The sequence below is a fragment of the Pseudonaja textilis genome, chromosome 3, assembly GCF_049901715.1.
Source record: "Pseudonaja textilis isolate UNSWEBS1 chromosome 3, rPseTex1.2, whole genome shotgun sequence".
Lineage (NCBI taxonomy): Eukaryota > Metazoa > Chordata > Lepidosauria > Squamata > Elapidae > Pseudonaja > Pseudonaja textilis.
The window spans coordinates 84,275,525-84,347,613 of record NC_141992.1 but is presented as its reverse complement, the minus strand read 5'-3'; the positions used below and the strand labels follow the sequence as shown (position 1 = coordinate 84,347,613).

At 40.3% G+C, this 72,089-nt stretch overlaps 1 protein-coding gene and 1 pseudogene across 2 annotated transcripts; both read right to left on the bottom strand.

Annotated features, from left to right (window-relative positions):
* Window positions 1-29,261: 29,261 nt before the first annotated feature.
* Window positions 29,262-46,426, bottom strand: LOC113436161 (pancreatic alpha-amylase-like). Its single transcript, XM_026700427.2, has 10 exons — window positions 46,259-46,426; window positions 43,883-44,029; window positions 41,750-41,947; window positions 36,865-37,095; window positions 35,973-36,106; window positions 35,749-35,871; window positions 35,224-35,323; window positions 33,486-33,607; window positions 33,155-33,280; window positions 29,262-31,397 (listed from the first exon to the last, which is right to left on the bottom strand). Exons 1-10 carry the CDS (start codon window positions 46,424-46,426, stop codon window positions 31,205-31,207), a joined length of 1,542 nt encoding a protein of 513 aa, XP_026556212.2. The 3' UTR covers window positions 29,262-31,204.
* Window positions 46,427-47,771: 1,345 nt separating this feature from the next.
* Window positions 47,772-68,283, bottom strand: LOC113436159 (pancreatic alpha-amylase-like; annotated as a pseudogene). Its single transcript, XR_015742941.1, has 10 exons — window positions 68,045-68,283; window positions 66,367-66,513; window positions 62,689-62,886; window positions 59,480-59,710; window positions 57,932-58,065; window positions 57,584-57,706; window positions 55,356-55,455; window positions 54,657-54,778; window positions 53,822-53,947; window positions 47,772-49,509 (listed from the first exon to the last, which is right to left on the bottom strand). The product of XR_015742941.1 is annotated as a pancreatic alpha-amylase-like (transcript).
* Between the last annotated feature and the right edge of the window lie 3,806 nt (window positions 68,284-72,089).

Genomic DNA, 72,089 nt, shown 5'->3' with positions numbered 1-72,089 from the left:
CATCTTTATCTGACTTGACCTCTTGGTGGTTTTTGATACCTTCAACCATGGTATCTCTTTGGACCAGCTCAAAGGATTGGACATTGGTGGGACCGTGTGCTATTTTGCCTCCTTCCTTTGAGATCAATTCCAGTTTGTGATGATTGGGAAGAGAGGTCCTGCCTTTGGCGCCTACATTGTAGGGTACCACAGGGTCCAGTGCTTACTCCTCCTTCATCCCCTTGATTTCAGTATTATAAGAAATAACAGAGGGCACAGTTTGGGCCACATCTGGCCATAAAATGCAATGGTGTGGGTCTGTGAATTGACAGTTTAGAAAAACATCTGGATAGCATTGGCCCTGTCAAGAAAAAGCAAGGTCTAATTGGAAAAACATAGAGCAGAAAGGATCCTTTAGCCATTTAATCCAATATCATGCATTCTGATCCACTGTATTTAGGCTATCATCTCCAATCTCTTCCTGCAGGGATCCAAATTAAAAACAACAACAAAAGCCAGACAAATGGAACTCTAACCCTTGACTGAATATATCCAAGAACAGCCTACCACCTCTCTGGTTATTGGTTCCATTGTTGAAGCATCCTTATCATTGGGATATTTTTAAAATACAACTTTCCTTTCTGCACTCTATGTTTTTGCATCCTGTAATTTTCCACACTCCATACCTGGAATGAGCATTTGAAGAGAGGGCTATCATAACTGCTTGGCCTTCTTGTCTCAAGGCTAAACAGCTCTTCCAGTTCTCTTTGTAATGTTTAGTGTTTAATCTTCTGATCACCTTCTTTATCTTTCTCTGAATCTGTCCTTTGTCACATTTTGCCTTCTTGCACCTGGTGTGTTACTTTTACTTTTATTTTGAGCATTACCAGAGCAGTGGTGGGATTCAAATTTTTTTTATTACCGGTGCTGTGGGCATGGCTTGATGGGCGTGGTGGGTGTGGTGGGCATGGTGAGTGTGGCTTGGTGGGTGTGGCAGGGGAAGGATACTGTAAAATCTCCATTCCTACCCCACTCCAGGGTAAGGATACTGTAAAATCTTCATTCCCTCCCCACTCCTGGGGGAAGGTTACTGCAAAATCCCATTCCCTCCCCACCCTACTAACCTGCTTTCCAGCTCCGTTCTCCTGTGCAGGACAACAAATGAAGACCCAGTCAATCAGCTGAGGAGGCAGATAATAGATGGGGGTGGGCCAGTCAGAGGTGGTATTTGCTGGTTCTCCGAACTACTCAAAATTTCCACTACTAGTTCTCCAGAATTGATCAGAACCTACAGAATACCACCTCTGATCTAGAGAAGCTATTTTTTTTCATTCTTATCATCCTTTGCTAGAATAGAATAGAATAGAATAGAATAGAATAGAATAGAATAGAATAGAATAGAATAGAATACTTTATTGGCCAAGTGTGATTGGACACACAAGGAATTTGTCTTGGTGTAAATACTCTCGGTATACATAAAGGAAAAGATACATTCGCCAAGAGTCGAGAATCATAAGGTACGACATTTAATGATAGTCATAGGGTACAATAAGCAATCAAATCATACTAGGAAACAGTCAATATAAATCGTAAGTATACAAGTGACAAAGTTACAGTCCTACAATCACAAGTGGGAGGGGATGGGTGATAAGGAGTGATGAGAAGATTAACAGTAATAGTAGTGCAGATTTTGTAATAGTTGAACAGGGTTGAGGGAATTATTTGTTTAGCAGAGTGATGGCTTTCAGGAAAAAACTGTTCTTGTGTCTAATTGTTCTAGTGTGCAGTGCTCTATAGCGTCGTTTTGAAGGAAGGAGTTGAAACAGTTTATGTCTGGGATGTGAGGGGTCTGTAAATATTTTAACAGCCCTCTTTTTGATTCATCCTTTGCTAGCCTCCACTCATTTTGACCTTCTACTTTCTTGAAACCAGCTTTACAATTCTTCCTGTCTATCTTTTTTCTTTGTAAGCCAGCCCCCTTTCCTTTTTCTCCCTGTGTCCTTTTTTTCTGGTTCAGATCTTCAGTTATTTTGGTGTGTGTGTGTGTGTGTGTGTGTGTGTGTGTGTGTGTGTGTGTGTTTGTTTGTACTGTAAAACTTAATTGGCTCCTTTTGCTCTCCTCCACTTCCAATTGTGCTTTAAACTTTTTCTTCCTTAGAAACTTCCACCAGTCCTGAGAGGTCCTTTTCCAATTACCGTCTCCTGCCATTGAATGTTGCTTCTCGTTTCTCTAAGTTTATAATCAGCTCCTTTAGAATCCAAGGCATGTATGTGACTACAGTTTTTATTTTCCCTTTAAATCAAGAACTCCAGCATGACATCACTGTATGTTCCCTAGGTTTCTGCTATTTCCACTTCTTTATCTAAATTTGCCCTATTATTAATCAGAATAACAGAATTTGGAGTTCTTCAGAAGCAAGAAGACCTTATATACCATTTCAGACAAATGGCTGCCCGATCTCTTCTTAAATATCTCCAGTGTTGGAGCATCCACAACATCTGAAGGAAAGCCATTCCACAGGTTAATTATGCTCACAGCCAAGAACTTTCTCCTTGGTTCAAAGAGAACTAAATTCTCCTTGAAGGACGCCTTCAAGGAAAAACAAAGTCCAGTTGCCTTTTGAAAAAAAAGCACCTTTGGGACAACCATGACTTGGATGACTGCAAATCTCCATAAAGATTTGAACTTGATCCTTTTTAAGGATCCTTGACCTTTTTGCACTTTCTTCCAACCTCTGAAAGAGACATTTTTCAATAAGCTAACCCAGGAACTCCCAATAGAAGTCAGTTAATTAAACTTCCCATCATTGTGACGCCTTATATATTCGAAACAGCTTCAATCGGCTTTCAAAAAGCATCATGTGCGCATCTTCCCCTTAACTGAGAGGATGATAGCAAACACCAACAGCAGCCCTGCTTTTCTTTGTTCTTCACACGCACGCACACACACACACACACACACACACATTCTCTCTCTCTCTCTCTCTCTCTCTCTCTCTCCCACCACCCTCTTTTTAACAGAGATGTCTTCTTCAGCATTGCAAATTCATTCATTTGGATTTCTGAGCATAAACTGATATTTTTAGCATTTCTAGTTAATTTGGCTGCATTTGAAGGCCTTCGTCAAGAGAAGGTCACCGTCCCCTGTGGAAGTTCCAATGATATCTCATGATGTTCCAATGATATCTATTATGGCTAGGCATGCCTCAGAAATGATTCAGAAGAAGTGCTTCAGAGTTCACATAAGAATAGCACACCTCTGTTATTCTTTACAGTACTCTTTTTCTACATGAGCCTGGGGAATTCATTAATGATCTGAAAAAAATCCTAAAAATAGTCAGAGAATAGCAATAACACTTAGTCTTATATACTGCTTCACGGTGCTTTACAGTCCTCTCTAAGCGATCTACAGAGTCAACCTATTGCCCCCACAGAAATCTGGGTCCTCATTTTACTGACCTCAGAAAGATGGAAAGTTAAGTCAACCTTCAGCCAGTGAGGATCAAACTCCTGGCAGTCAGCCAAATTTGCCTGCAATACTGCGTTCTAACCACTGCGCCACCAGAATCACGAAGCAATGCTATAGAGAGCCACAGAAAGGACCTTGGAGAAACTGTGCAGAAATGGTTACAGAAAAATAAAAGCTTGGAAATAGAGAAAGTATGAGAAGAAGATCAGAATGACTCCATTCTCATTCATAGGTATAGGAGGCAGGGGAGGAAAGGCAAGCTTTCAAGATGTTATTACTAGAACCTAATTCAACACATCCATTCAAATGTATGGAGTCCGTTCCTGATCTGGACCTCCTCAAAGAATTAGTAGGTATTTACTTTGCTTGGGGTTTGTAAATATTTCTTCCAATTCCAAATCACCTTTTAAAATACTACAGGCCTAAAACATCTACCTGCTTGTAATTTAATCCCATTCCATTAAAAACTATTATCTTCAGTGGAACAAAGCAAGAAATTTTAGCTTCCATGTCAAAATTCTTCTGCTATTTGCAAATACAACTTTAAAAATGTTTCCTTAGATTATTTGTTTTCTATCACCCAACCATATTTGATGATGATGATGATGATGATGGCAGATGTGCCAGCCTTATTATAAACAAGGAGAAAGTACTAAAGATTGAAGGAATCAAGATATCCTATAGAAATGGCATTAAGAGTCCAAATGAAGAAGGTAACTACAAATTTCTATGTCTTTCAAGCTGACAGCTTCAAGCACACTGAAGTCAAGACAAATGTTAGAAATCATATAAATCATATAAAAAGAAGATTTTAAAGCTCAAATTTAGTGGAGGAAATACTATCAAGGCAATTAACAGCTAGGCAATTCCAGTTATTAGATGAACTGGATTAGTAGACTGGATTCCAGCTGAATTTAAAACCCTTGATACAGGTAGGAAGAAGCAGAAAAAAATGACAATGAATCATGTTCTACATCAGGGGTGTCCAACCTTTCACCTTCCCTGGGCCACATTAGAAGATGAAAATTTGGTTTGGGCCGCACATAAAATAAAATAACAGTAACGATACCCGATCATCCCAAAAAACCATAGAAAACATAGTTAACATATTAAATTTATTTGGAAATAAAGTTAGTGAGATGTTTTTATTATTTATTATTTATTTAAAATTATTTATTTTTTATCACGGTTTTTTATCGCAGTTTTTTATCACAGTTTATTTTCCGGCCAAATTTTGTGGGGGGGGGGGAGAAAGCTCGACTGCCTCACGCCTACCTCCTCCTGCAAATAGCCCGGCTGGATGAGGCAGGACTGGAAGGCAGAAGCAGCAGCGGCGGGGGCAGAAGCAGCGGCGGGGAAGGCTTCTGCCCCGCCGCTGCTGCTGCTGCTGCTGCTGCAGCGGCGGGGGAAGACTTCTGCCCCCGCCACCGCCGCTTCTTCCCGCCACCGCTGCTGCTTCTGCCGCCGCCGTTTCTGCCCCTGCTTCTGCTGCCGCCGCCGCTTCTTCCCCCGCCACCGCTGCTGCTTCTGCTGCCGCCATTTCTGCCGCCGCCACCACCCCCGCCGCCGCTGCCGCTTCTTCCCCGCCACCGCCGCCGCTTCTTCCCCCACTGCAGGGGCAGCGGCGGCGGGGCAGATGCAGCAGCGGTGGCGGGCAAGCGGTGGCGGCGGGGCAGAAGCGGCAGGGTTGGCGGCGGAGAAGAAGCAGCGGCGGCGGGGGCAGCAGCAGCGATGGGGGCAGAAGCAGCAGCAGTGGCAGGGCAGAAGCGGCGGGGGTGGCGGCGGGGCAGAAGCGGCGGGGGTGGCGGTGGGGCAGAAGCGGCGGCAGTGGGGGCAGAAGCAGCGGCGGGGGAAGGCTTCTGCCCCGCCGCTGCTGCTGCTGCTGCTGCTGCAGCGGCGGGGAAGACTTCTGCCCCGCCACCGCCGCTTCTTCCCCGCCACCACTGCTGCTTCTGCCGCCGCCATTTCTGCCCTTGCTTCTGCTGCCGCCGCCGCTTCTTCCCCGCCACCGCTGCTGCTTCTGCTGCCGCCATTTCTGCCGCCCCCACCACCCCCGCCGCCGCTGCCGCTTCTTCCCCGCCACCGCCGCCGCTTCTTCCCCACTGCAGGGGCAGCGGCGGCGGGGGCAGATGCAGCAGTGGTGGCGGGAGAAGAAGCGGTGGCGGCGGGGGCAGAAGCGGCGGGGGTGACGGTGGGAGAAGAAGCGGGAGAAGAAGTGGCGGCAGCGGGGGCAGAAGCGGCGGGGTTGGCGGCGGGAGAAGAAGCAGCGGCGGCGGGGGCAGCAGCAGCGATGGGGGCAGAAGCAGCAGCAGTGGCAGGGCAGAAGCGGCGGGGTGGCGGCGGGGGCAGAAGCGGCGGGGGTGGCGGCGGGGCAGAAGCGGCGGCAGTGGGGGCAGAAGCAGCAGCGGTGGCAGGGGCAGAAGCGGCGGCGGTAACAGCAGGAGGTGGCGCTCTGACGGCGCCCGCCTTTTCTCTTGCTGCTTGACCTGGAGCTCGCCTCGCCCCGCCTCGCGCCTGCCTCTCCTCCTCCTTCTTGCTGGCTGTGGCACGATGGTTGGGGTGGGCATTGGGCCGCATTACGAGGCGACCTGGGCCGCATGCGGCCCGTGGGCTGTGGGTTGGACAAGCCTGTTCTACATCCATACAGCAATGTTGACAGATTCTACTTACTAAAAAACATGGGTGAGTGTGGAATGTTGTAGGTGTCAGTTGAGGGAATAAAAAGAACATCTGAAAAATATCTGAAGGACAGTAAAGAAGACGCACTGAATCTAGTACTCCATGAATATTGAAAAGACCAAACTGGCCTACAAGTAAAACCAAATAAAGAATTGAAAAGAGACATGTCTAGGTATAGCATTACATGGCCAATATATAAAACCTAGCAGGCAAAGCAGATAGCAACAAGGCCTGTCAATGACTAAGAACAGGAAAGTTGAAGAAAGGGGTGAGGGCTAATTATGGTTTTACAAGACCAAGTCTTAAAAACAAATGCATACAAAGTCAGAATTGGGAAGACAGCAAATAGTGCAGGAAGAAACAGTGGATCACCCAATTAGCTGCTACAAAATCATTCAGACTGACTGCAAACAAGTGCGTGACTAAGTAGCAACAATGGTGCATTAGAATATCTGCAAAAAATACCCCTTGCCTGTAAGCAATAACTGGTGGACCACAAAATAGAAAACAGTAAAAAGTGAAGTGTTCAGGGACCTTAAAATCCAAAACAGACAGGCATTTGCCACATAATACCCAGATGTAAACCTGTTGTTAAGAAAGACAAAAAAGTCTGAATAGTAGACATTCGATGGAATAGAGGAGAAAGAAATGGAGAACATCACAAAATCTAAAGACCTGCAAATAGAAATAGAATGACAGGAGCACTTGGAATACTGCATCCACTTTTGGTAACTACAATGTAAAAAAGATGTTGAGACTCTAGAACAGGCTTGTCCAACCATCCACCTTTCCTGGGCCACATTAGAAGATGAAAATTTGGTTTGGGCTGCACATAAAATAAAATAACAGTAACGATACCTGATCATCCAAAAAAAAACCATAGAAAACATTTTTTTCATAAGATATCATAAAAAATAGTCAACCAGGGAGAAAGGAATGCGGGGAGGGGGGAAGAAAGCTTTCCCGCCTTGTGCCTACCTCTCTTCTTGTAAATGGCCAGGCTGGATGCGGCAGGACTGGAAGGCGAGGACCGGGAGGCTCGGTGCATCAGCAGCAGCAGCGGCGGGGGCGGCGGGGGCAGAAGCAGCTACAACAGGTTTGGCGGCAGCAGCGGTGGCGGCAGCGGTGGCGGTAGCAGCAGAAGCCACTACAACAGGTCCGGCGGCAGCAGCAGCGGCGGCGGCGGGGGCAGAAGCCACTACAACAGCTCCGGTGGCAGCAGCAGCGGCAACAGCAGGAGGTGGCGGAGCGGGACTCTTGGGCTGCGGCTGCCTCGGCACGAGGAGTGCTCTGACGGCGCCCACCTTTTCTGTTGTTGCTTGGCGTGGCGCTGGCCTCACCCCGCCTCGAGCCTGCCTCTCCTCTTCCTCCTCGCTGGCTTGTCCTCTTGCACGAAGGTTGGGGTGGGCACTGGGCCGCATTACGAGCCGACCTGGGCTGCATGCGGCCCGCAGGCCACGGGTTGGACAAGCCTGCTCTAGAAAAAGTGTAAAAAATTATGATTAAGGGACTGGAGGCTAAAACCTATAAAGAATGGTTGCTGGAATTGGGTATGTCTAGTTTAATGAAAAGAAGGACTAGGGGAGACATGATAGCAGTGTTCCAATATCTCAGGGGCTGCCACAAAGAAGAGGGAGTCAAGCTATTCTCCAAAGCACCTGAGGGCAGGACAAGAAGCAATCGGTGGAAACTAATCAAGGAGAGAAAAAACTTAGAACTAAGGAGGAATTTCCTGACAGAACAATTAATCAGCAGAACAACTTGCCTCTAGAAGTTGTGAATGCTCCAACAATGGACGTTTTAAAGAAGAGATTGGGTAACCATTTGTCTGAAATGGTAGTAGGTATCCTACCTAAGCATTGGGTTGGACTAGAAGACCTCCAAGGTCCCTTCCAACTCTGTTATTCTAAATCTAGAGACCCTCCTTCTAAAAATGAGCAAAGATAGAAACTAATGGTAAAGGGCATCTTTACTTGGAACAGTTTATATATCCTCCAATGATACTTTTACCACCGTCAAACAACATCTGCCATCCCAGATCCTTGGGAAGGACTCTATAAGTCAGGGGTCCCCAACTACCGGTCCCCGGACCAGTACCGGTCCATGGATCATTTTTTACTGGACTGGAAAGCTTGGGCACCGCGAGGGGGAGAGAGGGAGAAAAGAGCGCTACGGTATGCCCCAGTGCTAGTCTCCCTTTTCCTATCCTTCTCCTTCTCCCCCATCAACCATGCACATGCACGCGCGCAGATAAAGCTGTTGCTGTTGCACCATGACCCGGAGGAACAGATTGAGCACAAGCGCTGAAGGAGTGCCATGGCATTCGTCACCAGAGCGCAAAGAAGCAGTAGTGGCTGCGGCGGCGGCTGCGCCTCCAACTTTCCTGGGGAAGGTCATTCCCTGACCAGTCCCGCTTCCCGGCCCACGCTTGCGCCCCTCAACCCCCCCCCATCACCCACTTCCTCGCAGGCGGAGGTGGGAAGCTGCGAGGAATTTGGGCATGCTTTCTAGCCGGCTGTGCCAAGTCTTTTTTTTTTTTGCCCGAGGCTGGAAAGAAGAAGGGTGACAGGTCACTGAGGAAGGTGAGAGAGACTGAGAAGAGAGAGAGAAGCCCGGCTAAAGCAGCTCCGTGCTGCTTTAGGGACTAGTAATAGAAGGTACCGGTCCGTGGAAGAATAAATAATCGTAAAACCGGTCCCTGGTTCAAAAAAGGTTGGGGGCCACTGCTATAGGTGGATAGAAATGGCCAAATCCATCTAAACATCTGGTTGACTGTGCAATCAATTAAAATAATAGATTAAACTTGTATGTGTCTGACATCCCGCCACACACAACTCTCACAACAATCAATTCGAAGAAATTCCAATAAAACCAACAAAAGGGAAAAAGATAAAAGATGGCAAGAACAGCAGATCAGATGAAATGAAGCAAAATGTCTCACTTTCCCTTGCCAAAGGACTCAATAAAAAGCCAGGTCTCCACAGTTCTTCAAAACATCAGCAGATTTAAATCTCAGAGGAATCTTGTTCCAGAGGGTAGATGCTTTTCTACAGAGAAAGTGAAACTCTGAGATCATGAAGGGGTGAACTATGAATTTCAATAAGATGAACAGAGGTGGTACTCAGCCAATTCAGACAGGTTCTGGCATACTGGGAGTGGAAATTTAGAGTAGTTTGAAGAACTGACAAATACCATCTCTGGCTGGGCCCGGCCTGCCCCCACCCACTGGCTCTCTGCTCATCCTTGCCCGCCCACTTGCTGCTTGCTGCACCTACCCACTTGCCCCATCCAACTACACCCTACCCTATATATCTCGCCTTTGCCACATGGCCCAGCTAAACTCCACACCTCACCTGCTCGGCTAACCAAAGGTAAGCATGCCACCTGCTCACTCTTCATCTAGGGTCAGGGCCCAGGGATGCACCACTCCCCAGCTCCAGCTCTGCCAAATCGCCCTTCAGCTAGGCTGGCTCAGGAGACGTGCCATTCCCTGGCTCCGGCCTTGTCTCAGAGCGTCCGGCCACTCGCCGTTTGCCTAGGCTGGGTCAGGGGAAGTGCCATTCACTTGCTCCGGAAAGCGCTGCAGTTGAGAGAAACTGCATTCCACGTGGCTGCTGCTTCTCTGTGCCACAGAGCTTTCTGGATGGGACTTAGAGGAAAACGGCAGCTCACAGTCGCTTAATTGCATAAGATGCTCTCCCAGCAAGAGCAGCTGTGGAGAGAACCAGCCACTGCCCTGGAGAGCAGAGATGGAGGGGAGCAGGTCCCAAAAGGCTGCTCGGTCGAGCTTCACCACACGGCGGAATCCCCATACATGCACAGAAACCATGTGCGTGTACGCGTATGTGGAAGCCGTTTGCGCACACAAGCGCAGAAGCCACACATGTGCACGCGCCTTCACATCTTCAGCGAACCGGTGGTAAGATTATTTGAAAACCATCACTGAAGCTGAATGCAATTTCTCAGGAGGGTCTGCTATCTTGAAAAGAATAAAACAATCCTTTGGACTTATCCTAGTGAGGGCACAAAGCAATATTTCTACCCTGGCAGAAGATGCTTCTTACCATAGTATGGCCTATGCTGTATTTGCTATTTGTAATACATGAATAAAAGCAAGCCATTCCTACAAAGGGTATTTGGTTATCATGTGAGTTGGCAGATAGGCGGAGCAGCATAATTATCTTCATTTTTAACCCAAGACATGCTATTATTAATCTGGTCCATTTAATGATTCTTCTGTCTTGCATGGATAGTAATGAATTTTTGCTCCTGAAATTTAATGTGTAAATTAGAGTGTGATCTAAACAGCAGAAACCTAATCAATGGATGTATTATAGGCAGAAGCAGCAAGCAGTATTGGTTTCTTTTTCTTTTTTTTTAATCCAACCATTAATTGGTTGTCAAGAATCTCTAAATCTCACATTCGGTTTGATCGTATCAGGGTCACAGGATTAATTTGCAGTCGGAATCCCTAATCCCAAATGCTCAAAGCTTTTACAGTGAACCATTACAACCATACCAGCTTCATGTATAGAAAGTCTGCTATGGTTACTATTCTAAGGGAAAGTACTGCAGTGCAGATACTTATCAAGGGTATATGAATTCATTATGTTTTAATTAATTTTCCCCCAAGTCATTTTAATAACAAACAGATGAAAGAAGTGGGCCCAATCTGTCTAACTCCAAAGGGAAGGGAGATATGGATGAGAGAAGTAGCAATTTGATGGGGTAGATAGATTGGCTACGTTTTATTTTACATTTGATTGAAAACAGGCTTTGTACTTTCTCAGGTACAATGCATAGGTACAGAAATAAAATTTCAATCTCCTTGCATAGCCAAATGTAATAGTGTAAAATTCACTATGTGGAGGGACCTGGAGCTATCTGTAAGATGTGTAAAAAACGGTCAAGATAGCGGGTAACATTACATGATTGGAGCCCCACCAATTTTTTACACACTTCACTTTGTGAAACACATTAATGAAGGGCGGGCTTTGATTGTATAGTTGTAGCTGACATCTTCATGTTTCTGACATGCAGGCTCACACATGAGCATGCACACAAATACATCCTCCATGATGGCGCAGTAGTTAGAATACAATGTCAGAGGTGGTGTTCAGCAGGTTCTGACCAGTTCTGGAGAACCAGCAGCAGAAATTTTGAGTAGTTTGGAGAACCGGCAAATACCACCTCTGGCTGGCCCTGCCCCCATCTATTCTCTGCCTCCCAAGTCCCACTGATTATCTGGGTCTTCTTCTGTTGCCCTGCACAGGAGAACGGAGCTGGAAAACAGGTTAGTGGGGTGAGGAGGGAATGGAGATTTTACAGTATCCTTCCCCTGCCACACCCACCAAGGAACACCCACAGAACCAGTAGTAACAATTTTTGAATCCCACCACTGTACAGTATTGTAGACTAATTCTGCAAACTACCAGTAGTTTGTTCTTCATCGACTCAAGGTTGACTCAGCCTTTGATCCTTCCAAGGTCAGTAAAATGAGGAACCAGGTTGTTGGGGCAATATGCTGACTCTGTAAACCACTTGGAGAGGGCTGTAAGGCACTGTGAAGCAGTGTGTAAGTCTAAGTGCTATTGCTATCCCTTGAAGTAGTCCTTATAGGCAGTAGTGGGATTCAATTTTTTTTACTACCAGTTCTGTGGGCGTGGCTTGGTGGACGTGGCAGGGGAAGGATACTGTAAAATCTCCAGTCAGAGCTGGTATTGGCCGGTTCTCCAAACTACTCAAAATTTCCACTACTGGTTCTCCAGAACTGATCAAAACCTGCTGAATACCACCACTGCTTATAGGATCTGATTGCCATGTAGCTGATGAAGAGGAAGTACTTGTGGAGGAAAAAAAATGAAAACAGCTTTACCGAGATGGTTGGACATAAAGGGACGCTAAACATTCAAAGTCCAATGCTTCGAATAAGGCATTTGTCAGTTTGGTTTTCTCCTATATTTGATAACTATTTTTTTTAAAAAAAACCTCTTATTTCTGAAGAGTTTGGAAAATAAAAAAGGCATCAAATTAAGCTCTCACTCATCAATGAAAAGAGCAGGAGGAAAAGGGGAAGGGGAAAAAGAGGAGGAGAGGAGAAGGAGGGGGAGGGGAGGAACATGGGAAGGAGCAGGAGCAGGGAGGAGGGAAGGGGAGGAGGAAATGGGGGAAGAGGAGGAGGGGGAGGAACAGAAGGAAGAAGGACGGGGAGGAAGAGGAGGGGAAAGAGCATTGTTTTCTAGATTCCTAGAAGAGTGTTCAGGCCAAAAAACAATAGTATCAATAGCTGAAAGAAGGTGGGCACTAGAGATTATTCAAGTGGTACCTGATCTTAGTAGCTAGCAATCTGTTTACTACAAAAGATAAGCAACTTTACCACAAATGGGGAGACTTTGCTTGTTTTAAAATTCAGCCTTTGAGGGATGCAGGGTGCATGAGTTGATGTTGTGACTCCGAGACTTGAACCTGATCAGTCAGCAGATGTGGGTTCGAGCGATGAAGACGATCTGGCACTGAGATTCGAGCCTGCATTATTAAGTGACTTAGAGGGGAGTCAAGTAGAGGTAGAGGAGTTGGATTTGAGAGATGAACCTGATTTATTGGAGGTTTCAGAGTCCACTCCCTCTACTTCCCCAATTACACCTCAGGTGTTAACTGTTAATCAGGAAAGTGTGTCAGAAGTTTCAAGCGGTGAGGAAACTGTCGGATGCTGGATGGATGCCAGAACTAGTAGAAGATTGAGACATCAATCTCAATTAGAAAAGAGACGTCCAGCAAAGGATTAATTAATGAGACTGACACACCCTCTCTTAGAGGATATAAGGGAGCGTACGACTTCGTCATCTTTGCTGGAAAACAAAGTGAATTTTACCGTGGAAAGAACTGCGTCTGATTACTGCGTTGTGATTTACTAACTATACAGAATTGCTGGACAGATTCTAGGAGGATTGCCAAAGGACTGTGATAACAGAGCAATTGAATCTTCTGTCTCGGGTTTTGTTTACATAAAGTATTTGAACTCTGTAACTTGAAGTTTTCATCTGTGGATACAGGTGGGACAGAACAAGTTGATATTACCACAAAAGACTTTCAGACACACACACACCCCATGAATGTACATTTTTAGGGTGGTCCCTTTTGATTTTTGTATACCATTACATCCCTTAAGACTGCCAGAGGTTTAGTTCACCTGTTTTGAGTGCTTATCATGCTTACAAACCAAGTGACAAAAAACTGCCAAAATTCTAGACTTGCTACTACACTGCTCAAAAAAATAAAGGGAACACAAAAATAAGACATCCTAGATCTGAATGAATGAAATATTCTCATTAAATACTTGGTTCATTACATAGCTGAATGTGCTGACAACAAAATCACACAAAAATTATCAATGGAAATTAATTTTAGCAACCCATGGAGGTCTGGATTTGGAGTTACACTCAAAATTAAAGTGGAAAAAAACACTACAGGCTGATCCAACTTTGATGTAATGTCCTTAAAACAAGTCAAAATGAGGCTCAATAGGGTGTGTGGCCTCCACATGCCTGTATGACCTCCCTACAATGCCTGGGCATGCTCCTGATGAGGTGGTGGATGGTCTCCTGAGGGATCTCCTCCCACACCTGGACTAAAGCATCCCCCAACTCCTGGACAGTCTGTGGTGCAATGTGGCATTGGTGGATGAAGCAAGACATGATGTCCCAGATGTGCTCAATTGGATTCAGGTCTGGGGAACGGGCAGGCCAGTCCATAGCATCAATGCCTTCATCTTGCAGGAACTGCTGACACACTCCAGCCACATGAGGTCGCGCATTGTCATGCATTAGGAGGAACCCAGGCCCAACTCCACCAGCATATGGTCTCACAAGGGGTCTGAGGATCTCATCTCTGTACCTAATGGCAGCCAGGGCGAGCACATGGAGGGCTGTGCAGCCCCCTAAAGAAATGCCACCCCACACCATTACTGATCCACTGCCTAACCAGTCATGCTAGAGGATGTTGCAGGCAGCAGAATGTTCTCCACGGTGCCTCCAGATCCTGTCATGTCTGTCACATGTGCTGAGTGTGAACCTGCTTTCATCTGTGAAGAGCACAGGGCACCAGTGGTGAATTTGCCAGTCTTGGTGTTCTCTGGCAAATGCCAAATGCCCTGCACGGTGTTGGGCTGTAAGCACAACCCCCCACCTGTGGACATCGGGCCCTCATATCACCCTCATGGAGTCTGTTTCTGACCATTTGAGCAGCCATATGCACATTTGTGGCCCTCTGGAGGTCATTTTACAGGGCTCTGGCAGTGCTCCTCCTGTCCCTCCTTGCACAAAGGCGGAGGTAGCGGTCCTGATGCTGGGTTGTTGCCCTCCTACAGCCTCCTCCATGTCTCCTGATGTATTGGCCTGTCTCCTGGTAGCACCTCCATGCTCTGGACACTACGCTGACAGACACAGCAAACCTTATTGCCACAGCTCGCATTGATGTGCCATCCTGGATGAGCTGCACTACCTGAGCCACTTGTGTGGGTTGTAGACTCCGTCTCATGCTACCACTAGAGTGAAAGCACCGCCAGCATTCAAAAGTGACCAAACCATCAGCCAGAAAGCATAGGAACTGAGAAGTGGTCTGTGGTCACCACCTGCAGAACCACTCCTTTATTGGGGATGTCTTGCTAACTGCCTATGCTTTCTACCTGTTGTCTATTCCATTTGCACAACAACATGTGAAATTGATTGTGAGTCGGTGTTGCTACCTAAGTGGACAGTTTGATTTCACAGAAGTGTGATTGACTTGGAGTTACATTGTGTTGTTTAAGTGTTCCCTTTACTTTTTTGAGCAGTGTATATGTCAGAGATGTGATCTAGGGAGACTCCTGGGAGGAGAAGGGGTACTGAAAAACAGGAGTCTGCAATTTAATAGCCGATCTTTGGCTAAGTAAAGAACAGAAGATTCCACAGTTCAAATAAGCCTCTTTGCTGTTTTAGCAAAACCATTCCACATTTCAGACAGTTGCCAGATGGCCAGTTGCTCTGTGTCCCAACAACTGGACTTAAATTTTCATAAGGTGCTCTGGCTCTATCTGCTTCCGTGGCATGCTGAGGGAAGATGGAGATTTACAAAAAGATTTAGTGTAAACTGACAAATACTGAGTGCACACTTAACATACATACATGCCAGTTTTACATACATGCCAGTTTTATTTTTATAGATAACTACCAAGGGCACTTTTGATATGCTAATACAAAAGCGGCATTGGAGCTCTGGGAGCACATGGCATTAGCTCTGCTGAAAAGTTAAATTGATATATTTCTACCTTATTTGAACATAGAATTTCCAAAACCTATCCTTTCCGGGGTGGCTTTGAAATGCTGTGGCTTTGTGGAGCTCAAAAACAGTACAGGTAGTCCTTTCAACCTTTCATTTATGGACTGTTTGGGTAGATAGATAGATAGATAGATAGATAGATAGATAGATAGATAGATAGATAGATAGATAGATAGATAGATAGATAGATAGATAGATAGATAGGTAGGTAGGTAGGTAGGTAGGCAGGCAGGCAGGCAGGCAGGCAGGCAGGCAGGCAGGCAGGCAGATAATGATAGAAAGATAGAAAGATAGATAGATAGATAGGAATAGAGTAGAGCAGAACAGAACAGAACAGAACAGAACAGAACAGAACAGAACAGAATAGAATAGAATAGAATAGAATAGAATAGAATAGAATAGAATAGAATAGAATAGAATAGAATTCTTTATTGGCCAAGTGTGATTGGACACACAAGGAATTTGTCTTGGTGCAAATACTCTCAGTGTACATAAAAGAAAAGATACATTCATTAGGAGTCAAGAATCATAAGGTACAACACTTAATAATAGTCTAATAAGCAATCAAATCAGACTAGGAAACAGTCAGTAAAAATTGTAAGGACAGAAGCGACAAAGTTACAGTCCTACAGTCACAAGTGGGAGGGGATGGGTGATAAGGAGTGATGAGAAGATTAATACTAATAGTAGTGCAGACTTTGTAAATAGTTGGACAGTGCTGAGGGGATTATTTGTTTAGCAGAGTGATGGCGTTTTGGAAAAAACTGTCCTTGTGCCTAGTTGTTCTGGTGTTTATGTCCGGGATGTGAGGGCTCAATAAATATTTTCACAGCCCTCTTTTTGACTCATGCAGTATACAGGTCCTCGATGGAAGCGAGTTTGGTAGTAATTGTTTTTTCTGCAATCCTAATTATCCGTTGAAGTCTATGTCTGTCCTGCTGGGTTGTAGAACCAAACCAGACAGTTATAGAGGTGCAGATGACAGACTCAATAATTCCTCTGTAGAACTGTATCAGCAGCTGCTTGGGCAGTTTGAGCTTTCTGAGTTGGCACAGAAAGAACATTCTTTGTTGTGCTTTTTTGATGACATCTTTGATGTTAGGTGAGTCACAATAGCACTGAAAAAAGTGCCTTATGACTGTTTTTCACACAACCAATGCAGCATCTCTGTGGTCACGTGATCAAAATTCAGATACTTGGCAACTGGCTTGTATTTATGAAGAGTGCAGTATCCTGGGGTCATGTGATCGAAGCTGAAACCTTCCGACAAGGAAAGTCAGTGAAAAAGTCACATTTCACTTAACAACTATGTTACTTATTTACCGTAACAACTGCAGTGATTCACTTAACAACTGTGGCAAGAAAGGTTGTAAAAGGAGGGACAAAAACCGCCTTAACAACTGTTTTGCTTAATGACAGAAATGTTGGTCTCAGTTATGGTCATATGTCAAGGACTAACTGTAGTCCTAATTTTTGTTTTGTTTTGTTTTTTTCTCATAGAAATGCGGGGTTTTGGAGTGGTTTTTTATTTTCTGAGCAATGGCATTTGCTACCAGGGCTCAGGATCATGAAGTTGGAAGATCTGAAGATGATGGTGAATTATTTTCAGATTGCATCTGATAAATAGTGAGAGCAAATTCTGATGTACTAGCCTTGCATTTAATCTAAGACCTTGCTTTTAAATACATTTCTAATGAATAAGTAAAGCTCCACTAATTTTAATCCATAGTAGGAAAGTACATATTGATGGAACAGCATGAGGTCAGAGTGTTGGAAGCATTAACACTCTCTGATTTCATGCTGTTCCATCAATATGTATATCGATCAGATTAATTCGTGTCTGTATTTCCCCCTCTCTGGCAAAAGTTAATTTTCATAAGGGCAAGGCGGAAAAACCCTGAACTGTTTAAATGCCATAAGAACAGCTCCCAATTTTGACACATGATGGATAGTGCCTAAATTAATGGAATATTATCACAAGAAATCATTTTGTATTTGAGGTTTGTTATAAATACTATCTGGAATCTTTGGGTGTGTGCTGACCCTTTCATAGAGAATTAATTAATTGATTAATTAATTTGTTGCCCACTGCAACCCAATGAATTTCATCAGCTTACATTATTATCCAATAGATTTGAATATCTGTCTTATCATTGAAATAAAGGTACAGCCAGGAGAAAGTGTGCATATCAAAAAAATTCTGCAGATCCTTGGTAACTCAGAAAGTTATTGAGGATTGGTCAACAACTCTCAATTGTCTTAAGTGCTAGGTCGCTTTCTGTGGCATAGAACTGCCTGCAAGATCATTGGAAAAACCCTACACAACCTGTCCAGAAAACATCCGGAACAGTGGTGGGATTCAAAAATTTTTACTACCGGTTCTGTGGGCATGGCTTGGTGGGCGTGGCAGGGGAAGGATACTGTAAAATCTCCCATCAGAGATGGTATTTGCCGGTTCTCTGAACTACTCAAAATTTCTGCTACCGGTTCTCCAGAACTGGTCAGAACTTGCTGAATACCACCTCTGATCTGGAACGATAAAATGCCTGAATCAGCCCATTTGCCCTATAGGGGTTCTAGTGGCAGCCAATTTCTATTTAGACCAGGAAGTAATCCAACTAACAGTTGGAATTGCTCTTCATGTTCACATTACTAACCATCTCTCCAGGATAAACATGAAATCTCTCATCTTACCTATGTATGTGTAGAATCTTGAGCTTAGTATAAGCCCATGATCACCACGGAGGCCATGAATTGCTGAATTCTGCTTGAGCTGACTTAATAAAGAGGGAGATTGAAAGCCTCCAACATTGGAAGGAAAATGACTCCCACTTCAAGGGAAGGATGCTTATCCATTAGAGGTGGATATGGATTTGGACATGGATAGATAATCCCACTTTTCTTCAGAAGTTCAAGATGATGTGCATAAGTCTCTACCCTTCAGCTTCATTCCATTTTATCCTTATAATAGCCCTATGAAAGAAGATCAGAGTAAAAAGTTACCCAAGCAGCTTCATGGCTCGCTCATATTTTGGACTTAAAACTATTCAATTTTAGACCAACATTCTTACCACAAAAAGCATCTTCTTTTTATCATGTACTTTCCCTCATTTCAATTTGCCTGATATTAAAATAACTGCTCCAGCTGCATTTCTTCAGACAAAACTGGATTTTTAACTAGCATTGGCTTGTTAAATTTATGTACATTGTGGAATATTCTTCTTGTACTGAAGGTGTCAAGTTTATCAATTTTCATGTAACAGGGCAGTCCTTTTTTTAAAAAAAAATTGTTTTGTTGTCCAAAACTGTTTTTTTAAGAATTTTTTATTTTTAGACAAACATACACAAACAGAATATAAAAACTTTTAATGGGTGAGTTTAACTTTTTAATCTAATCAAAATCTGTTTTAAATTGATTTTAAACCATTCTGCTGACTCTAGCAAGCTACTACCTAAATCGATTTATTATATATGGGGTTTTGTCTTTTGAAAATGAACTGATTGTTTTTACCGCAAGCCATTTGGGAGAGTTTTAAATATGCTTAAGCAGCTCTAAATCAGTGCATTTAAGCTTCCTGTGTTTTGTTTTGTTTTTAAATAATCATGTAGCATGTAACACATAGGCCTTCAGAAGAGTGACAATCTAGCACAGGGGTCCCTATGGCCCACTATCAGGCTGTGAGCTGTTTAGAACTGGGATGGGGAAGCAACATGCTAGTGCGTGCATGTGTGCTCCAATTGATGAGAGGTGGGTATGTATGCCTGCCCACCAGTCATGGGAACCATCCGCTCCTCCTCCTCCCCCTCGGACAGTCCTGAAAGCCAGAAAGGTTGGAGAACTCTGATGTAGCACATCCCCAACAAATGCAGTACTTTACACCAAAAACAAAAGCTAAAAATAAAACTTGAATTGTAATTTCAAATATTTTATTAAGATTTATTTGATGCACATGCCAAATGTGCATTTTGAGCATGCGCAGAGGGTTTGCTACTAACAAACTCCTGCAATACTGCACTCTCCCTGTGTCTTCAGCAGCTGACATGTGGCAATCGGCTGTGCCGCGTGAAGCAGCTGAAGTTGAAAAGCAGGAAATCAAGGTCAGTATAGAGCTGGGTTGGATGACAGGACCCAACAGCTGATTGTTGGAGTGAACCGGTTTGCTCACAGATAATTGTCGGAGCTACCGGTTTGGTCAAACCGAAGTGAACCGGTAGAATACTAACACTGATGTAGATGCCTGCAAGGACACACCTGGTATAACATAGTAAAAAAGATACTTTGCCAATTCCATATTGGGAAACTAAATTTGGAGTACATTGCAGCAATGGCAAAATTAGTAGGCTTACCAGCTTGCCCTACTCAGCCCATACAACTTATTCAAAGATCTTTCATTCTTGTTTTGATGCCTTGGTGCTCTTTGAGCTAGTCTAGCACTAGCCGTGATGATGTTATCTTGTCTGGGTAATGAAATGCCTGCAAAAAACCAAACAAATTCTGAGAGCGCCAAGGAACCCTCATTTCAATCCTAAACTAAAAATATTCTCTTTTATTGAGCCTTGTTTTTGCTAAAACCTGGAATAACAAAAATATTCCAGAGTTTGTTCTAGCAAGATTTCAGGAATATGATGTGTTTGAAGTGTGAAACAAATCGTTTCCCCCTGTTTTTTTGCAGACTGTAGTACTGTATGTTGCTTTCTTCTTCTGATTTGCTCTTACATTAATATTTGCTTTAAAAAAATTCATCGCTTTTGATCTTATTATTTCTGAATCAAGTCAAATTTGTCTTGTTCTTAATTCACTAACTGTAATCTTATTCAGGGGTGTTCAATAACCTCTCTAAAGTATTATGTTTTCTTTAGTTGTGGTTACTGCCCTATAGTGATTCAATAGATCAGCAGTGTTTCCAGATGTTTTTTATATAACAATAATCAGGTACCAATAAAAGAAGTATATTTGCAATAGGCATCCTTTTCCAGTTAATTGTAGTCCCATTTTCTGTGGTTAAAATGAACATCAAGATACAGATTCCTTTTCAGTCAGCACAGAACATTTCTATTTCCTACCTTGGCTCAATTAAAGCACCTTATTGAATTAGTTATTTACAAAGGAAAGCATACAGTTTTATTTATAACACAATTAAACCCTGGTAAATTTTCCAAAGTGGAGGAAGAAACCTTATTGTGATATAAATTATTCCTAATAGACTTTATTAGTCAGTAAACTGTTATTAAGTGGGCATAAGACTTCATTCCAATTCCACCATAATATACACATATGTTGTCTTTAAAGAAAAGGTCTTATATATATTTTAATGCCAAATAAAACAAAGCATTCCAAACTATTGCACAGAAATAAACAACGACTATGTTTCTTTCTCAGCCTACATGTTTCCGGAGTGCTTAGCAGAAATTTAGGTTCTAATCTCTTTCCACTTTTCTTTCTGGTGAAATTCTATAGGACTTCTATAATCCAGACTTAGATACATTAATAGGGAACTTCTCTCTACGAGTGTGTGCTCTTTCTGTGTATTGTATTTATAGTGACTATTGTAAGTGGGGGATGATAGGGAATCAGGTGGCTGGATGGAGTCACTGAAGCAGTAGGCATGAGCTTAAATGGACTCCAGAACATGGTAGAGGACAGGAAGGCCTGGAGGAACGTTGTCCATGGAGTCACGATGGTTGGGACACGACTTCACAACTAATAACATTGTAAGTGGCTTTTTAGATGTTGATTGGGTTGTGTTGATGGCTGGCTTTTAAGTCATTAGCTGTCATTTGCTTGTGCTGCCCAGCCCTTGCCTTCTAAGTATTTCATAGGCTGGTGGTAAATCAACACTTCTGTTGACTGATGAGAGGCCTGTTTCCCAGGCTTCCGTCATGTCCCTGGCTGTTTTTGTGCCTGCTCGTCCGACAATCTTAGTTGCTGCAAAGTTGAATGTGTGTCCTTGTTCATTGCAGTGTGAGACTACCAATGAGTTTGGGTCTCCTTGTCTGACCACTCATTTGAGTTCTTGCAATCTGGTGGTTAGCTGCCACCCCATCTGTGCTAGGTAGTCACAGGGGCAATCCATACAAGGGGTTTTGGCAGTGATGGGATTAAAAAAAAATTACTACTGGTTCTGTGGGCATGGCGTGGCTTGGTGGGCCTGGCAGGGAAGAATACTGTAAAATTTCCATTCCTCCGCACTCCGCACTTCCTGCAAAATCCCATTCCCTCCCCACCCCACTAACCTGCTTTCCAGCTCTGTTCTCCTGTGCAGGGCAACAAAAGAAGACCCAGCCAAAAGGAGATCTGCTGGGACTCAGGAGACAGAGAATAGATGGGGGCGGGGCTAGTCAGAGGTGGCATTTGGTGGTTCTCCGAACTACTCACAATTTCCACTACCAGTTCTCCAAAACTGGTCAGAACGTGCTGAATACTACCTCTGGGTTTCAGCAGATTACATTGGAAGTATCTCCCACCTCCAAGTGATCTTTGCAATGCATAATTTGTCCTCATATGGTAGCCTTTGGGTGGTGTGCGATGCTCATTTGCAGATCTTGGAAGCTGCATCCTACAGCTTTTTTTTTCAGTTGATTATAAAACTCAGAAGTCTGTCCAAAACAAAATCTTAAAGCAGTGGTTCTCAACCTTTTTTTTTTTTTTTTTACCACAGACTCTGTTTAAACACCTTTTGTGGCCATGGACCTCAAGATTCATCTCAAGATTTAAATCATAAGATTTCTTCAAATCTCCATGGACCCCCCTCTGATAACTTAGAGCTCCCTCCCAGGTCTGTGAATCACAGATTAAGAACCACTGTCTTAAAGCTTTATATAAAGATCATAACAATATTTAACCTTTATATTTAACTCTTTAAAAGAAGATGGGTCCCATTTTGTCTTTGAGTAGTGTGCCAAGGACAGCCCTGCCTAAAACTGAACATATCCCAGACAAAAACTAAACTGACAATTATGAGATAATTTGGTGCAGTTAATATGACGGCCCCCACGCCTTTAACAATTTGCAAATGTTTCATATTAAAAATCAAATGGTAACAACAACTTTGGGGAAAGCTGTTAATACAGTAGCCAAGAGGTTGGGCCATAGGTGCTATTCAGCAAGTTCTGACTAGTTCTGGTGAACCGGTAGCAGAAATTTTGAGTAGTTCGGAGAACCAGGAAATACAACCTCTGACTGGCCCCGCCCCCATCTATTCTCTGCCTCCTGAGTCCCAGCTGATTGGCTGGGTTTTCTTTTGCTGCCCTGCACAGGAGAACTGGGCTGGAAAGCAGGTTAGTGGGGCGGAGAGGGAATGGGATTTTGCAGTAACCTTCCTGCAGGAGGGGGAGGGAATGGAGATTTTACAGTATCCTTCCCCTGCCACGTCCACCAAGCCATGCCCGCAGAACCGGTAGTAAAATAATTTTTTGAATCCCACCACTGGGTTGGGCCCTCTGATTGTGTAACTCTTGCTCTGGACACTTTTAATCAGAATTGAAATTGGTGAAGGAAAAACAACAGCCATGGAGCTCTGACCACAATGGCCCATTAGCTGGATAAGCTTAAAGATTGCTACGCTGTAAGGGCAGGAGCAGGGAGAAGAAATGCAGGAAATGACCTTTATCAAGTCCTATATAAACAGAGTCTCCCACCCATTTATGCCAGCAACCTGGCTCGTTTTTCAGGGTCTTATTGGAAAGACATAGAAGAAGAAAGGAAGGGGCCAGATATTTCACCCGCATTAAGTCTCCTGGTGTGAAGGAGGAGAATAAGCCTGAAACTGCTGCTGCTGCTGCTGCTGCTGTTGCCTGTCCCATTTTCTCCGTCAATTTGATATTTTTTTTTGAGAGAAAGAGAGAGAAAGAAAGAGTTTATGTTTAAGTTCTTGGTTTGCTGACACTCTAAAGACCCTGTTTTTGTTTTCAACCACTCATGTTGAAGTCCGAAGGGTCTGGGAAGAATAAACTGCAGCAAGTACATCTTTGTTTGCTGGTACTCACAAGTCAGCTCCCTGACCTTGCAACTTTGCCACAAAGAGCTTGGCTGTAAGTAGCAGGCTGTTCCCTCTTCAGTCATCCCCCACCGTCCAGTGGTGTAGCTAGTAGACAGTGTAGCCCTTACAATAATGAGGGCATCAAATATGAATCCAGAGAGTGACTTGAGTAGGGACCAGCACCCCAACAACCATTGATTTGGTTACCTTTTTAATTTAATTTTATTTTTTTTAAGTTTATGATCAGGTAGAATAGGGATACAGTGGCTCATTGGCTAAGATGCTGAGCTTGTCGATCAGAAAGATCAGCAGTTCAGCGGTTCGAATCCCTAGCACCGCGTAATGGAGTGAGCTCCCGTTACTTGTCCCAGCTTCTGCCAACCCAGCAGTTCTAAAGCATGTAAAGATGCAAGTAGAAAAATAGGGACCACTTTGGTGGGAAGGTAACAGCGTTCCATGCAGCTTCGGTGTTTAGTCATGCTGGCCACATGACCACGGAGACATCTTCAGACAGCGGTGGCTCTTCAGCTTTGTAACGGAGATGAACACCGCCCCCTAGAGCCAGAAAAAACTAGCACATATGTGCGAGGGGAACTTTACCTTTACTTAGTGAATAGCACAGCTCTTACTAGCAAATATATTCATTTTCTCTGGAAAAATACCTACTGTGATAGGTATGATTACCAATAATAGATGTCCATACACCTTGTGGGTGATATAAAATAAGGCATTCTTATATACTTATTCTCTAAATTGTCGTTATATTGATCTTCTATTGTAGTTCACTTCTCCCAAATGCCCCCATATGTTGCACAGTCCAGGATTAACCAAGTTTGAATACCATTCTGATTTCAAGTTGTTGATTGCTCTGAGTGTGTCTTTGATATTGGTACCGCCCCTGTCCAAGGCATTATTTCTTTCTTGAAGTTTGATTTTTTCCCCCCTATGTATCATTTAAAACAGCCCACAAGAAGAGGCAGTTGACAAAATGATTGAGTGACCACATTCAGATTCAGATCCACCATCACTCATGGAAATTCACTGGCTGACTTTGGGAAAGTCACTGTTTCTCAGTCCAATACATCCCACTCGTTTGCTGTACTGGGGAAAAATAGAAGCATTCATATCATTCCTCATATTTTCAAGTATGTTCAACTTCACTTCATCTTACAATACTTTGAAAGAATATAAAACATGTAAATGTAGATCTGGACACATAATGGACAGCTTAAAAAGAACAGGACACACATTTATCATGCCTTTCATAAAACCCAGTAATAATACGCAGGAATGCAAACTGAATATTTCTTGCTTCTGTCTCTCCTCTCATTGCAGCTAAAAATGCCATAGGTTTTTTTTTCCTGCTGCTTCTTTGTTTAGAAATTCAAGCCTGAAGAGGATTTACAAATTCAGATTAACAAGCTTCTTCTTGTTATTTGCTTTTCTGGTGATGGTCTCATGAGAAACAAAGGATAATTTGACACCAGATGGAAACAAAGATATAGTTTACCAGCAGGAGATAAAAAGCAGGAAATAAGCCCACTGGGTCTCCCACCTCTTTATTACACTGGTAACATGTAGTAAAGCAAAATGTAGGGGACATGACCAGCATGCACTTACAATACTTTCTTCAATATACTGCATTTCACTTCACAGTGGAGAAAATCAGCAGTGCAGGGATATCCTACGGTGCAGTCCCTTTAGCCTGCAAGAAAGGTTCCTTCCAGAATTCATTAGGAATTTAAATGTTATTGTATAGAATACAATTGGAGACCTGAAGGAAAACTGAAGGGTTATACAAATACCTTCCAGCCACATTCATCTCAGACCCAGCATCCCTCATTCATTCACACGCCAGGACAAATTCACACACCCCAGGTGAAATAAAACAGAGGCTGTATTGCAATTGATCTTAGCTTGCTGTCCAGATTCACTGGACTCTCAGCCCTGCTGCTGCCCTGGCTATCTAGAAAGTGCAGCTTTGCCTTGTTTTCATTCAATCTTGAAGGAGGCAAAATATAAGCCCTTCACCCTCCAAAGAAAACCAAAAGCCCAAAGGAAAGTGGCTCTCTTTTTTAGGAAAACCCACCTGAGAAGTGAAACCCACTCTCCGGATGGGGCTCTATGCTGTTGGATTGCTCATGGTTCAGTTGTTTTCATCAGCTACCTGGATGAACAGGTCAAACTAATATTATTTTTACCTTTTCAGGATCTGCATCTCTTGAAAAGGAGATTCCCCTCAGTGAATCAATTATCTTCTGATGTGAGGAACCCAGACCTGAATAGATTGTCACTTGAGGGTTGTCACCAGGACAGGCTACCTGGATAAGTAAAATTAGGCTGTATATTGTTTAAATTTATTTATTTGTTAAATTTATATGCCACACATCTCATTATCCAAAAAAAATATCTCCTCCATCCCAGTGTCGGAGGCTTTCACTGAAAAAGGCCTATTCTTTGCAATTATCTAGTGAACTCCCAATAATTGCCCAGTGTCCTTCCAATAAGAAAGGCACTTGGCCAGTTGGAACTGCAACGAAGTGGTGCAGCATAAAATATCTAGTTTCTTGTAATCTGTTAATTCTAGCATTTTATTTCCCTTCCTGTTCTTTCTCCTTCTCCTCCTCTTTCTTTTTCTTCCTCCTTCTTCTTCTGTTAAAACTCTCCTATATTGGAACATGGATTAACATGGGGAATGCCCATCAAACTATGTACTAAAAGTATTATAAACATTCCTGGAAAAAGAATCTGTATGGCCAATATGGCACAATAAGGGAGAAATACATTTCATGCATCCATTTTGTTCCACAAAATGTTCTTCTTATAAAGATTCTTTTCAAATATGATGGTTATAGAACTGTATGAAGGAAACCTTTGGAGAGAGAGTGGGGAAATGATTTTTTTTTAAAAACACAATAACCTTAAAAAATGTGTGGCTTTAAATAATTATCAATCACACAGTGAAGGCGTTAAAAAAGATACCAGATCACCAATTTTTTACTCTTGTGTACCTTGTACTTGTGCGTACTTGCAGTAGCAAATATCTCTTTCCAAAATAAGCTGAATCACAGATACGCATACGCTTCCTTTTTTTCCCCAGAATTTATATTCAAGGACAGAAAGAACAAACAGACTGCATGGTTTCCCCATCTGTTCATTTCCTAATCAAAGATCTTTGAAGGTCCTTTTTTATGTTTCATTTTGAAAGAGTGCAAATGCCTGTGAGATCCCATTACGCTTCTCTCCCCCTTTTATTTTAAGCCTGACAAACACCAGCCTGCCTTTTTACAGCTGTATGGGGGCAAAGAGGGACAAGGAGCCAAGCCTTTTTGGCTTTTTTAAAAAACCCTTTGTGGATTGTTTTCAGAATGAAAGGCAAAACGCTCACCTTCCAATGGGTCCACAGAGAACCCTTTTTCATTGGCTGTCACCAGAACAAACTGCCCCCTCCCTCTTATATCCAAGATGCTGGCATTTTGTCGGAGCTGTGATGTAAGCTGCGTTACATTATTTTCCACACTGCAAAACACACCACCAGCTGCAAACCACTTAAGATAATGAAGAAAGTCAGAAGAGATTGTCATGACAGCTCATTTTACTGTCACAATAAAGACTGGGGTCCTTCCTAGGACAGGGAGTTTGATCCTAGGTAGAGGCAGATATTTCTCTTTCTGGGCACAATGAGAATATATCTGCTGAACAAAACTCCGCATTGGCAACAGGAAGGGCGTCCGGTCAGTAAACACTCTGCTAGCTCCATTCAATTGCCCAGACTCCAACCTACATGGGGATTATGGGGGTCATTAAAAGATGATGATGAATAAAGACCGAGGTCCACTAAGAAAGAGTATCAGCAAGTATTTTGTCTAGCGTACTGATAGAATTACACAATCATATATTTGGAGGTGCTTTACAGGCCAGAGAAATGCATAGTGGAAGCATTTCTCAGGTTTATTTATTAAATTTATATGCCCCCCCCCATCTCAGTGTCCAGATAACTATGGACCCTCTTCATGGGTATTTCAACTCCTATATTTCCCAGGAAACATGACAGAGAAAGTTATCGTGGGAATTCTGGTCCAAAACGTTGTATGTTTTATTGCCATGAATTATTTGCCTATTAATGAAATAAGACATTAATGTCATAGTTGAGATTAAGAAGTGTTGTGTTCCTTTTTAGAGAAACACCCTCCCATGCATGCGGCTTCCTCCTTCTCCAACTTCAGACAATAATTTTATTCTGTTTGTATTGTGGTTTTATTGAGTTTATATTTATATTTGATGATTTTAATGTTTATGCTGTAAGCCACTCAGTCGCCCTGAAAGAAGATGGTGGCAAGTAAATTTAAGAAGTAAAATGAAATAAATAAAAATAGCACAGGCTTAAATTTCTTGAGTTTTTATTATGTAATAATCATAGACATTTGGCACTCTATCAATTCCATTTCATCTCTCACACGCATTCATCACATCTTGTCCAAAATCCTTTTTGCAGTCTCCTGGGATCCGCAGTATTACAGGACAAGAGATTTCAGCCACTGTTCAATTGAAATCTACTTTCTTTATATCAAAATCCATTTTCTTATATTATGCTACTCAGATGGCAAAACTTTGCTTTCTTTCTGATAACTTTTCATGTCTTTGAAATACATTTCATCTATTTGGTCAAATATACGAGGATCAAAGATGTTTTTTCAAGTTTCAGAGCAACTAGGACATAAAGTTAATTTACCACAATTATAAATAATCATAAAAATAAAAAAAACAATCTCGAAAAAAGGAGTGTCTTTGAGAAAGATGACAAAATTGAAATTTTTATACAAAACCAAGATCATTTATTAAGATGGATGTATAAATTATTGCTGAAATATGACACAGGGACAGAACAAATTAAATAATTAGAAGATAAAATGGATGCAAAATTTGAGAAAAGTAATTACAATTGACCAAAGAGAAGAGCTATGGGGAAAAATCAATAAAATTTACTCTAAGGCACTTTGATTTATATTCTCTAGAAATATTCTATAGAAGATATATTAATTATGATATCTATGAAGATAGATAAAAACAGACAAATGTTGAAAATGTAAGAAACAAAGAACATTTTACTATACATAGTGGACATGCAAAAATGCAAAGGTATTGAAAAGAAATACATCAAAAGAATAAAAAAAACTAAATCTAAAATATAAATTGAAATCACAGGTATTTCTATTGGTCATAATTCCAAGCACCATACATGAAAAATATTAAATTTAGTAAGAAACAATTTACTAAGATTGAAACAAGAATAAACCTAGCACAATATTGGAAAATTGATACCTTGCTATATATCAGACTGGGAGACTAAAATTGGATATATGCCATAATAGCAACATTGACTGTACATTCGCAAAAAAAGTTTAGTTAAGTTGCAGCAGAAATGGCTCTAATATAAAACATAAGGCAGATTTGGACATCTGGAATATGTTTTTTGATGATTCAAATAGAAACTGGCAACAATTAGAATTTGATGCAAAGTCCAGATATATAAACAGTGACTGGTGGTTGGGAATACCAGCAGAAGGACAAGATAAGATATACCATTAAAAAGTTACCTTCTTTTTCTTTTCTTTTTTCACTATACTTTGTTTAATTCAAATGTAGCAATCTTTTTATGTATCACCTTGGGTTTTTCTTTTCTATTTTCTTTGTATTGCAATATTATAACAATCCATATAGATTTAAACAAAAGTCCAGAAACTTCTCATTTGGTGACTGATTTATTGTCAAGATTTATAAGCCAAATATTTTTTATCTGATTCTGGATATTACAAATTCAAAATAAGACAAGACACAGATTTAAGTTAACCTTTAAGCTTTATTTTGTAATACTTCCTAATATTTACAACCATTTTAAATATATCTTTGGCAATGGTAAGGATGTGTATACATATATAGACCAGTACTTTATGTTAATAGTGTATATAACACTGTTTTACTTTTAAGTAAAATAATCACAGAAATACATATGTTTCTGAATGGCAAATAATGTTCACATCCTGTTACACTTGGCATTGAGCCAACTGCAGGCTTACGAACTTGGTTGCTTAAGGTGTGTTCATACTCTTACTACGCAATCCCACTTTGTTCCTATTTTTGTTTCTGGGAAACGTTTTGCTAAAAAAACTTTGCTAGGATTTACCTTCTTCGACATCTACTGTAGCTACTTTTTGTGGTCTCCATCACTTAAATATAGGAAAAACTGATTCAATGCAAATGTCACCTACAACTTAAAGCTACCTCTCTCTATAGACATCCCCGATGCAAAGAACTGTAATGGCATGTGGGAATGACCTTGCAAGACAGGAGAGAGAAATGTAAATTGGACAACTAGCATGTAGTAGACAACTTAGCCCTCAAAAGGAGGGAGGGTATGGGAAATGTTTTAGAAGAGACCCTCCCTAGTTTTCTGTAAAGCAAAAGGAAAGTGGGGGTGGAATACTTTCACTCTTGCAAGATTTTTGTAACATAGCAATAAAGGTAGTACTCCTGATTGTGCTTCTTGTCTGGACTGCCTCAAAGAACTAACTGTTGTGGAGCGGCGGAATAACCTGAGGCAAACTCGGAGCGAACTTCAGCTGTTACTTTATTGAGACAATAAAGGGTTGCTGAGGCTGCCGCGCTAACAAGGCAGCCAGCTGGCGGACAACAGCTGATGTCGTTTGACAGCTCCCTTTTATAGCCGGATGTCAAACAGCATCAGCCAATAGGAATGGTCCGTGTTCCCGCTGGAAACACGGACCGGAGTGAAGACTTCGGCTTTAGTCTATTGCGAGCGCCACACTAACAAAAACTCATTTTAGGGGGATAGCCTCCCCAGATCTTTCTCTTGTCATGGAACTCCATTTGTTGTTAGGACAGAATACAAGAGCAGAGCAGAATAGAATCGTTGGAAGGGACCTTGGAGGTCTTCTAGTCTAACCTCCTGCTCAAGCAGCAAACCCTAAACCAATTCAGACAAATGGTTGTCTGATGTCGTCTTACAAACTCTCAGGGTTGCAGCATTCACAATTTCTGGAGGCAATTTGTTCCACTTATTGTTTTCAAGGAAATTTCTCCTTAGTTCTAGATTACTTCTCTCCTTGATTAGGGGCCGTCCATTGTTTCTTGTCTTGCCTTCAGGTGCTTTGGGGAATAGCTTGACTCCTTCTTCTTTGTGGTAACCCCTGAGATATTGGAACACTGCTATCATGTCTCCCCTAGTCCTTCTTTTCATTAAACTAGACGTAGGCCGATTCAACTGGGTGGGGGGGATGAATCTAGATCTAGGATAAATTCTTGCACTATTGTTACCAGAAGATGGTTGTCTGAAACCACTTTTAAACAGTGGTTTTTCTGTGATGTTATGTATAGCAGGATCCCCAACCCCTGGTCCTGGATGCTTGCGGGAGACCATTTTCTCTGCTGCCATTGCTGCTGCCGATCTGCAGAGCTGAAAAAGTTGGGTACTAATCTGATATGGAGAGAGACCCCATATTGCAGAGGTCAGAGGTGGGATGAAGATCAACATGTGATGGAACAGTAAATGCTGTGACTATTTTATACATTATGCTGTCTCTCAGGACTGGCCACCTGAAGTTATTTGAGATACGTTTAACAGGCTAAATGTAACAAAAACCCATGGACAAAACAAAGAGCAAAGACCTTTTCTTAGTAAAGCAAATGGAAGACAAAAATGATTTTTGAAGATGTCCATTACTTTGGAAAACAAAATTGTTGAAATATGTTTCTCTCACTGAGATTATAATTTAGCTTTGACGTGAATGGCAACAAATGGATCCTCAGCAAAATTGCTAATGTTAAAATCAGCAGTGCCATTTCCATTGACCTGGATTTTAATTCCGGTACAGGTATTATTACCCTCCTTCTGTCCAGATATAATATCACAGTAAATTCCTTTAGGAAGGCCAGTTTGTAACGTGGCAATCAGATTCCTATTAATAAAGGAAAGTATTCAAATTAGGCAAATGTAGTGATTTTATATGATACACTTTTATTCCCTAGATTTAATTTTGTTGCTCTGAGACTATAGTTTTGTAATACAATGCCTAACATTGGCATCCAATTTCCCAGTCCCAAATCAAAGTGTTGTCTTTTAGCATTTAAAGTCCCAAAGTAGATTATGTCAGGCTAATCTTTCATATGTATGTATGTATGTATGTTTTCTTAAGTTTTCGCAGGTACTTACATGTATGGTATTCAGCTTTGTTCGGGTATTTTCCCATGTCATTATAGTTGTGCTTTTAAAGTTGTAGCAACGTTTTGGCAGAATCTCATCTGCCATCATCAGGCTTCTGTATTGTGTTCGTCTGTGAGTCAGACTTTCACAGCCGTTTCTGTTTTAAATTTGGGGCTAGCCTACTGCTGTGCCAGAATGGTTTTTTCTTCATCCTGATTGGTTGGGAGTCTTGGTCTGTGTGCAAACTCCAAGACGAATAAACACACCTAGACCTACATACCTGTACCCGTGAAAACCTATAAACACACACACATATATTTTCTTAAGTTTTTGCGGGTACTTACATGTATGGCATTCAGCTTTGTTCGGGTATTTTCCCATGTCATTATAGTTGTGCTTTTAAAGTGGTAGCAACGTTTCGGCAGAATCTCATCTGCCATCATCAGGCTCTGAACAAAGCTGAATGCCATACATGTAAGTACCCACAAAAACTTAAGAAAACAAATATATATATATATATACACACACACACACACACACACACACACATACATACATCATCTTTTCATGTACTTCATTTGTTTAAGAATGTTTTGAGTTGAAATCATAAGAATTGGCTTATGGAGCCCAATTGTTTTGCAAAGTAGTTTGTACACTACCATCGCTATTAGTTTGTGAGTTGTGTGCGACCATATTCTTCTTTCAATAGTAGTTGGAAAAGGTGCAAACCCAAAGATCAGCTAAAAGCTGGCCAAAGTTATTGGAAGTCATGCAGCATATTAACTAATTAATTAATTATGATTCTAATAAATAAGCAAAATGCAATAAACAATGTCCTGAGATTATCTGCATCTGACTAACCTGATCGTTTGAGACAGATAGTAGCAGGAGTGGGATTCAGACGATTTGGGCTGGTTCAGGCGAACCAGATGTTAAATTTAAATCTGGTTTGCTGAACCGGCAGTTGAACCGACTGGCTGGCCCCGCCCTGACCACCCTGCCTTACACTGCACCTCCCAGAAGTCTCCATATGGGCCATTTTGGATGCAGGTAAGTGCAGGGTCCACGCGGAGGCTCTGGGAGGGAGAAAAACAGCCCTCCCGAAAAGTCCAGAAGTCTGGAAACAGGCCTGTTTCCAGCTTCTGGAGGACTTCTAGAGCCCAGGAGAGGCTGTTTTTGCCCTCCCAGAGGCCCGAGGGGAAAACTCCGGACTCTGGAGAAGGTGAAAAACAGCCCTCTCAGAAGTTCCGGTAGGCCACACTCACCAAGCAACTAGGCAGAGAACCGGTTGCTGTGATTTTTTAATCCCACCCCTGGATAGTAGCCTTTCCAAGCCCAGTACATTCCAGAATTCTGCACTACAGATCCCATATTCTCTAGCCAGAAAAAAACAAGGGCAAGGTTAGATGAAGTTTATGGTGTCTGTAGACATTTGTTTGGGAAATGCTGCAGTGTAGTCCCTAGTTCCGACAAGAGGTCTGTATCCTGTATGTAAAATCCCTGTTTACTTACCAGTCATCATTATTGAAGACAATAAATCCCTGGTTACCACGACCAAATGCCACTTGATTGCTGTTGTTATCCCACCAATTGGTAAATGGTTGCCCATCCACAACATTGCGGAAAATAACCATATTCCTTGGAGAAAAAAAGGAGAAATAGTTATTCAAAATCTTGACTTACATTAGTTTGATGTGTTACATGTGTTACATGTCCCAGCTTGATGTGTTGCATGTTCTGATTGGAAATTATGGGAACTGATGACCAACTGGTCTGGAAGATGACAGGATCTGGGAAGCATGCATATCTTGTTGTTAGAATAGGAATTGTGAAATTTTCTAACCTTATTTGACGCCACCGATGTTCACAGATCCAGCCATTGCCACAGGTAGTGTCTGGATTAATTGTTACAGACTTAATTGATCCATCTTCATAACTTGGGGGACCAACCCAGGAATTAATATCCTGGTGGTTAAATACAAATTAAACATGAAAAGAAAATGTAAAAATAAATAAATAAAACAAGTGAGATTAAAATATACAAACTAGACTAGGCTATCTGATGATCATAAATTCATTTTCTTTCTTTTATGCAAAAATTCCATAAAGGGTTTCCAGTCAGCAATAAATGTCTTTTCTTTAATCAAATGTCAATTGAGCCATCTCAGTAAATTCTATCACCTTCACTGACCATTCCTATGTTTGTTTGTTTGTTTGTCTAAGTTTATTTGCAGCACATCTCCTAATTTTTTCTATCTTTGTGCATACAAAAATTTCACTGTGGTTATCATATACAAAAACAGAATTCCATTTTTTTCCAACTATTTATCCCTGAAACCCAAGAGGAAGACTTATATAGGCAAATCAATTAATAATGTAACAGAAATTCAGAATTTATCTTCTAGTCCTGTGATGGTGAACCTATGGCACGCATGCCACAGGTGACACACAGAGCCATTTGTGCCGGCATGCAAGCTGCAGGAAAACTTACCTCACTGCGCATGTGCATGCCTCACAGCTGATTTTCGGCCAGTTTGAGGCCTTTTTCGGCCTCCCAAAGGCTTGAGGAAGGCTTCTACAAGCTTTGTAGGCCGAAATCTAGCCCCGTTTCATCACTTCCAGTATTTTTGGAAAAACAGGAAGTGGTGAAACAGGGCTAAATTTCAGCCTACAAAGCTTGTAGAAGCCTGCAGAAGCCTTCCTCAAGCCTTTGGGAGGCCGAAAAAGGCCTCAAACTGGCTGAAAATCAGCTGTGAGGTGCAGTGTGGGTAAGGAGGCGGCGGGGTGGGGTGGAGTGTGGGATTGCGCGCGCATGTGTAGGGGACATGGGGGGGCACGCATTGCCTTCTGGGTGCTGGTACACAAGTGCGAGTGTGCAAGCATGTGCTCAATTTTTGGCACAGGAGCCCAAAAAGGTTAGCCACCACTGTTTTAGTCCAACTCCCTGCTCAAGCAGGAAAACTTATATATCATTTCAGAATTTGTCAGATATGGTATAGGATATCCTGCTTGAGCAGAGGGTTGGACTAGAAGACCTTCAAGGTCCTTTCCAACTCTGTTATTCTCTTATCTTCCATTGTCTGGCTCTTGTCCAGCCCATTACTAAGTTCAGGGTCAGCACAACCTTTGGAGCTACAGACCAGATGCTAACCAAGCATGATCTCTTTTATTCATTTACGTATTAAATATATTTGGCACCTATAGGCTGTAAGTTTCATGTAGGTGTAGCAAACTTTCTCAACCATGTTATGCCTCTTGATCACTTTAAGGGTCCCAGCAAGTGGGATGGCTTGGTTAACAGACAAAAAAGCTTTGATGAGGGGATATTTCATTCTTCAAATCCATAGAGAACTATAAACGATATGCTAGGAATGCCTTTGCCCCACAGATTCCCTATCTCTGGTACAGATATTAAACAGTGTTATGAAATATTGCCAAGGATGAAGAGGAATCAGCCTGGTCACAACATTGTTCTAATAAAAGGCATCCATCAGGCATCCAAGATTCCCTCTCAATACATAATTAATAGATGCTGCTCATTTCCCCAAGCTGTTTGTTAAGTTTACAAAAGAGACACTGACCTCTCCATTTTCAAAATATCTTGGCCAGCTGAAACTTGACATGATCCTTGTAAAGCCATATGGATGTGCAAGCATGAAGCCAACTCCCATTTTATAGAGCCTAAATATGAAATTTAAAAAAAGGCAGAGAAACTCATATTTGTATTTCTCTAGCAAGAGAAACTCAGTCAGGCTTTCTGGACCCAATGATTTTGGTGTCTGAGATCAAGAGAAAAAAAATACCTAACTTCATTCCATATACACAGAAGCAATTGGGTTGACAAATCTTTCTTCGGCACAGGTATTTTAATGGACTTGTTTTTTTTCTCTGAGGTTTCTGGGCTGCCACCTGGCTAGTTTAAGGGATGCAGAAAAGGCTGTGTAGCACACACAGTTCTGCCTACCAAAACAGGGGAAGAACTGAAAAAACTCAATAAGAATAGTTTTGAGAATTGTTGCTACTATCCCAAATCCTCCTACTTGTGGCAGTTGTCCCAATTAGTCTAAGAAACATCTGGCGGAGGGACCTTCAGAAGTCCTTCTCACCTGGAATCCCAGAAGGTTAAAATAGAAGCTCCACCACCTCCGTGACTTCTCTGGTTATCATGATTATCCACAAAGACAACAGCTTTATCAGAAGGCATAAAACTCCAGCCTTCGCCCCAGTTCCTTAAAAAAAAAAAAAAAAAAAGACAGCAAGAGTCAGTTTAAGTGAACACAATATGTCAATGAGCTAGGAATCTTTTTTAAAAAGCGGAAAGCTACATTACTTCAAATAAGACATCTTTTCTCCATGCCACTTGCGAATGACTGTCCCTAGTTTGGCACCATATTTGAATTCAGTTACTCGGCCGTTTCCAAAGTACTCACTGGATGAAATGGCCTCCCCACCTTGATCAATCACCTGGTGAAAATCAGAAGGAAAAATATTGTGGCATGCAACCTTAAATTTAAAAAAGCACTATATATCTTGCATAAATATACCTGACAACATCTCCTGATAAAATAAAGTAATGGAGAAATCCAATATGCAGTCTATGTTGAATAAGATCCTCCTTCTCATTAAGCTAAATACATTTTGTTTGTCTGTAGTTTAGCTTGTTGTAAAAATGATGTCAATGAGGTTTCTAAACCAGGATTTAAGTTTTAGTATGAACCCAACCATGTAAACCATGGCTTATTGAATTACATAAACACAGACATAATAATTCAGCTCCACCTTTGCCTTCAAGCTAATCAAATAGGATTGCCTGGTTCACACATCTCTGGTGTTAACTTTCAAGAAATACAAAATCACTTCATATTACTTGCTTTTCAGTGGAGCCAGTTCACACATACAATTAGGAATCTTCAAATTTTGCTAATAAATTCATAGATATATTGACCAGAATAGCTTAACATCAAAATGTGTGGGGGGGGGGGGGAATAAAGATGTTGCAAGGCTGTTACCTACAAAAAGCTAAGAAATTGTTTTTAAATTATTTTCATTAGGTGGCTTATAACAAGTAAGGTTATGTTTTCATGCTGTTCTGCTTCCAGCTTTGGCTTTTATTTAGAGCTGGAGGCCTAAGAAAATGTTCAACCTTGCCTTTTTTCCAATGTTTGATATGTATTTGAAATTGATCCTTTGATATGTATTTGAAAGATATGTAGGCAGTTTACCTCTTGGAAGATGAATGGCCTTGTCCCTTCAGCAAACCATTTCGTGTTGAGATGTTTTAGTTTGTCTAAAAAGGCTTTCATATCCCCAGGCCACATGTGCTTGGCAGCATCTATGCGAAATCCTGCTACACCAATGTCAATTAGGTGATTCATATATTCCGCAACTTTGGAACGCACATAATCCTTCTCTAGTGCAAGATCAAGAAGACTAACAAGGCGACAGTTCCGAACCTGTTCAGAAAGTTCATTTAAAGAAATCAACATATCCAACACACTTTTTTTAACATAAAACAGACTCTAAATCAAAAGTCTTCAAACTTGGCAAGTTTAAGATTTGTGGACTTCAACTCCCAGAATTTCTGAGCTAACTGACTGGAGGAGGAATTCTGGGAGTTGAAGTCCACAAGTCTTAAAGCTGTCAAGTTTAAAGACCCCTGCTCTAAATAGTCTTCAAAGTTATTCTTGGACTCTGGCAGCCAAAGAAAATTTCAGTTTGTTTGTTTATTTATTTGTATCCTAACCTTTATTATTTTGACAAGTAATTCAAGGTGGCAAACTTATCCAACACACCTTCTTCCTTGTGAGGTGAGTTGGACTGAGAGAGAGGGACGAGGCCAAGGTCATCCAGCTGGCTTTTATGATTAAGGTGGGACTAGAAGGCCCAGTCTATAGAACTCAGAGCTACCCAAGAGTTAGTCTGAGGTAAGATGGGTGGCTAAATAAATAAATAAACAAACAAATAAATAAATAAATCTCAAGTTGAGGGGTCAACCTCTCAGATGGGTTGCAATGATAAAATTTAGAATTACAGGAGGTTGTCATTTAAACATAATCTTATGTTAAAATCCCTAGCTATATGTGAGAACCAAGAACTATTAATGCAGATTTTTGTTTTTGACCAGATTTCTACAATTTAAAGGTGAGGGGTGTTAGGGGGGTATATATCATTTACAAGGATGAAATTCTCGTGGATGGCTGCTAAAAGGATCTAGAAGAGTGAGCTCAGCATTAAGACTGAATTCAAATTCGAGTTTGTTTATTACAAACCCAAGGCCAGATACAAAGAAGACAGCAATAGCACTTAGATTTCTATACTGCTTCACAATGCTTTACTGTTGTCTCCAAGCAGTTTCCAGAGTCAGCATATTGCCCCCAACAATCTGGCTCCTCATTTTAACAACCTCAGAAGGATGAAAGGTAGAGTCAACCTTGAGCCGGTGAGAATCAAACTGCTGAACTGCTGGCAGCCAGCAATCGGCAGAAGTAGCCTGCAGTACTGCATTCTAACCATTGAGCCCTAACAAAAAGCATTGCGTTTTTCTATATACATGTATACGTGCAGAAGAGAAAAACAATAAGCAGGGACTCAAAGTAATTAAGAACATTGTTATTAAAATAAGCCCCCCAATATAAGAAGTTCCAATGCTAAATAACGGTATTATGACTGACAGATATGGATTCTCAAGTCTACACGGAATCTCTCTCAACCTGTCTCAGAGACTGCCAGAAGTTGACAAAGACTCTACAACCTTCAGGATACAGATTACTAGCTGCTAGGTTTCTGAAATAAAATAATATCAAACTAGGTAATATAAGTCATGAAAGCAGGATTCCTTGTTCTGACTTCATACTCAGCAATATTCCAGGAGAGCAGTGACAATTATTCAGGCAATCATGTGAGTCAATTGAGACTTCCAATGTTCCTCAAGCAACAAAAGGCTATTTGCATTGGCATCCTGCCCATGAAGAGATGCCAGCTAGCAGGTCTTCTTAGAAGAGGTCTAAACTGGCGCTAAGGGTCAGTTCATCCAGCTCTTCAAATCAGTCCCATTCCCTCAAACCTTGGTCAGTCTGAGCAGAAGTTAATTATGCTAGCTCTGCTTCTTCACCCATCCTTCATCCCTTTAATTTCAAGGTGTCTTATGGAGAAGGATAAGGATATAAGGATGCTTCCCGCCAAGCCCACAAAATTGGAACAGAGTGAAATTACCACAAGTTCGGATACCTAAGATACACGCTGTTTTCTTAAAATAGAAAGCATATTTTATACATTTTAAAAAATCATAACACATTAAAATGTCTCAGAGGAGCCATTGCAGCTGAGGTCTTGACAATTCTCCCAAAACCAATTCACCTTGCATTTGGGCGGGGGGAGGGGGGGGAGGGAGAACAGTTTCTATTCTCCCAACCTTTTTTATGTCTCCAGTTTTCAGTAATGTGTTTCCAGTCCGTTACCTGTTACTGATCTGATTATCTGTGGTTGCTACAGTTCTTCTGCAATCAGTACTAAATATTATTATACTTGATGTATTTTGCTTTTTTAAAGTTTATTTTGCAAACAGTCCAGAGAGATTGTTGGCAGTACAAATACTTGCTTATTGCCATCAATGAATAAAACTGACTTTGAAAATTCATTCACTCTGAGCAGGTAATTCCTCTGTGCCCAGCATAAAATATAATGCAGGAATATAGCACAGCGTCCTCTCATGATTAAAAAAAAGGATCGTGTGGAGACTCAGCAGGTAGCTTTCTCTATGGGTAGAACTACCATGCACTCATCAGAGTCTTAATGTATTAATGGTTTCATTTAAGACATACTACTACATGGCAATATACAGCTCCAGAACTGCTGAAGCAGAAAGTACTGAACCAATGTTTATTTTGAGTAGCAATAGCAATGGCACTTAGACTTGCTTCACAGTGCTTTACAGCCCTCTCTAAGTGATTTACAGAATCAGCATATTGCCCCCAGCAATCTGGGTTCTCATTTTACCGACCTTGGAAGGATGGAAGACTGAGTCAACCTTGAGCCGGTCAGGATCGAACTCCTGGCAATGGGTAAAATTAGCCTGCAACACTGTGCCACCATAACTCTTTCTACCACATTTATAGATCCCATCAAGCTATAGTGTAGAATAGAAGTACACATTATGTGTCTGTGTGAGCATACATGTGTGTGTACATACTGTATTTGGTGTGTGTGTGTGTGTGTGTGTGTGTGTGTGTGTGTGTGAGAGAGAGAGAGAGAGAGAGAGAGAGAGAGAGAGAGAGAGAGAGAGAGAGAGAGATGTCATATGTAAGACCTAGCACTGAAAAAAGATGTGATCACAGAATGAACAGGAGAAAGAAAAGGTTTGTCAATTTTGGAAGGCGGTGCTGGAAGGTTTAATGAGCAAGCTGGCAGAGACTTAAATAACACATTTTGCCCCTTAAATTCCCCTTAACATGGGTAAAAAAATAGCCTGGCATTGGTGAGAATAGTGTGTTTTTAAGGAGCGTAAAAAAGGGACCTGGAATCAATCTCCTTGCAAGGCTTAAATCATAAATTTTGTAAATTCCTCTAACCACAGGTGCAAATATCTGCCCTTTCTACTTTGTTAAGACTTCTAATGTGGCACAGGAACCACATGCAGTCCACAGATTTCTGACCCGCTATTTCGCAAGGAAAGATCCAGTCTAGCTAAGCCTTAATTGCACCTTTAATCATCTTTACCACAACAAATAAAACTTAAGAAACCTTTACCTATGCATTTACCAGAAGTTATGATTTCATCTAACTCATAAACTGTGGTCAGTATTTACTACTTTAAGTCAGTTTCATGGCTCAAACTGTCATTCATGTTAACCATATGTTGTCAGTTTGGATGACAGAAGAAGTTATAGCTAAGTGAACATGAAAGCAAAACTGGTCAGTTATATTTTCGTAGTCCTCCTGAAAAGGACACATCCAAGCCCAGCCACAGCTCTCAAATGGGGGGCACTGGGACCCAGAAATGCTTGCATCTTTATATAGCTCACAGCCAATATGGAAGATTCTGCCCAAGAAATCCTAATTGATTTTTGACAAATTTTATTCTTCTGCTCAGATTACATATAATTCTAGTAAACCACACACACATGCATACATGAATTTTACTTGTATCTACTTTCATGCGTCCATTGTCATAGTGACACTCAAGCTTAAATCCTGTGAAATACTGAACTAATTTGGTCTAGTGGTTAAGGCACAAAGGCACCTTAGAAAACAGGAGATTGTGAGTTCAAGTCCTGTCTTAGCATGAAAGCCAGCTGGGTGACTTTGAGCCAGTCATATTTATTTTATTTATCTTTATCTATCTATCTATTTATCTACTGAATTTATTGAATTTATATTGCTACTTATTCGCCCATAGAGACTCTTCACTCAATTTACCTCACAGGTTTGTTATTGTGAGCAAAAATAGGAGGAGGAAGATTTATTGGATATGTTTGCTACCTTGAGCTATTTGTAAAAAATAAAAAAGTCAGGATACAAATCAATTTTAAAATTAAAATTAAAATAATAAACTCATGAAAGATCAGCATATTGTTCTAGGGTGTTTGCATTCTATCTACAACTGCCAGAAACCTGGCTTAAGAATGAGGCTGTCCAAATGCAGTCTCACTGGGCATCACTGTTTCAATCATTTAAAAAATAACAGAATATACATATAAAGGTAGTCTTTGACTTACAACAGTTCATTTAGTGACCATTCGAAGTTACAACAGCACTGAAAAAGGTGATTGTGGACTCTTTTTCAGTTATGACCACTGCAGTATCCCTATGGTCACGTGATCAAAATTCAACCGTTTGGCAACTGACTCATATTTGTGAGGGTTGCATGATCCCAGGTCATGTGATTGCCTTTTGTGACCTTCTGACAAGCAAAGTCTCTGGGGAAGCCCAATTCCCTTAACAACTGTGTTACCAAGTTAACAACTCCAGTGATTCGCTTAACAACTGCAGCAAGAAAAGTCGTAAAATGGGTCAAAACTCACTTAACAAACGTCTCATTTAGCAACTGAAATTTGGGCTTAATTGTGGTTGTAAGTCGAGGACTACCTTTTAATGAATTCAGAAAAATACCTGGTCAGGATCATTGTAATTTTCTATCTCTCCACTGGCGGTTCTGCATTTCCAGTCATTGAAATCCCATCCAGAGTATGGTACAGCAGGAAAATCGTGCTTGTGTGAATCAAAGTAGCTTCCACATGTAGAATGGTGGCCAGATCCAGCAGCAGCTCCACACATGTGGTTGACAACAGTATCCACATAAATGTATACCTGAGCAGAGAATAGTTGATCAGATTAAAGCAAGTTGAAAGGAGGCTCTGTTCTAGGGGCATGGGAGCGAAGTGACATCAAGCGCGTCCTGAGACATCATCTTTCTTTAAGAACCCCATAATCCCTTATAGGGTGGAGTCTGGGCGACTGAATGGAGCTGAGTGTTTACTGGCCGGTGCCCTTCCTGTCACCAACGCAGAGCGATATTCAGTAGATATATCTCCATCATGCACAGAGAGAAAAATGTCTGCCTCTACCTAGGACCGAACTCACAGCCTCCTGATTGTGAGGTGAGAGCTCCACCTCTGGGTCACTTACCACTAAGCGCTTCCTAAGACCACCATGCATATTATAAAATCCATGCCCATCCCACAGTGATGTCACGATGACATCGTCCTGTGACATCATAACACTGTTCTGTGGCAATGTCATATGAACCTGGTCTTCATCTTTTTCTTTAGTCACGAACAAGATAGATATTCTGTGGTTTGTGAAAAAACACATTAATTTCTAGTCCATTGGAATTAAAAGTGTAGCTTAACAAAAATGAGACTCAAATTCCCTTATAAACTATAGATCAGAAAGTCTCCAAATCGATACTTGCACTCACAATTTGGCCTTAATTGGAAAATCATTTTCTCAAGGCAGTTTGGATACTACAACAGGAGGATATTAATAGTTAATCGATTGTAAAGATAACTAAGTAACAACACATGTAAACATTTGGAAGTGTTGTTATGCAATTGTAAGGTATTATAATTGCATATTCCCACTCTCTTACTGATATAATTCAAGATGCTGCAACATTTGCAAATTGCTTATATTCAACCTATCTTAGGAACACTTTCTCCCTTGGGCTTCTATTACTACCCTTGGAAGCTACTCAACTACCCTTCGAATGATACCATCTGTGCCCCAGGCTCAGTTAAAGGCATGCAAACCACATTCTTGGCAGGTGCCCCGTTCCCAATGATAAATTCTTTCCCACACTGATTTGCCAAAGTACCGTTCTGAGCTTTGTACGCTGGAAGCATCACTTTCAAAAGATATCAAATGAAAGACTTTGTGCTTGTGAGGGCAATCAATCCGTCCCTCCAGAACCTATCCAGTCCTAATTTACATTTCACCTTTGTAGGGCAGACATAAAGAGAGAAACAATGAAACAATTTACAAAAACCAGTAGATGATTTCACAGTCAGGATGAAGTTTGCTTTCCCATGCTGTGCTTTCTGAATGCTCTTTGCTGATCCTCCCTCCTTTCCAAATTTAGAGATAGCTGGTGGCTGGTTTGTGTTCCCAAAATAGCTCCCATTACTACACCTGTATTATTTAGACCCAGCTTGTAGACAGGGCTCCTAGGGAATGATCCAAAACATAGTTCTCCCAATTCCCGTTACAAGTAAGTCAACATGGACTCAAGTGTCTGATGTCAAATGTTAATTATGTCAAATATAATTTTTGTGATTCCTTACATTTCTAAGCACCGAGACTCACATGAATTACACTTCTTATCATTTTTGCAGGCTGAATGTTTCTGTATGTACAAATGGAATCATCACAGTAATATCATTATTATCATATCATCATATTATATAGCAGTAATATCTAAAATCAAGCCAGTAACTTTTTGTCTTCATTTTGTTAATTCAAAGAAAGAAGGACCTCAGGCAGTCTAGATTTTATCGCACCCCAAAAAATTTTTTCTGGAATGTGATTATTTGGAAGAGACTAATCTTAAATTAGATGACTGTAGGATATTCAAGACCATTTTCTAAATTAATCAAATTAAAATGATTCCATTTGAATTGATTAAACGAAGATGGTCTTACCACTAGTTTGAGAGAATGCAAGCTATAATTTAAGAATATGTATCACTATTAGGGAAGCAGAGTTAACTTGAACCGAAAGTCTTACACAGAATATCAGATCACTTACCCCAACTTTGTTACATCTGTTCACCATGTCTTTAAATTCAGTCTCATTTCCAGATCGTGTACAGAGCTTGTAGCTGACCGGTTGGTATCTTTCCCACCATGGTCTCCACCGTGTTGTAACGACAAGGTTTTCATTTGGAGGAGAGATCTGTGAATTAAATAACATCACCCAACAACACAGAGCATTATTTCAGTAGCTCAGTGGCAGGCTGAAAATACTTTTTGACATAGTCCATGGAACTATGCAAATTCTCTATGGTACAATCCTTACCTTGATTTGAAAGCACTTGGGTTTCTTAAGGAATACTTCTAAAAAACAGTTTGGAAATGCCCCATGTATAGAAAACCCAGCCTTTCCTTACTTTTTCCTCTTCAAGTTCATGGTTTTTCTTGAAATCAGAAACTTAAAAGAGTGACTAGAAATCCTATGAATTCTGCTTCAGTTAATCAAAAGCCAGTAAAATGCCTTATGTGTCCCTCACACAATTAGTTTTCCCATCCTTTCCAAATAAAACATTTATTAGGAGAAAACTGGGAGAACTAACTAGAAGACTAATTCATGGCAGGAGTGAACTACACTCTGAATTCCCCTCTATTACTTGACACCAAGAACATATAATCCATTTGATGCTCAGAATATTATTTGATCATAAGTGGGCAGTAGGCTTGCTTGCTCATTTGACAAAACATTGATTTCTACTGGACGGCAATAAATTTTGAATATGAAGTAAGATTGACTGCCTTATTTTCAATGCAAACAGCAACTTCTACTGAGGTAATAAAATAAACATGATGTATTGTACATGAAGCATATTTTTATGTCAGCTGCAGCCAACTAGAGACGTTGCTGTGTCTTTATTTTATATAATTTCATAAGAAAGTACTGGAGGAACATATAGAAGACCAGAACTCTAGTGAACATGTTAGCATGATAAATTAGATGTTACTCATTAAAGTAAGTTGTTTGCTATACATTCATTTAGAAAGTAAAATTAAAATACTGGTCCAGCTTGTTATATTACATGAGTAGTAATAATAATAATAATATCCCATTATTTTTCTATTTCTTTGGAATAATATGGGAACATATTTACCATCGGATGGAAAGGTAAAACAATCAGCATCTGATGGAGTATTATCATTAGCAAAATGGTCATCAGTAAAAATTCCTTAGCTTTAATACTCTACAGTGCTTTCATTTCCACAATCCCAATTATACAGTACATGATGTAGCCGTTAAAAATAACATGGCTTTTTTTTCCTGTTATGCTAGGAAGTCTTTATGATTGATGAAGTATTTAATTAAATGGTGGCTGAGGTGCTTGGATTGCCATAATGAAAATAAATGTTGAATAAATCAGCAATCTGATTGTCTGTTGATGCAACAACTTTTCCGCCAGTATCCATCTTACTACTTATTCATTTGCCTTCATTTAACCAACTTTTTAGCAACTAGTTGGATGCTTGAAAAGAAACTGAATTACAAATGTTATGCCTAATAAATCAGTTGGAACACTTACAGGAACATGTTAACTTCACACACCCAGTACAACAAAACACGAATTTACTCCACATCACAAATAAACTGATGCAACAATTTCACTGCCACGTCTTTACAAAAGGTTCATTCATTTTGGCCAGTCCTTCCCAAACCAAGCTGTTCTTTAGATATCCCAAAAGTGTTTTTCCCCCCCAAAAAAGCAACTGGACTTCATTTATTCCTTGAAGATGTTTCACTTTTCATCCAAGAAACTTCTTCAGCTCTGACTTCAAAGCTAAAGAAGCTTCTTGGATGAGAAGTGAATTATCTTCAAGGAAAAAAACAAAATCCAGTTGCCTTTTGGAGAAATAAAAACACTTTTGGGACAACTATGACCTGAATGACTGAGAATCTTCATTCACATTTGTCTATGGAGATTGTCAGTCATCCAGGTTGTGGTTGTCTCAAAGGCACTTTATTCAAGAGGCAACTGGACTTTCTGGTTTTTCTTTGAAGACGTTTCGCTTCTCATCCAAGAGCTGAAGAAGCTTCTTGGATAAGTGAAACATCTTCAAAAAAAAAAAAAAACAGAAAGTCCAGTCACCTCTTAAAAAAAGCACCTTTCTGACTCCATTTACATTGTTCTTTAGATGTATAAACTTCAACTCCCAGAATCCTAAGCAACTGCCACACTAACTGGGAAATCCTGGAAGTTGAGTCAGCATGCTTGAAAGATTATTTGGTGATTTATACCATGAAAAAAATCTCCACAGCCCTTCACTATTGTCAACATTGTTGAAATTTCAATTTAATGCAATATTTATTTTCTTGGAATCAGAGAAATTGTGTCAGAGACAAAGACTTCTTTCCCAGAAATTACCATCAAACTGTACCTACCTGAACTCCACCAAATCCATGAGGTGCTAAGTAACATTCGCATTCAAGAGCAATGTCATTCCAACGCCATTCAAAGAGGTGAACGATAGATGTTCTTCCAGGCAACATATTTGGATTATACTGAGCCCAACAAAGTTCCAGACCAGCAAGGAGAATTAAAATCCACATACTGCCTTGGGTAATGGGTCTTTCTCTGCTCCCAGTTGCCGTTTTCAGTACTGTATTTATATTTCTGGTACAGCTCAAAGTACACACCAGTCATGAGACATTCAACACAATTGGCTACATTTAATCAAAGGTCACAGCCACTTGATGGTTTAAACAAGAGAAACAGGTGAAGATAAAGAACTAAATTCCCCGGGGAAAACTTTGAATGCATAAACCAAGATAAGATTCAGAAGAATTAATTACATCCATGTCTTCTGCTAACTATATTAGATAATGTACTATCCGCTTCAAGGACATCTACAAATCAAAAGAAAAAAGATAAAAGACAGAGGTCTCCAGCACATAACAATCTATTCTTTATAACACTTATTCCCCCAAATCGCAGGAAATGATACATAATTTAGCCTAGCATTAAGCCATGGGAGCAGCCCAATATATTTGCCTGCCTGAGATTAAATTGCAAAAAGTATACAGCATCCTAAACCAAGAAATGTCACCTGAACCAATAAAAACCCATATAACTCTCCTCTTATCCCAATAATAAATACAGAATATAGTAAGGCATAAAGTCTTGCTACTTTTCTATGGCACCTGTGAGCTGAAGCAGTTGTTCTCTACACAAAGAATAGGGAGTTGATAGTTTGTCTTTCGCTCAACACCTATCTTGAATTTTGGGGGTCTTTTGAGTTCCGTAAACCAGATTTATTCTGCACTGGGGAAATTCTGCATGAAGTGCTATAACTATATAGTGAAGTGGCAGAGATGAGTTTTGCTTTGCTTATCTGTCACGAGTCTTGCCACCAAGGAGAGATGGGGGAATTCATATTTCATGTTTTAAAAATATATCCTTAAATTTGTGATGCAAAAGTTGGTTTGGAAAAGAAACACTATTATCTGAAAAGGGGGTGGGAGTTATTGTTTCCTATCAGGAGCTAATAAGAGATAATCATTTTTTCTGTTTTTGATCCTTTTTCCATTGATACCCCCACTGAGTAGCAGAAGCAGCTTTAATGTCCTAGAGGAGTGACAAACATTCTTATCAGGAGGTTAAGGTTTTTCATCAGTTCTCCAAAGATAGTTTTCACAAATATCAGTCAAGTCCATTTTAAAGTCCAAAGGTTGTAAGTTATAGGAGGTAAAATTCGAGCACCCTGTTTAATTCTCAAAAAAATTGCTTGTTGGGAGACAAGCAATGAAGTAGAGTAACCATCTTCATATCTTTTTTATGAGTTATCCAAGAACACCCAGCTATAGCAAGAATTGGAATCCAATGTTGGAATGACTCTGCAGGGTTTCTCGGTATGGACAAGGCATCCAAAGTTTATTTAACAGTATTAAGAAGATGATTGAGCTATAAATGGCATTTATTTTTGAATAAACTTCCAGACAGGTTTCACAGCATGTTAAGTGGCACAGGTTATGCTTGCTGGTAATATGTGAGGCAGCCAGGGTGGACTATTGTAACTATCCTGGTTTTCCTCAATCTTTCAGCAGGTATCAATATCATAGAACATATCCTTCTGAACCACCAAGAGGGATTAGGCATGGGAAACCTAGTGTTGTCATTCTCCTTTCTTTTTGTCTAACCTGTATTGTCAGGGAGGAGAAATCAAGCTAGAGACCTCTGATATGTGGGGTGCTCCAGGGCCTTATGCTTTTGCTCCTCCCTTTAGTATCTATGTGAGATGCTGGATGAGACCATCCATTAATTTGGAGCCAGGTATTATCAATACACTGATATTCAGTGATAAATCTCAACCATAGGCTGAACAAGTGATGCTATCAAGATCTTATCTCGGTGACTGAAGGTTATGTGGGTCTGAATAGGGAGGAACAATCTCAATTTCAACAAGGCTAATGCCCTGGGGTATTTGAACTACTGGGAACTGGAAATGCAGAATATTTTATTCCAAAAGTTTTATTTCTCCCTTCACACTGGCACACATTGGGGGTGGGTGGGAGGGTGGTTCTTTGAAGTTCTTCCTTGCATAATTCAACTAGTGTCTCCATTTAGACTGGGAGGACAATCACTCAGGCTTTGCTTGCCTTGCCTTTGGACTATTACAATGCACTCTACATATGGCCATCTTTGAGACCACGTCAGAAACTGCAGCTGGTCCAGTATACAGTGGTACAGATGGTTATGGGGCATACCAAAATCTGTCCATGGAACGAATCTGTTTTGTAAACTGCACCAGTTACTAGTAAGCTTCAGGTTGCACTTCAAGGTATTGGTTATCATTTATAAAGCGCTACATGACATAGGGACTAATTGTTTGACGGGCCATCTATCTTCTATAGTTTCTGTCTATCCCATACAATCAGTCAATGTCACCTGGTAAGACTCAGGAAGCAAACCTTCTCTGTTGCATTGCTTGTTTGGCTGTTCAAATCTCACCGGCCAAAGGTTGACTCATCCTTCTGAGGTTGGTAAAATGAGGACCCAGATTGTTGGGGGCAATATGCTGACTCTGTAAACCGCTTAGAGAGAGGGCTGTAAAGCTCTGTGAAGTGGTATATAAGTTTAAGTGCTATCTCTATTGCTATTTCTCTTTGAAATTATACTCTCCATCAAATATTCACATGGACATCACTGACTATATTTAAACAATCCTTAAAAATATGGCTCTTCTCCCAGGTCTTGGATTAGAAACGGATGGAAATGGATTCCTTGCAAGACAACTGGTCTGTTAACGTTTATATTATTTTATTCCACATGTTTTTGGTATTGTTTTGAATTGCATTGCTGTAAATTGTCTTGCATTGTATACCATCATGAGTCATGATGAAATCAGCCTATACAAGTAATAAATAATCATGTATACAATCAGCTTTATAATACACAGAGAACAGAAACCAATCAAAGAGGAGAAATGTTCATCAGAATATATATTACAGTCTGGCTTCAACATGAATTTCAATGAAGGGATGCTTTGCTTGGTAATTAATCTGAAAATGAGCCATGCCATTAGCAGCAACATGGATTTGAATTCCTGTGCAAGCTTTGCCTTCCTTTTGTCCTGAAATGACACCCCCAATAAACCCCAGCAGGAAGTCCAGTTGGAAGGATTACCGACAAGTTCCTGTACCATAAAAGATAATTTTATTCCTTTATTTATATTCAGAAATGATATGCCACCCATTGCTATGAATGTCTCATAAAATGTATAATAAAAATGGTAAATCCAGAAATATAAAACATTAAAAAACTAAAACATTAATCTGCCTGGATAAATAAAACTGTTTTCAACTCATTCCCAAATTGTTGATAGAGAGGGGGCTTTTTTTCACCTTCAGTAACTACGTGGTTTCATAACTTAGAGAAGCATTAAAAAACAGAATTAACCACTCACATCTATCCATGGCAAAATGAGCAACAAGCATACATCCTTTGTTAGACTGGATATACAAGAATAGAAAATCTACAAGTAACTAACTTCTGGAGGAAGAAATTTCAGGTTGAAAACTGGTGAGGAATGAAAAGCTGGCTTTTCGAACCTTTCTGGACAATGAGGTTATTTGAGATCACCCAGATATACTCCAGAGAGCTGCCCCCACAAGGAGACTGGAAGACTGTTGCCTCCAGAGGGTTTAGAGTTCTGAGAGACAAGAGAACATTGTTCAAACCCTGCTTGGTATCTTCAAAAGGACATTAAGTTTGCATACTTCTTTTTCTAATGGCTTTTAGAAATTGCTAGTTAGCTGCTTTTCAGCTATTAGAAATCTTTGGGTCATCAAATTTGGCAGCTCTGTTTAAGTTTTTATTTAAATTATTGGAATAAACAGCAAAAAAGTAATTAAACCTTGGTTTTAGGAAGTTGCAAATGGACTAAGGGTCTAGTTAAATTTAAAATAAGATTTTAGAATTAATTGTAAATTAATTATTTATTAATTGGAAAATTCTTTTTTTTTTAAAAAAAAGCATGTTAAGATAATATTTTAAAAATTGGACACCAGAGGGAACTAAATATTACAATTAAGGGAGAACATATAAATTTCATTTTCAGAATGGAGCAAAATATTCTAACATTGGACATATTAAAGCAGGGGTTCAAACCCCCGGTCCATGGACCAGCACTGGTCCATGGCATGCCAGAAACCTGGTCAACAGAATCTTGGAAACAAGAGAAACCCCATCCATGGGATGCAGGCAGAATGTGAAATCATGCCCCCTCTGGTCTGTGAAAAAACCTCTCTCCTCGGAACCAGTTCTGGTACCCAAAAACCTGGGGTCTGCTGTATTAAAGGATATTTTTGGAAAATATTAACTCTGAAGTTAATATTTATAGTGTCAACAGAGACATATATACCTCTGTGTGTCTAAAAGTGTATTGGTATACTGTGTCTAAAAGATGTTATAGAAGAGGAACATGTTTTACCTGCCAAGATCAAGACTGAGTTAGAAGTGGATTTAAAAAATGACAGGCTACACTTGAATGTAAAGAAAGACATGGAAAAAAGACATTCTATTGGACATATCAAAGAAACCATGTTTGATTTAATAATTATAAGAGATATACAAACAATAAACCAACAGAATGATCTGGATAATTTTCCTATATTAGATTTACAAAAGAGGTGTGTTAAAGTTGTGAACAATCTCATGAGAAGGGACAAATAATTTTAAAAAATCAAGTTCTGCAACATTATTTAAATGGAATAAAGTTTAAGATTGATAGGAATAAAAGGAAAGAATATAAAAATTAGTTTATTTGATCAAGGGTCATATAAGATTTGTTGTCATTTCTGTTAGCCTGAATGGATTTTGGCCGACACCGAAACTGAAATGATTATGCTTTATGGATTCATTTAAAAATAAAAAGATGGGATGTGGAAAGAAGAGAGTATTTTAAGAGAAGTTGACAAGTTACTAAAATTGTTGATAGCCATTGTGATGAAGGTTGGAAATCACTTATTGATTTATTTTTCTTTATTTTTCTTTACATTCTTTTTCTTTCCTTTTTCTCTTCTCCACCTTCTATTTTTCTTTCTATTCTTCTATTTTTGTTTAAGTTTACATTTGTTTTATTATTAAATTACAGCCTTTCATAAGATTACTATATTGATGGATGCTGAAAGTCTGTTAGTAACCCAGGTACAAATCATTTATGTTTTCTAAATTAACATATGTTATTAATGACCTTAGAAGGCAACCAGCCATTCATGAAGCTGTACCAACACAAACAATGTTCACCAACAGTACTGCCAATTTCTGGGCCATCAGAATTTCTTGGACTGTCTTCCATACCATTTTCATCAAAAATTTCCATTCCAGTAATTGAATCTACTTATGCCTATGTCTCTCCAAAGACAGGCCTCTCTCCTATATGAGGTAGGGATGCACCTCATTTACCAGTTAAAATAAATAAAAGAGCTTCTTTACTTTCAACTTTATATGGTTTTTGAATACGATGATGTTGAAAGGCTGTCAAAATGCCTTTCTTCTGAGGATTCAATTTTCCCGATGGGAGAGCTCCAGCGCAAGGATATGGACAACTGCTTGAAAGCTGGATCTTTTTATTTTTCAGGAAGGCAAGAGATAGCAAGAAGTCTGCGTTCCTGGGCTAGCTACCTTTATATGGTAAGTCCCTGATTTTTATACCTTGTTTCTCCTTTTGTGTGTGCGTGCTTGTGTTTGTATTTCTTAATGTTTTAAATCCTGTCAGGGGTTGTTCTTGATTTCCGCCGGAGGGTAAACTCCGCGGGGTGCGGAAGGCAAACTTTGCGGGGTGGTTTGATTGTATTATCGGTTTCATCCTAATCTCTTTTAGATTAATGGTTTCTTATATTTGTTTTGTAGCAATCTCCTGTCTGTCTCCTTTGTGATATATTTTGTGTCTTTTGTCTGTTTGTTTTGCTGATTTGGCATGTCTTGCGTTTGTAAGGGTTTTCTTTTCTTGTTTCCCCAGTTTTCTTAATTATTTGGGCTTTTGTCTAAGGGGCTTCTTTAATACCTTTTATTTGATTCCTTTTCCTATGCAAGTTTGTTTTATGGCTGGCCTGATGTTCCCTTTGGGCTTTTCCTGCTTGGGTGACACCACTGTCCTCGTGAAGCTCCCTTTCCACAATGATATGCAGGTTGCCTCAGATTCAATCCCATCCATAAAGAGCACGTCTCAAATTACTTGCCATACACTAAGTAAATAAATAAAAGGCTAAATTACCTTTATTTTACTTCAAAGTATCTCCCAAATTTTATCTTATTTGTGTGATCTGACATATGGGGTCATATACAAATATTATTTTTTCTCTATTTCATCTACTTCTCTCAATACATTTAAATAAAAGTACATGTGAGAACTTAGCTTGCTAGAATCAACATGGCCTGCAAACAGCACATGTAAGGTACTGTGATCCCCAGAAAAGTCACAGCTGCTTTAAAAAGTACTAAGACAGGTGCTATGTTCACATGATAAAGCTCTTTTTTTAAAAAAAAATCATAATATTATATAAGCAAAATAGAAATCACCTTAGCGTAATAGCCTAGCTCAGAATGCTGAACTACTATCCCAAGCAGCTTCAGCCAGGCAGGACAGTGGTAAGAGAAACGGGCATTCCAACTTTGAACTTTTGTTTCAAATATTGCAGGCAATGAAAAATGCCTCCACATTTGATGCGAAGTATCAATTAAGTCTAACACTTTGAGTAAAGTGGTTTCTGTACATGTAGAATACCAGCAAAGGGACCAAAAAATGTCTGGCTGCTCCAGACTGATAAGTAAAGTGTGGTGTCTCTTTTACAATTCTGCTTTAGTGGGATAATTGACTCAAATAATCTTCTGAGCAAATCATCCCATTGAAAGTCTACCCAACTATACTACTTACACAACATATGGATGAACACAAATTCCCTTCTCCCACTTGCTATGTTGGAAGATATTCTGGAGCAGACCAGACTGTCTAGCTCTAGAATGATGGTTTATAGTGACAAACTGTAATGGCATGTCAATAACAGCAATAAAGTTTGCACTGATATCTGATATTTTCTACCCCAAGATGACCAACCAATATTATTTAATCCTCCAAACTCTCCAACAAATGACTTCTACTCTTATCTGTGTTCCTTACAATATTTTTGGCTGTACAATAAATGGAGGGTCATGGAAGTTTCATTAAAAACCTAGCACGGTATGCTGAAAAGCTCAACTGACCTACCCAGTGCCCTCCCCTCCCCATAAAATCTGGTGAGTATGAGTGACTTATGGGTGATAACCAGTGTTTTGACAGACATTCAACTCCTTTTCAACATGACCAGTCATACAGTAGAAAAGCAGCAAACTGGAACTACCAAACAATTAATTAGCTTTGATCCAAAGATGCAGCCCAAATGATTTTGACCTACTACGTACACACTGCATAGAAATCCAAGTCCCTTTCAATTCTTAAATAAGCATACCTGTCATCATTATTAAACACAACAAATCCTTTGCCAGCACGTCCAAATGCTACCTGATTGTTATTGTTATCCCACCAGTTTGTAATTGGCTCCTTACTGACAAAATTTCGGAATATCACCATGTTCCTGAAATGGAAGAAAAATGGGTAAGGCTAAGGAATGTATGCGCCTTTACACAATCTGGTAACTATAGAAAGTACCGGAATATTATCTTGATAGACATATGCAAGATCAGTTGCTAGGGCAGGCAGGAATAAAAACAGTTTAAATTCACAACAGATAGATAATACTAGACTCAGACTGACACCTCCCTAATTCAATGAAGTATAAGGAAGAGGAAGAATTACAGCACAATCAGATTTGCAAGATTCTGAAATTATAGCCAATTTTAATCAAAGTAATTTTTGCTTTCATGGGGACTTGATTTCCAGGTCTGGACTACCTAACGGGGCTGACATTAATTTTATAAATCTGTTTATGTAAGAAAAGGTGAAACATATAATTCAGTGAATAAAGGAGGTATCTGTCTGAGCTCCAAATATTATGTCTGTTGTGAACTTAAAATACATTTTGCTATTGCCACATTGACAATTGATTTTGCATATCTTTCTTGCTGTCTACATTAACTTTTAGACATAACTCCTATTGTTCTGAAGTCCACAGATTAAGGGAATTACAGTTCAAACATCTGTACAGCATTTTGCAGGGAGAGGCATCTTTAAAATCTATCCACTTACTTAGGGAAAAAAATCTGGGTTATTTGAACCCTAGATATACAGAAGAACAAATTTACTCTCAAGAAGGCTCTGTATAAGCTAGCATTGAAAGCATTTACTGAATTTCATCCCAACGGTGCTCACAGATCCAGCCATTGCCACAAGTTTCATCTGCATAAATTGTCACAGGTTTAATGGATCCATCACTATCGCTTGGTGGCCCAACCCAATCATTCAAGTCCTTGTTTTAAAAAATGCATATCATTACTAAATCATAAGAAGCAAGACATGCACCCGCTAAATAAATATCTGCATTCCTTCATAATATTTGTCTTTTAAACATTTCTAGGAGCAGCAGTCCTAGATTCTGGAAAGCCAACAAGGTTCTTTTTACAATTTATGCAAGAATTTGAGAATCAGTGAAACTTAAAAAAAAAAAAAACTAAGCTGACATTGCAACATCTACTAAGCTAAAATACTTACAAAAGTTAATTTTCCCTACCATATGTGAATGTTTCTGTGCAAATATTTTTAAAATGAAATTATACAATTCATATTTTGTATAAACTAAAATCTAAACGGTTGCTCATCTGTTAAACAGCTCCCAGCAGTTTAACGATGAATACAAACAAAATAAATGGATAAAAATATAAAATACGATTAAAATGTTGCAATAAAACTAACACTAGTAAAGACAGGAAAACAACAATTACAATCTGTTTTCAAAGTGATGGGACTATCTTTTAAGATACAGTGGCTTAGAAATAAATTGAATGCATTTTAAATATCATTTTTTTTGTGAAGCAACAAAAAGTTACCGTTCCATTCTGGATATCTTTAGGCCACCAGTAGCTCGACATGATTCCTGTGAATCCATAAGGATGAGCAAGCATAAACCCTACTGCCATCTTATAAAGTCTATTAAATAGATAAAATAAGAGTTCTGGTATAAATGTGTTTTCAGATACAGAAATGAACCAACATAGAATAGATAACTTGTTTGAATGGAATGTTGAAAGCAGGTGACAGGCACTCTCACAAAATGGCTCCCATCTTAGATGTGAGCCCTCAGCTTACCAAAAAGTAAATTGATACAGTTGCTCCCTATTATCTCCCTTGACCCCTGATGTTCCCAACAATCACAGCTTATTTTTATCTGGTTTCCTGGGCAAGTGAGCTCATTTCCAAATAAAGCATCTGGTGTAGCCCCCAATGTTTAGAAGTAATTTGCACTTAATAACCAGCAATTTAGTGACTATATGGAATTACAACAGATCTATAAAATGTTATTTATGACCTAGATTCAAAGTTCCAATGATCAGCCCCTCCCCCCCACAGTCACATGATCGCATTTTAGGCTCATGGCAACTGGACCACATTTATGGCCATGTGACTGCAATTTACAACCTTTTTTTGTCAGGAATTGGCATTTTCCTACAAAAAACACCCATTGCAAATGGGTTCACTTAACAACTGCCACATTCACTGAACAAGCGCTGCATTTGCTCAACAATCTCTTCAAAAAATTGAATTAAATTATTATTAAATTATTTGTAAATTAAAGACTACTTCTACTCTCTGATCTTATGTGGATCCCAGAGGTATTTCCATAAAGATGACGGTAGAAGCCCAAGCTTTCTTTTGTAGCATGAGAACTTTTATGGAGATACAGGAGGAGAAGATTTAGACTACACCTGGTAGATGTGATAATCATCACCACCATATTTAATATCATCTATAATGAGCCTCGGTGGTGCAGTGGTTAGAGTACAGTACTGCAGGCTACTTCTGCTGACTGCCTGCTGCCTGCAATTTGGCAGTTCAAATCCACCAGGCTCAAGGTTAACTCATCCTTCCATCCTTCTGAGGTGGGTAAAAGGAGGACCCAAAATTGTTGGGGGCAATATGCCGACTCTGTAAACCACTTAGAGAGGGCTGTAAAGCACTATAAAGCGGTATATAAGTCTAAGTGTTATTGCTATTACTATCTTACTCTTCTGTTCAAAAAATAAGAATATGTCTATACTGCAAAGATTTTCCAGTGGTATATCAAGGATGAAATTCCATCCATACTTTCCTGAGATTACACCCAACTGAATACAATGTGATTTATTTTCATATAAATATGTTCAGGAAAATGAGGGAAAGGGTATATTCCGTGTTTGTTTTTAGGCTGCTAAGGGTCGCAGCAGCAAATCAATGAATTCCTGAGCTTGTTAATACAAAAGAATACATGAGATGCCTTAACAATTTGAATGTCATTAATTTATGGGACTGCTTTTGGAGAAAGACTTTTTTAAAAAAGAAATCAGATGTGTTACAATTTGGCCACAAGCTGGAGCATAGAATCAAAATTCAAAGAGCCTCTAATTCAGTAGCCACCCAGCTATCAAAACTCTACATTTTAGGTTTTGCCTCTGCCAGCATGGAGCAAATCTTTCATATCTAGTCTTAAATGGCGGCTTTCAATTTGACTATGAAATCTGCACAAATTTCACTTGGAATTGAGAAAACTACCAATTTCAAAATCAAAGGAGACAAAAGAAATTCAATTACTACTCCTGAAGCTATGTAATTTTAAAAAAAAAATCTTGACCGTAGAATACAAGAAAGCATTTCGTGCAAATGTATACAATAACCAGGTTTACTGAAAGTAAAGTATGGTTACTCCTCTAACAGAAAGCATGTATGTTGTATGTGAAAATTACCTCCTCTCTAAACTATGTGTCTTCCCTTTTGAGAAATAATGCGACAATCACATACATTTCTCATTGTATCCCAGCTTTGCTTAAGTTGATTCCGTGGAGGATGTAAAAACCACCTTTTTCACAGGCTCCTCTTCACTGAATTGCTCAAGTCAGCTTTTGGAGCAGAAATGTCTAAAACCAGATGTCTGAAACTGGAATTCTAAATAGTATTAATTTGTAAATTACTAATGGGAAGACTTTTAAAACTTTTGATGGGATGGGCACCATTTGGGTTTGAAATTTAATTTGCAACTACAAAACAGCTTTTATAAATTATGCTAAAAATAAGGCAGGGTTACCTAGGGTTCCAAAAAGTGAGAATAGAGGACTCACCACTTCCATGTCCCTTTTGGTTGTCGTGATTATCAACAAAGACGAAGGCTATATTGGATGGCATCATATGCCAGCTTTCTCCCCGGCTCCTAAATCAGGAAGAAATAAGAATGTATTTACAAGACATTTCATAGTAGGCCTATTTAGAAGGATATGATCCAGCCCTTTCAATTTGAGAACCACAGTTCACAAGCTTTCCATCAAAAGCCCACACTTACTGCACCACAAAAAAAAATGTAGGCACAAAGGTACATGTACCCTCCTCTTACACCTCGATCCCTATCTGGTCCTGGTTAGTGTCAAAAAATAATTACTTCAAATTTGCCATCTTTTCTCCATTCCATTTGCGAAGAACAGTCCCCAGCTGCATGCCATATTTAAATTCAGTCACGCGGCCATTTCTGAAGTATTCAGAGCTTTGGACTGCTTCACTGCCCAAATAAATTACCTAGAAAAAAGCCAAGAAAAGGTATAGAAGGAATAAGAGAAAGGATGTTAACCCTGGAGCCATCTTTGAGAATCTTCAGGGTGGTCACAACAAGGCTGGCTGGAGCTGTGGGAAAGGGATGTGGGGGAGTAGAGATAGAGAGACCTGATTGGGGTATGTGATGGTTGTGTGTAATGTGGGGAGGAACTTTGGATTTTGAACTGGGGGGGGGAAACCTGGGGGGACTTCAGATTCGGGTTTTCCCCAGCTGTGCCAATATAACATGCCTAATAAATCTATATTTTGAGGAACCCTGCCTTGGAGTTTTGATATCCTATGGACGGTTACTTGGAACCCTGACAAAGGATTCCTAGAGAGAGCATATCTGGCAAGGTGATCACTTCCTATTATACTGTGTATTGACTCATTCTTAAAAGTGATTTAGAGATTTCAAACACTTAATCACCCAATTAGTTTTTGGCATGAGCTTTGGGATTATCTTAGGCCAATCGTGCACCAAATGTACTAGTTGCAATTATACCTCTTCCCAAACAAATTTTTCATAGTTTCAGGCATGCTTTGGTGATCCTTCTGCAATGTCTCACCACTAAGAAAGGAATATATATGGATAGGGAGCATTACAGTGTTTCTGCTGCATAATCTTGAACGTGGAGACCTTTTCTCAACAAGACTAGATTAACCTCTGCACTTTTAGGCAAGATGCTTGGCATGAACTTCAGTAGTAGATTTTTAAAAGGAAGAACCAGCACTCCGTAATAACACGTATATATCTTGTTATATTTACTTAATCGCAGCTTGTTCTATTAATTTCAACTCACCATCATCGTGATTAGAAAAAAGGGCTATACATTCAAAAACGCTTTCTTCTACGTTTTAGCTCTTGCCCTTTTGAAATTCTACCTTTTTGTAAATAATGTAAATACCTCAAGATTTAACTCAACAAACCTCCCATTTTCCATTGTCTTAGCTAAGTTTCTCAAATTCATTAATTAAAAAAATAAAATAAAGGTTTGTAAATCTAGATCCTAGAATTTACATACATGCCAACAAGCACATTAAATCTTCTAGTCCTTTAAGTTAATGCCTTAGAATTGATTTGTAAAGAATTGCTTTTCTGAAACAGACCAAATGTCTATTGGATCTTAAAATCACTAGAGTTGCAATCTGATCTGAAATTAATAATGAGCAGGCACATATTGTATTACTGTAGATCCTTATTTTGTGAGCTACTGACAATCGAAGGATGGATGGATAGATAGATCAGATTTGTTGACCTTTGGCATATTACTCTTCCTAAGACCCCCCAGTTCACACATTTTAAGGAGGTAGCAAGAGAACACATTTGAAACACATGAACCTTTTAGAAGAATAGACAAATACTGGGAATTTTCTTTGTATTATTATTATTATTTACCTCTTGTTAGACGAAAGGTCAGGAACCTTTGGTGAACCGTTGGGCATTGAGGTTATTTAGCTTGCTTAAAATAACATTTATGTCCTCGGGCCTTACGTGCTTAGCAGCATCAATTCGGAACCCTGCAACGCCAAGGTCGATCAGGTGGTTCAAGAAGTCTATTATTTTTGAACGTACATCGTCTTTCCACTGGGAAAGGTCAAGGAGTCCATAGAGTCGACAGTAACGGACCTATTCATATGGGAAGAATGATTACTATAACCATACCAAAAAGGAAAAATCAATCTGATTTGGGAAAATGTTGAAAGGGTGAAAGAATTAAAGTCCCCAAAGCCCCATGAGCCACTCTCCATAGCTGGATATATGACCCCAAACTTCAAATGCCTTCAAATATGCTCTGAGATGCCACAAAATGAGAGCCGAGAATCTCAGAATGTCCAATGGGACTTGTCCATACTGTTTGCAACCATTTACAACACAGCCCTCTACTAGAATAAAAGTGGCTTGTTTTTTCTCCTTTTTAAGGTACGATTTTGTTTGTTTCGTTTAATTTTTATCCTGCCTTTCTTAGTTTATAAGTAACTCAAGGCAGTGAACATAACTAATATTCTTATTAATACTCTTAATTCTCCCACAACAGCAACTCTGTGAAGTGGTTTGGAATGATTTGCCCATGAAAAAGGTGGAATTTGAACTCATCCTCTCCTGGTTTCCAGCCCTGATGCCTTAACCACAAGTCCTTTTCATTCACACAATCACTCTGATCACAAGGAGTTCAGCCACATTCACAAAACTGGTTACATTAGATGATATCAGACAATCAAAAATCCTCCTTTGATTTTTTTTAAACAAATCTAATCTCATATTGCTGTCTCTCATTCAATATCTGCATATATCTAAAAAGGTGCAGGATAGTGGTGGGAGTCCATTTCTTTACTACCAGTTCTGTGGGCGTGGCTTAATTTGTGGGTGTGGCTTGGTGGTCAGGTGACTGGGTGGGCATGGCTTGGTCATGTGACCAGATGGGTGTGGCTTTGTGGTCACATGACTGGGTGGCATGGCTTTGTGGCCATGTGACTGGGTGGGCGTGGCCAGGTGACCATGTGACTGGCAAACCAAATACAAGTGGTCCTCTCTTATTGGCCGGTTGCTTAGCAAGTGTTCTAATTTATGACTGATCTCCCCAGAGCTACTTGACCGGTTTTTGGAGCTTTGATAGCCATACGCGCGCACGCACACACACACACACACACTTCTAATCCTGCTATTCTATGATTCTGTAAGGATCTCCTGCTGGAGGAGGGGGTTGGACTAACACTAGATGATCTCCGAGATCCCTTGCAGGCCAGTCCTAGATTGCTGTGCTGCTTCAAAGAGTCTTCTGAAGCCAGGGTTTGTGTCCTTCCTTCCTCTCCTTTTTTTTCCTCTCCCCCTCCCTCTTTCCATGTATTTATCTATCCATCCATATATCTCACTCACTTTTTCCTCTCTCCCTTTCTTTCTTTCTTTCTGTCCCTTCCTTCCATCCCCCTTTGTCTACTTTTCTTCCTTTCTTTTCCTTTCTCTCTCCCTTTTACTTTCTTTCTCTCCCTTTCTTTCTTGCTCTTTCTTTCTTTCTTTCTTTCTTTCTTTCTTTCTCTTTTCTTTCTCTCCCTTCCTCTTTCTTGCTATCTTTCTCTCCCTTCCTCTTTCTTGCTCTTTCCTGCTCTCTATCTTTCTCTCCCTCTTTCTTTCTTGTTCTCCCTTCTTCTTTCTTGCTCTTTCTTTCTTTCTTTCTTTATTTCTTGCCCCCCCACCACACACACACCTCGTCTGGGACAAACTGAATGATCCAGCAGCTCTAGTCAGCACCGGGTGGCGGAAAAAGGAAAAAAGTACCTCCATGCGCAGCGGCAACAGTGGTGCTTTGCGCACTATCCCTGGACCTCTTTTTCTTTCTTTCTCTTTTCTCTTTCTTTTCTTTCTTGTCTCTGTCCCTTCCTCTCTCATTCCTGCTTTTTCTGGCTTTCCCTCTTTCTCTCTCTCTCAAAGCCACAGCTGGGCCAAGCACTCTTCGCTACTTTCATTTCTTCTTTTTGGAATCAAGACTGGCTGAACAAGGATCACCAGCCGTGCTGGAAGCATCCCTTCAGGTGACCCTTCTCCTCCTCGGGTGTGCCCGCCATCCTCCCAGCCCTGCCACGGCTGCCGGTCGCGAGAGGAGGGGAAGGGGGAGACGGGTCGCCCAAAGAGGTGCTTCCAGCTGGCTGGCAATCCTTGTTCAGCCAGTCTGGATTCCAAAAAGAAGAAATGAAAATAGCAAAGAGCACCAAGGAAAGCCCAGCTGCGGTTTTGAAGGAGACACACACACACACACACACACACAGACACAGAGAGTGGGAGAGAGAGAGGGAAAGATAGAGACCCGGTTGCTTCGCTATTCCCTGCCATCACCCTTACCTTCTCAAGCCAGGCGAGGGAGAGGAGGGTGAGGGGCAGGACCAGCCGCTTCAGGCAAGGTGAAGAGGCATTGACCAAACATGATCAAGTAGAAACCTGGAAACGGCGGCTCTCGGCTCAGCCGGCCCGAGGAGTTGCTGCAGGCATATTGCGACAAGAGGGGCGAGAAGCCCCAGGACATCCACCCACCAACCTGCTGGCTGGCCGGGCCGGGCCGGTCTTGGCTGGAAGAGGCGCATCCGCCGGGAAAGGGAAGAAAACATGTAGTGGCTGCACTCGCAGTGCGCACGTGCAGCAGCCCTGGGACAACCACCTGAGCTGCCATGGCCACCACTTGGTAGGAAAAGCTAGGAGAGCGACTGGGACAAGCGGGCGACCCGGTTCAAAGTCATAGCCAGCCAGGGGTCGCCACCGGTTCGGCGACCCACACCAAATCACCGCTGCCGGTGCAAACCGGCTGAATATCCCCTCTGGTGCAGGAGTTTGCAAAGTCCTTAGAGCATATCACAAAATTGTCTTTTATGTATTCTATGAAGCAGCCAACATATTTACATAAGTGTTTGCTATCAACAAGCACAATTGCCTTAAGAGTGCTCTTTCTCCCCTCTTTCAAAGATTGAGTATACTCACAAATCTGTGCTCATTTTGGCATTTTCATCTTCAAGAGCAATTAAGGTTTTGCTTCAAAAATGGAAAACTGAATTTATCTATAGCAAACCACCACTTGTAATAATAAAACTTATACCACCACAGGACACATCAAAATCTACCTGAATAGGATCACTGTAGTTTTCAATATCTCCACTGGGCGTTTTACATATTGGATCATTAAAATCAAATCTCAAATATGGGACAGAAGGAAAATCATGGTGCTCTGCACTGAAATAGCTGTTACAGATTCCACGGTTGCCAAATCCGGCTGCAGAGTTCAGCATATGGTTGAATACAGCATCCACATAAATAGGGACCTATTGTAGATACAAGCGAAATATACATAGTTACTTGATCATAGACATGCCTTTTTTCTTCTTTTAACACAAGGTCTTTCCTTATACACAAAGCATTCACAATATCAACTGAAACACTTGCATTTGAAAATGACCAAGCCTTAAGAAGGAAAAACTTGTTCAAAATATAAAAATAGTTACATTTTACCTAGAATACAATCCTCTTCTCTATTTTCTGTTCTTCCTTTTGTAGTCTTCATCTAAGACAATCTTCAGCCATTGATAATTAGCTATCAGCACATTAATGATTACATACTCAGGAAAGCAAAAAAATGTACATAATCTGGTGTTGCTAACATAAGTTTTCTACTAAAGCTAGGAACATGAACTTTGCCCAAGGCAAGAGAAAAATCTAGGTGTTTTCATTTTCATATTCACAGAAATGGGAGAAAATGAGTATTAGCCTTTGTAAGTTTCACCCTCCTGTTTAAATATAATCCGATTCTTGCAATGCCGGTCAATAACTCATTCAATCTGTAATGCTATCTTTATATTTCGTTTAAATGGTTGACTGCAGAAATTTAACATTCTTAAACTTATTTATTTTTCTTGGTCGTCCCTGGTTGTTTATTTAAAAAAAAATAAAAAAAATAATAATCAGAATCTTAAACATTCTTTGGGAGTGTCTGGGCTGGTTTTAATAACATATTAAAGGATTTTTTTTTATATTTTGTTTTGTTTCTGTATAAGGAATTAGGTGGTTCATGCTTTGGTCTACAGATTTTTCTATGGATCAATTTACAATTAGCACTTGCCAGATTCAGAGGAATGTCTTTTTTAATGCAATTTCCACATTTTGCAAACTGTGTCCCACTTCAAATGTTATATTAGTACAGATGATACTTTTCCCAATTTCAACCAATGCCACTCCAAAAATTTATATATAAATGAAACAAATAAAAAGGCATAAGACTGTCTCATTCTTTCAGTAGGTACATCAAAAGGAAACATAATTTCTTACGTTAATGTAGTTCTTCTATATTACCAGAGCAGCATATTATAAAGCTACGAATATGCAGCTGCTACATTATGGGCCCATCCATCCAACTTCTTTTCCCCACCTTGTACACATCCTAATTTACATTGGCTGAAGTCATATCCTGACATCAAAGCCTCCATCTTGTTGTCAGCCTTTTGCTCAGGTATTCCAACAGAAAAGTGGTGTTTTCCCACAGCAATATATTCTTGATCCTCCCAGAAAGAGCCTTCAAAGATCAGTAACTTGCTGGATTTTAACTGGTTTATTCAGGAGTGGGCCTCAAAATTTTTAGTTTGGTTCTCTGCCCGGTTGCTGGCTGGGCGTGACCTAATCGGCCTCCTGCACCACAGCGGGGGAGCTGTTTTCGCCCTCTCCAAGGCTTTCCTCAAGCCTCTGAGAGGGCAAAAACAGCCTCCCCAGGCTCCGGAGGCCCTCCAGAACTTCTGGGAGGCCATTTTTCACCCTCCCCAGGCTCTGGAGGCCTCCTTGAACCTCTGGGGGAGTGAAAATGGCTCCCTCCTCCGGATGTCAACTCAAAAATATTTGTCGTCTTTTAAGAGCTGTCAGCAGAAAGGGAGTGGGGGTAGTAATACATACCTTAGATAATTGCTAGGCAGCCGAAGCTTCTGGCACTCAAGTTTATTACTGGAGAACATGATTGATGACTCTTGGCTATGGATGTGTTCCATTGGAGAATATACATCCAGGGGGTGGGGGAAGACCAGGGTCAAAGGTGAAATGAATGATGTGTGTCAGTGCCGGCTGCACTCCGGTAATGCCAACAAGTTCACTCCTAATAAATGATTTGTTTTTAAAACTCTGAGAGATGCGGCTAGAGGCTCATGATTCAAATGGGGTGGATCGACGGAGCCCTGACACTGGAGGCCCTCTGGAGGCTGGAAAGGGGAGTGTTTCTGGCCAGAAACGGGAGTGGATGCTCCGGAAGTCTTGTTTTTCACCCTCCCTGAGCCTCCACACAGACCCTGTACTTACCTGGCATCCAAAACAAGCTGCATGGAGACTCCTGGGAGGGGCAGGGTGGGTGAGTGGGGCCAGCCAGGGGTGGGATTTACCAGTTCACCAAACCAGGGATTAAAAATGATAAATTATCTACTGGTTCACCCGATCCATGCTTCTGTGTCCATTTCTGTTGTGGCTGGCATAGAGGCTGGAGTGCTCTCTTTCATCCCTTTCAGGTTCTTTTTTTTTGTGTGTGGCTTGGTCAGGGGACCCTCAATGTAATGGAAAACCATTACAAAGGTGCTTGTTCCAAAGGTGCTTTTTCAAGAGGCAACTGGACTTTCTGATTTTTCTTTGAGGACGTTTCGCTTCTCATCGAAGCAATGAGGACAACCATGACCTGGATGACTGAGAATCTCCATAGACATTTAGTAATACACTCAGGGGTGGTCTTCCACTAGATTTCCCAGGGTAAGTTTTCCACATCCATGGCATACGACTGTGGGAGAAGTGACCAACAATTGTGTTCCTAATCTCTGGTTTTATTTAATAAAATGTTGCAAGGGTTGCACATTTCAGAAGGGGGAATATGTATTATTTTCAATAAATAATGTTGACACGTTCACTTCTATGATCTCTACAACTGCCTCTCTTCCTATGGCCTTTGTTAAAGCTTAACAAAGTAACTTAACAGGCACTGCATGACTACAGTCACTATTCCAATTAAGATCCCAATGCCTTACCCACTACATTCTTCTCTATCTGCCAGCTTCTCTCTTCCCCACGGCTACGGCAGCATTTTTAGAACATCATTTCCCTTTTATCTCAAAGATTGAAAGAAAACACACCCCGATGGCTGGGGAATGAGCCCAGTGCTAATGTATGACTCAAATCTTCATTTCTTTCAGGACAATATGCAGAATGACACAATTGTTTTCACTCAACCGAATACAAAGTTGTGCCAATACTAGAGCAATTTAGCAGTGATTTTTTGGGGTGTTAGCATTACATGAATATATGTCAAAATGACATCTGGATAAAGCTGATGCTTACCATAAAAATACTAACCCAGCAAAGTCTGAGAACATTATTATATAACATAGAACGAGGATTGGAAACACACATATAAACAGTGCAATGTGATGAAGACATTTTGGTGAGAAGCAAGCTTGGAAATTGACTTGGCTGATGGATCCTTTTTAGACTATGTCCTCCTACAACTTTCAGACTGATCCAGACTATAGGAAATTGTTTAATTATAAAAAAAATATTTTATAGCAAAAATGATTCTATTACTTTAAAATTTTCCCCCAAGGAAATTTGAGGAACTAGAATGTTTTATTATATAGAATCAATTCTATCTAATAAGAACTTCTGGTCTAGAAAATTGGATAAATATAAGACACCATTAAAAAAAAAAAACAACTTCCCCTTATGACTGCCTTTAACCTCACATCTCCTGTACCCCTCAACTAACCCCTAAAGTAATGAAGGCCACTTACTCCAACATTGTTGCATCTAGTCACCATATCTCTGAACTCACTTTCATTTCCAGAGCGTGAACATAACTTGTAACTAACTGGCTGGTATCTCTCCCACCATGGTCTCCAGGGATTCATAATTACAAGGTTTTCATTTGGAGGAGAAACCTAGCTATTCAGAAAGAGAATCAGCAGATAAAAGGACAAATATCATAGATCTTTATTGTTCAATTTTATTGACCTTACCTGTTCCAACCAATTTATAGCTTAAATATCAAGAATATCAGGACGAATATGAAAGTAACCAAAACAATGGCCAATTAAAGACGTACAAAACATTTCAAGTTTGAACTGCTTTGAACTTCAATTTGGCTGGTCAATTGCTCTGAAACCATTTTAATCTGAAAGAAGACCCTTTGAGATTCACATAGAGTCTAATATGAAGCCAGCTGTTTCAGGATAAACTACTTCTATAAAAACTGAAAATGGGATTGTAATATCTGTTTTGAATTCAACGTTGGGAGATTTAATCTCAAAAAGGTTTAAATTTGAAATCTTTTGCTCTCTTCACTAAACAATTTAACAATAATATGAAGGATTATCATTGATGTTATGAATCTGGACCCAGGAAAAGCAGAAGAGAGACAAAAGCAAATTATTCTACCTTCTTCCCATAAGCAATCCCCAACTTTTTTGATGAAAAGATTCATATGACTCCATAAAACAGTTTGCATAAGTGCAGAAGATGATATATACACATAGGCAATCACAAGTGTTTGTTTCCTGCATCTCTCACTCATATAAAATGCCAATAAGGATCACCGGTGAGTAGATTGCTTTAACCAACTCAGTGATCAAGATCCCCGTTTCCAAGGAAGGACAAGACTGTGTTCCATGAGGATGCAGTGCAGGTTGGGGAGGGTGCATGAGTATAAGGGGTTGCATGAGAGTTGTGATGAGAGTTTGGAAGGGTGCATGAGGATGCAGCATGGGTTGGGTTTGGAAAAAGTCAGGGAGGCTGTGATGTGAATCAGGAAAGGAGGTTGGTTCAGACTGGGGACAAAATGTTAAGGTGTGGAACAGAGAGAGTATGAGAGGGTGTGCAATGCAAGTCATTGAGGATGTTGGGGTTTGTGAGTGGTTGGTGCAAATGCAGAGGTATATGGGTAAGGGAGACATACCTTAGTGACTTGTAACCTTCCCTACCAACTTCCTCGCTGACTTTCTGGGGTGCCAGTAGAGAAGTTTACAAATGTCAAGCCCATGACTGCAGGGTGCTGCAACCAGTCATTATTTGACCTTGTTGCCAAGCAAACTGGATTCCATTCAGATGACCAAGAAGTTGTTAGGATGGCCAGAGTTCTGAGGACTGGTCATAACCACCATTTATTTGGCAGCTTTGTAACTTAGAATTGTCACTGAACAAATGGCTATAGAACGAAGACTCCCTCTATGTATGCTGAGCTCTTCACAACTAGCTCTATATATGTCAGAGCCAAATTTGCTTGTTCCCCTATTGCATTCAGGAAGCACTGGAGTTATTATATTATACAAGATGTTTGTGGCCCAACCTCTCTAATTAGAGGCTGTCAGATGTGCTGGGATTGCATCTTAGAAAATTTCAAGGTAGAAGGAAATATGGAAGCTCAGAGTCTATCAGTGGGTATTTAGCCATGACTAAAGAGAGAAATATACTCACCTGAATACCTGCAAATCCATGTTGGACTAAGTATCTTTCACATTCAAGAGCGATGTCAATCCAACGCCGTTCAAAAAGATGGACAATAGAGGTCCTTATAGGTTTGGGACTCGACTTGTACTGGGTCCAGTAAAGTCCCAAAGCTACCAAGAGAAACAGTAGCACAATATTCCTCATGTTCGCTTTGGCACATGGTGTTGTGTTTCTCAATAGCCTTTTGCTTTCCTGTTGGAGAACTAGCACCTTTACCAATTATATACTTTAAATTTTGGCAATTGTCAATACCATGTTTAAAGCCGTATGTCTTCCTCCTCCTCCTCCTTCTTCTTCATCATCATCACACAAGAACTAAGTATTAACAAGGAAGAAGACACTTTAGTTTTTTCACCAGGCTCAACAACCAAAGTTCAGAGAAATATAAGTCTTTGTTCACATACTAGTCCCAACTACAGGTAGGCATAAAAATATATTTTATCAGATTCAGGTGCATAGACATAATGTACACTAGGAAATGGGAAGATAGTCAGATTTCTAACATTCATTCAAATTCTGATTGATGCAGAGTATATTAGTGCAATTCTTCAATCACACCCCTATGGGGTCATGGTCAATGTGATTTCAGCTACATGCATTTAACAAAGTATAAATATAAGGAAGACAATTGAAAACAAGGGTTCAACTAGCAGTTACAAGGCATGACCAAAATTTTCCAATCATTTAATGTTTGGAAAAGTCAGAGAAGGAGCCAAGGGAAGGGTGGGGTTTTTTTGTTTTGTTTTTTTTGTAGTTGTTCCCAGAAAACTGGAAGAGTTGACACTGAAAATTACACTGCAACAGGTGCTGAAGGAAGGTCCTGGAACAAAGTAGATGCTACATCTTTTGATTGCTGCAGATTGCAATTCAAGCTGGCTGCAGGAACCATCAAGAGGATGGACTAATGAAGGGAGGGGGCTGCCAAGATTGTAATTATTTCCAGAGTGGATGGAGAGAAAAAGTTTAGAAGAGAAAGATGCTAGAAATGGAAATGGGTGAAAGAAAGAAAAAGGATACTTGCATAGCAGAGCCGAGAAACAAAACAAGGTCAGGTCCATTCGGACAGACAGATAGCGGCCATTATATCTGTTCACGGTTGACATAATTCAAGAATAGGAGTAACAACTGCTCTCTTTCTATGCTGATCTCTGCTGTGATAACAGAAGAGACTATTAGTAGCTTAGGGTTGAACTGTGGAGTCCTTGGTGCTCTCTGAACTTGACTGTTTGCTTGCAGTCATTTCATTGGTAACATCATTATATTGAACCTCATGTGAACATTATTCATATTGTCTCTGCTGACTAGATGAAGCCTAGCTGAATATTTTTAAGCTAAGAAAGCTAAGAGTACTTCCAATCACATTTTCACCCCTCTCCTAAAGCTTCTCAATATTTCTTTATTTTACATTTCAACAGAGCATGCACAAAAGATTGTTCTTTTCTTTTTGGCATAATTTTATTGCTGATGGGCTTTTTCTGAAAAGCAAGCAGCTGGGATCTCTCAGGAAGCTTTGCAAGAAGTGTGAATAACCAAACTAGAAACTGTATTTACTTTTCTACCATTCCAAAACAGAGCCACCCAGCTTTTCCAGAGACCTCATTTCAGCTAAATATGAACACAATCTTCAAAAGAACTGTGTACTCAAACCCACTTACACATTTGAGGAACTCTATAAAACTCTTGAGAGTTGGAACTTGCCAACTCCAAGAAATGTAAAAACTATCTTATATCTGAGAGGCCTCCCATGATAAACGTATCTATGGGCAAATGATTCAACAAGGTTTCCCCATGGCATCCTATTAAATTTAATTATGCACCTAAGAAGCCTAGCTTAAGCTGTGGTGTCAACAGAAGGTCTCCAAGAGAACACAACCTTATTTTGTCCTTCTCCCTTGGCAGTTTTATTAACCTTGATATACAATAGTGATTGACTCTACCATTCTCTATTTTTAGATGATCTTTTCAAGATTCTAGAATCCTGTTTTCCCAGGGTTCTTTAAAAAAATCCTTTACTCTTCTAATCAATGCCCAACTAGAACTATACTATCTGCTTGAGGATGTTCCTAGAATTTGAATTTGTAAATTCTCTCTTAAGCAACACCCTCAATTGTAGATATCAAGGAGGTAAGTAATCCTTTTTACAGGAAAGGCCACATTCTGCAAGAAGGCAATTCTAAAAGGAGGCTCAGAGGGAGAAAAAAAAAAGGCATTGTATAAATTAATTTTAGTTAAAATGAATGGCCACTCAGTTGTTTCTAAGAGGTCCCAAATGGAAAGCATGACATTCAGCTTAAGCATCAAGAGAGGCACTCTAGATAGAAGAAAAATGGTATTTGAAAGGAAAACGAATCATTAACTCACAGAACGCAAAGGTTGGGAGGGATTTTCTGACTTGCAAGATTATGTTAACATAACCTTGCAATAAGCTAGCATTTCATTGTTGTCTGGACTTTCTCAATGGGCTAACAGTAGGTCAAAATAATTGGGGCTCCCTCTTTGTATCAAAACTAATTCACTGTTTAACAGACCCAATTTGCTGCTTTCCTATTGTACGTCTGGGAAGCTGCTTGGTCTGTGCCTGATTGGGGGTGGGAGGAAGGGTACTTCTGGTTGTATATTTTTTTAGGGATTTTTATGAGCCTTTTAGAATCATTATATGAGATACGGGTCATATAGGTCCTGCAAATAAATAACCTCCAGTTGGGCCCTGCTGCAGGATTTATGAGAATGCAAATTGGGATAGCAATGATTTTAGATTCCAACAGCATTGGCTCCCTGTGTTTCCAGAACTGGAGTATGGGCCAGAGTGTGAAAAATACACCCTGGGTAAGGACATGGGATGGGTTAGACTTGGCTTGTTTGTGAACTGGAATGTATGTGGATAGATAGGTTGCCTAAGAAATGGTGCAACATTTTCTATGAACCTCTCTTAGAATAAGTATTGCTGACTTGTAAATGACCAGATTCTCTATAACCTAATAAACACCTATTTGCCAAGAAGGTGGACTGGGGAGATTGGAGCCTGAAATTGAATTTTGCCAGCTCAAGTACAATCCACACAAGAAACCCAAGCTTTATTCCTGTCGCTGTTGTTCTCCCTTTATTCCAGAGGTCTTCAAACTTGACCGCTTTAAGACCTGTGGACTTCAACTCCCAGAATTCCCCCTTCCAGTCATGTTAGCTGAGGAATTCTGGGAATTGAAGTCCACAAGTCTTCAACTTGCGAAGTTTGAGGACCCTTGCTTTATTCTAAATTGCTTTCTTTTGGAGCAATTGTTTAAGGAAGCTTCGAGAAGCAGATTGTATCATTTGTATGAAAGGGAACAGGCCTCATCCTTGGGATTTGAAGGGAATAGTCATACAGGTAGTCCTAAGCTTACCACCACAATTGGGTCTAGAATTTCCATTGCTAAGCCAGGCAGTTGTTAATTGAGTTGCACCCAATTTTACAATCTTTTGTGTGTGTGTGCTATAGTTGTTATATGAATCACTACAGTTGCTCGGTGAACCATGCAGTCATTAAGCAAATCCAGATTCCCCCCACCCCTTGTCTTTTCTGGTTGAAAGCCAATTGGGAAGGTTGCAAATGGCATGACCCCAGGTGGCTGCAACCTTCCCAAATACATGGCAGTTGCTAAGCACCCAAAGGTCAATCTGTCAGAATATTCATGAACTGGAAGAGGCATGGTAACAAGGTCAGCCAATGAACAGGCATAGCAATGGATCAGTCAATGGGAGCTGAATTGGAAAGTGAAACTAGAAGTAGCCTGGGTGTGTTTCTAGTTTCTGCTCTGAACTCGGAAGCTGCTGCTCGTGTTTTTTTGCTTGTAACTTTTGGAAGAATCTACCACTGGTATTGTAAACTTTACTTCAAATGTTATTATGTATATAAAAAAGTTAATGAATCCTGCTGAATCAGTCCTCTGTGTGTGCTTTCTGCATTTGAATTTCTGCTGCAAAATCTAACACAATCATGTGATGGTTGTAAGCGCAAGGGCTACTTGCAAGTCAC

Excerpts from the sequence above, each read along its gene's own strand:
- LOC113436161 (XM_026700427.2), bottom strand. The coding sequence starts at position 46,426 with ATGTGGATTTTAATTCTCCTTGCTGGTCTGGAACTTTGTTGGGCTCAG. Across the intron at positions 33,608-35,223 it reads GATATTTTGAAAATGGAGAG|GATATTAATTCCTGGGTTGG; the intron begins GTCAGTGTCTCT and ends TTTAACCACCAG. Across the intron at positions 31,398-33,154 it reads GTCTTCAATAATGATGACTG|GAATCTGATTGCCACGTTAC; the intron begins GTAAGTAAACAG and ends CTTTATTAATAG.